Source organism: Amia ocellicauda, chromosome 3 (assembly GCF_036373705.1).
Source record: "Amia ocellicauda isolate fAmiCal2 chromosome 3, fAmiCal2.hap1, whole genome shotgun sequence".
Classification (NCBI taxonomy): Eukaryota; Metazoa; Chordata; class Actinopteri; order Amiiformes; family Amiidae; genus Amia; species Amia ocellicauda.
In genome coordinates, this window is record NC_089852.1 from 27,896,065 (window position 1) to 27,968,153 (window position 72,089).

The 72,089-nt window shown below is 37.9% G+C and overlaps 7 protein-coding genes across 8 annotated transcripts in view; all 7 read left to right on the forward strand.

Annotated features, from left to right (window-relative positions):
- The first annotated feature begins 7,516 nt into the window (after positions 1-7,516).
- Positions 7,517-11,671, forward strand: hoxb10a (homeobox B10a). The gene is made up of 2 exons (XM_066698801.1): positions 7,517-8,330; positions 10,067-11,671. The coding sequence occupies exons 1-2, from the start codon at positions 7,520-7,522 to the stop codon at positions 10,345-10,347; spliced, it is 1,092 nt and encodes a 363-aa protein (XP_066554898.1). The 5' UTR covers positions 7,517-7,519; the 3' UTR covers positions 10,348-11,671.
- Positions 11,672-18,380: 6,709 nt separating this feature from the next.
- Positions 18,381-24,767, forward strand: hoxb9a (homeobox B9a). Its single transcript, XM_066698802.1, has 2 exons — positions 18,381-19,037; positions 22,425-24,767. Exons 1-2 carry the CDS (start codon positions 18,524-18,526, stop codon positions 22,658-22,660), a joined length of 750 nt encoding a protein of 249 aa, XP_066554899.1. The 5' UTR covers positions 18,381-18,523; the 3' UTR covers positions 22,661-24,767.
- Positions 24,768-27,181: 2,414 nt separating this feature from the next.
- hoxb8a (homeobox B8a) lies at positions 27,182-32,579 on the forward strand. 2 transcript variants are annotated; one of them, XM_066698803.1, is made up of 3 exons: positions 27,182-27,259; positions 30,068-30,878; positions 31,515-32,579. In XM_066698803.1, the coding sequence occupies exons 2-3, from the start codon at positions 30,455-30,457 to the stop codon at positions 31,829-31,831; spliced, it is 741 nt and encodes a 246-aa protein (XP_066554900.1). In that variant the 5' UTR covers positions 27,182-27,259; positions 30,068-30,454; the 3' UTR covers positions 31,832-32,579. The 2 variants fall into 2 exon arrangements, with proteins under 2 accessions (XP_066554900.1, XP_066554901.1); XM_066698804.1 differs by lacking the exon at positions 27,182-27,259 and having other exon boundaries at positions 29,969-30,878; positions 31,518-32,579.
- Positions 32,580-33,595: 1,016 nt separating this feature from the next.
- hoxb7a (homeobox B7a) lies at positions 33,596-39,425 on the forward strand. The gene is made up of 2 exons (XM_066698805.1): positions 33,596-34,622; positions 38,447-39,425. The coding sequence occupies exons 1-2, from the start codon at positions 34,214-34,216 to the stop codon at positions 38,701-38,703; spliced, it is 666 nt and encodes a 221-aa protein (XP_066554902.1). The 5' UTR covers positions 33,596-34,213; the 3' UTR covers positions 38,704-39,425.
- An 8,773-nt stretch (positions 39,426-48,198) lies between these two features.
- On the forward strand, positions 48,199-51,877 carry hoxb6a (homeobox B6a). The gene is made up of 2 exons (XM_066698815.1): positions 48,199-49,205; positions 50,847-51,877. The coding sequence occupies exons 1-2, from the start codon at positions 48,779-48,781 to the stop codon at positions 51,104-51,106; spliced, it is 687 nt and encodes a 228-aa protein (XP_066554912.1). The 5' UTR covers positions 48,199-48,778; the 3' UTR covers positions 51,107-51,877.
- A 2,119-nt stretch (positions 51,878-53,996) lies between these two features.
- hoxb5a (homeobox B5a) lies at positions 53,997-56,988 on the forward strand. Its single transcript, XM_066698813.1, has 2 exons — positions 53,997-54,834; positions 55,790-56,988. The coding sequence occupies exons 1-2, from the start codon at positions 54,234-54,236 to the stop codon at positions 56,035-56,037; spliced, it is 849 nt and encodes a 282-aa protein (XP_066554910.1). The 5' UTR covers positions 53,997-54,233; the 3' UTR covers positions 56,038-56,988.
- Positions 56,989-71,222: 14,234 nt separating this feature from the next.
- Positions 71,223-72,089, forward strand: part of hoxb4a (homeobox B4a) — a 4,350-nt gene continuing 3,483 nt past the window's right edge. Inside the window, exon 1 of the mRNA XM_066698814.1 lies at positions 71,223-72,089. This exon is cut by the window's right edge and continues 1,005 nt beyond it. The gene's annotated coding sequence lies outside the window, so the exon portion shown is untranslated.

A 72,089-nucleotide genomic window follows, 5' to 3' on the forward strand; every position in this document is an offset into this window, starting at 1 on the left:
GTGCTGTGTTTTCGTCCACTATTTGTTTCTGCTGTGGCCAGACACCATACTGATATTATCTGACCATGGCGTGAAAGTAATATTTCCATTGTAAAATCCAAAATACTGTTACTTATTTGTTATTCAGTGAAGCAGTCTGACCTGAAGATATTGTCATTATTCGGAACACTGCTTAACTGTTTAATGTATTCCAAGAACGAGAACATGTTGTTTAGGGGTAGGAATTGTATTTACTATTAACAAAGTTAACATCCGTCATGATCTTAATCCTGTAATTTAAATAAGTTTTATTTAAATTAAAAAAATGTCGTATTCTAATAATACACATTATATTATTATTATTATTATTATTATTATTATTATTATTATTATTATTATTATTATTAAACCATTGCATAAGAAGTGTTCTGTTTTGACAATTTGACTCGCCATTTCCCCCTCTCAGTTAAATAGATTAACTTCTGTTACTGTGCCAAGCAGAGAAATGCTTAATATAACAAAAAGTGAGTATCACACCCTGTAGTTAATGAAAAACCTGTGATTGCCGTATTTATTTGGTTGTGGGAAGCGCTGAGCAGACGCGATATAAATAACCGAGCTGCAGTGCACAATCCTGCTTGAGAACGAGGTACCTCTGATCGGTAAAAGCATTGTTAAAAAGGTTAGTTATTATTATTATTATTATTATTATTATTATTATTATTAGCAGTAGTAGTATACTAATATTAATAAAAATATCACCTTTGTCCTTTACATTGGTTCTAAGGCTATATGTATTTACTAGTAGTAGTAGTAGTAGTAATAGAAAATACATATACCCTTAGAACCTATATATATATATGATCACGTGTTTTTCTATTTCATGTTACTGAGTGTAATTAAGGACAATACATTTCGTGTTCATTGTACACAAGGTATCAGAATATTAGCAGGTACGGACGCTCTGTCGGAGGACGCATCGTACACAGGCCGTGCCGAAATAACACACAATTTCAGTATTATTGATACATATCGTGTATAGTGGAATTTGAAAGTGTGTTTTTTAATTGCTTAATTACCCGAAACTTTAATGCAAGTGGTGGCTGAGAAATAAATGTACATTCTGAGACATCGAATAATGGGAAGTATTGTGTGCGTTTATTGGAGGGATTTACCCTGAGAGGCTAAACACGGTGCACAACAATGTGTATGTGTTTGTATACTGCTGTTTTTGAAGGTGACCCAGTGAGTCTTTTGAGATCTCGATTTAAACTTTTATCCTTTTTTTTAGATTTGTGTGTTAACTACATTTGTTATTTACAGAAAATATATGAAATTATTGTTATTATTATTATTATTATTATTATTATTATTATTATTATTATTATTAATAATAATAATAATAATAATAATAATAATAATAATAATAATAATAATGATCACTGCAATGAGATGTAATCGCACAGGCGATTCTTGTCACTTAATCAAGTATGAAAATAACCGTTCACATGAGTTGTCTTGACTGTTCCGCACACAACTACTACACCTATTCCGGCTCTTATTACAACTTCTTATTTGTTTAATTTCCATGTGTCTTTAAAAGTCTCGATAATTTGTAAAGAATCAAATATCCCCCAAAAATTAAGAAAAGAAAAATATAAATAAACGTAAAAACAATCGTCTGCGACATCTCCCGTCTTAAACAATGTTGCGTATTTTGAAAGCCCTCTCCGAGTGTTTGTTTGTCCATACTAAACACATTAACGATGTGTAGAAAATGTGTATATTATAACTGTAAAAGACAAACAAACAAAAAAACGTAACCTGTCGCACATATGTAGCAAGGCATTCTTAAACGAAAAACAGATTTATGCTTGCATCACCCGTTTGTGTTAATACTTCATCTGCTGGGGAAAACAAGTCACGTTTTCTTTGAACAACGCAGCTTCGTTAACAGGAGCACTGGCAAAAAGAAACAATCAGTAATTGCAAAAAGACAACGCAAAATGCATGTGTTTTAAAATGCATGCTAAAATACTGTTTAATTACAACCATTGCGGAAGATCCAGAACCGTTTCTGTTAAAATGGTCGTGTTTATTTCTTGGTGGAGCGGAGAGTTGTTCCTTTTGTCCGAGTTGCCTGTCTAGTCTAGGTACCACACGTGTTGTCCGTTGTGTCTGAACCCTGCGAAAAGCAAGGTCACTGCGATTGCAAGCAGACAGCCACTGCCGTCCGGAAATGCAATGTATTGAGAGCAAACAAAATCTCCTCATACAGGGACGGCACCACGTGTATAAAAACAATGTCACTGGAGAGCAATATAATGTATAATTGTGGATGGATTGTAACACAAAATAAATGTGCTTTCCCGATATTCTGGCGCCAAGTATTCTTGTAGCTTTATTTGTTTTTGCTCTCTCCTGAGTGTAGTACTGGCGGTGCTCTGGCGCGATGACAATGTCTTTATCTCTCTGTTCTTGTTGTTGAAAACCAGGTGGATGTTGTTACTAGCAAACAGCGCGTAAAGTCGTCGTTTACGCTCAAACGTGTTTAATAACACGAGGTGGGGTTGGAACATGCACATAGCAGTAGATATCTGATGATAAATCAAAGCATTTTTTGTATGAAGCACACCCTGTTTTCTGCTTTCCTGTTTATTCCTTTCAGGGCACCTTTCTCTCAAATATTGGTACCCAGTACTGTTATTTAAAATCATTTAAATATATTAAAATGTAATTCTTTAGGTAAGAATGTTGTCGTCTTCTTCCTGTTCTCAGGTATAGAAACTCCACACTTGAAGACGACCAGAACATAAAGCTGCAGGACGCTGTATAAATATATTAAAATCACTGCTTTGCTTTACTTTTAGATTTTACGGAAATAAAGACCATGGCAAGATTAACCACATTGTAAATCTCCTCATGCTGATGCAGGCCTAGTCATACATATGTTTATATATAGATGTGCGTGTGTGTGTGACAGAGAGAGTGAGTTTAGTTTGTGTGTGAGTGTGAATTTTAAATGTCTGTCTGGGTTTAAAATACATGCACTTTTGCCGTGTGAGCTTTCCTCCTGCAAGTTCCCGACCTTTAACCCTCAAGGTTGGGCATTGTGCTGATTCCAAGAAGCGCTAACCCTCCCTCCGTATCAAAATCCAATTCAACTAATGTACACCCAATGCCACCTTAATAAATTGAGTTTGTTTATAGTTAGGTACTCAGGCTACTGTGAGCAAGCAGACTTGTTTATTGACGAAACGAATTTAGGATAATGCCAGCGTTGAAATATTTCGAAATAAGAGGGATTACATTACCTTCCAAACCCGCGGTGTTCTATTTAGAATCTCTTTTAGCCAAAAAGCTTTTTATAGTGATAGTGGGGTTCTATAGTTGTCATGGACACAGTTATACGAGCCTGACCTGTAAGATTCTCTCCGCAGTGGGAGAGATCGGCATTTCTGGTTGTGGTTAAGGTAGGGTGAAAAAACATGTATTTTCAAAAATGGGGACGTTAACAGTGACTTTTTTTAGAAGATAGAGAGAAGGGAACACAAGGAACAATAAAAAATAAACCAGTCAAACAAAGCAGCAAAACAACGTGCCTGTTCCTGGCACCTTCCGTTATTCTCGCTGTTTTAACGAACGTTTTAGAGTTGAGTTTAAACAACCGCGTGGACCACGCCGTCAACGTCGACGCCGTGCGCTCGGTGACATTGTGCAGATAGCGTAATAAAACCGGTGCTCAACTTGTTGCACTCGGAGCGGCTCGAACAATGAGGGAAAGCCTCGTCACGGGCGGAACGTATGTGTTCTGAAGAGGAGTTCAGAGCAGAGCGGTTTTCTGCACAACAACCCGGTAAGATATAACCACTGCATGCCTCGATTCATTTCTGTCTTTCTACCTGTTGAGCTGAAGCTCTTGGGGCTTGTTGGTCTATACGTTGGCACGTTGTCTTGTGGTGTTATCCTCTAACTGTGTCCATATAAAAAGTGCAAAAGCAAACATTCCTTTCCGAAATGATATTCCCTTTACGCTGGCGTGCATTCGTCGGGGTTTGCTGAATTATGTGTCTGCGTTCTGTTTCTTTTTATCTGGTCTGTAAACGCTGTTTATGTTTCCTATCTATATTCCCATAATTACACTCCTTTGGCGGAACATATTTTGGTAAACTCGTTTCTTATTCCATCTACCCTACAAATCACTGGTTTCTCATCATGGTTTGGTTCGCAAAGAAAGGAAACAAAGCCAGATATGTTTTGTTTTGATTCATGCCCTAGCCAAAATGATGTGGTTTCGAGTTTTAAAATGTAATTGATTTAATTTAAATTCCTTTATATATATTTATATAAACATAAATGAGTGAAGTAGTCTCTTTTTGTATATCCAAAAGCGAAAAGGTCCTTCGTAAGGCTTCTGCTATGTGCTGCGTAGGCCAATGGTTTTGAACTCCACTCTTTTGGAATGCACCCCCCCTCCCTCGAATTAACAGAAAATAAATTACAAACTACTCTAGTCATCGCTTTCAGTTCTGAAAACTCATTATAATTAAAGGTCAAAAATATGGGAATTTTCTGTCATACTTGTTGGCATTCGTGCTACACGGAGAAAAGATCAACTCCTAAGAACAGCTGTGCTGAAGATGTCAAGACATGTGCGGATAGTTAATTCGTGCTGCCTGAGTAGTCCTGTCGCTTAAATAGTGGTTGTCGGTTCTGAGATGTTAAAGCTTTGTTTTTGGAAATACACAAATATAAAACAGTACATGGGGACTAGGGTAAGACCATGTATGTGTGTAGCTTATGACCTACAATATGTGTTTTTAAGGTGATTTATATAGATGTCATAACACCAGTAGACGCTCCTAGCCTGTCTTGAAATGCAGTTCATTGTGTTTCAGTTCGTCAATGCTGTTTTTCATTTGATGGGTTTAACCTGGTGAAAATGGACCAAAGCAGTTCCACCAGGTCTACAGCGACATCTGGAGGCTATGTCTAAAATGGATGGATTTATATGTATATTTTTGGTGTAAGGATTTGAAATGCTTTTTGTGTGTTTGTTTTAATGTGCTAATTAAGAAAACGGAGACAATTAAAGTCGACTTACACGAAAAGTAGTGTTTGTATCTGCGACTTATTTCGGTGCAAGTTATGCCCTCTAGCAATGTGCTAATTGGGCCCAGGCCTTGTCTCTGTTAATTCACATGTAATGCCCGTAACGTAACAATAACAGCTCGGACATTTTCCCTGCCGAGATAGCGGGGCTGGGCTGCACGGCACAAACGCACCGCATTTAGAATCACACCGCAAAAGCGAGGTTGCATTTTAAATACACACATATATAAGCCTAACAGTAAATCTAAACCTTAGTTGATTATGGTCACAAACAAAAAATCGAGATATAAAACACACAGATGGGAATTATTTTATATATCCTTCATCCAATTTCTATATCCGCTTTTAGGAAATAATGTGTGGCTGATAATTCCAGTATATAGGTAACACTGTTGATCGCACAAGTTGGTATATTAATATAAGACTACACTTCGCGATGCATGGCTTTAGTTATTCTACTTCTACCTAGGCCGTGCTGAATATTGCGAATTTCATTAAGATCTGTTCTGTACCCGTGCAGTCCCGTACTGTCCCGCAGCCTTGTGCCTTGAGTTTGTCCGTGGCGAGGTTGTCCAGGTGTCCTGGGTTCAACGGGCAAAGCAGCGGCATTCCCAGATCTTGTACATTCAGGCAATGCATTTCCTTTGCTGAAAACAATACCATCCCGATTTCAAATAATTCTAACACACTCCTCAAACCAACAATTAATTGGTTTTGTGGTGCATTATATTAGATTTTGTCTTAATCGAAAAGCCCCCTCCCTCAGAAACAATCCAAAACAAATCAACATATTATTCTTATTATTCTTATTCTTATTATTAAGAAATCAAGATTGTATTGCATTTAAAATAGTATATAGGCCAATCCATGCGAGTTCACCACTAACAATAGTTGGCCTGTGGATTATAAACGCACATGAAGTAGAATTATGAGGTATTAGTTTTGCTAATATATATTGATATATGAAAAACAAATTGAGAAACTATATATTGACCTACATTTGTAAATATTAAAATTGTCTGTTATTTATATTTTAATTGAATGTTAATTTGGGGGGGGGGGAAACGATGCTGTGCAAGATAAAATTATACATATTTGAACATCGGTGTGGTGTGTTTAAAAACGGGATCTATAAAATTTAAGATTTTTTTATTACATTGCTTATACCCTAAAATAAGTATTTCCGTATACAATTACTTTGTGTGGGGCATATGGCATGACTGTTTAAATGTTTATATATGTAAATATGATATATTTATATGCATATTGTTTTTGTTGGTACCATCTAAAAAATAATAATAATCCATAAGTATTTAACTTTCAAAGAATACATATGTGCTTTTTAACAAATACTTAGTTTATATATTTCTTACAAAATGGCTCACATGGCTAACACTTCCTGTACGAATTATAATCAACATAAACAATATACTTATTACACATTTTAACAACGCTGCCTTACACGTTATTTTTAAACTAGTCGGCCAATAATAATAATAGTAGTAGTAGAAGTTGTTCATAGAAAAAAGACAGTAGCGTAGTAGCTAAAGAAAATAAAACAGCAGGCAGAAGATTCGTCATTCACAGTAGCAGTTGGAGAATTATCTCCAACAGTAAACCGTAAACCTTACGGATATTTTGCTGCCTAGTCTACTTGTAAACAGGGCACAGTATTCTCCCATAGAAACAAATGAAGCATACATTTGCTTAATTGGGAAATGCGATACAATACGGTTTAGGAAATTGTACTTTGTAGTAAATAAATCTCCATCTGCACTGTATTTTGGAGCATTGCCATTTTTTATTGAGCTCCACACGAAAAATACAATTTTTATTCCACGGCCTTGAATGGAAGTATATCTTTAACCACAGATAACTATTACATGTTCGAGACAGAATTATGTTTGAGGTCTAAAACGAGAGTTACAACGAGCTGCTCAACTATTTGTTGAAAGAATCATGATTTCCCTTGACGTGCATTGTGCCAATGCATATTATTGGTTTAATTTAAAACCCACTGACAAACGAACAAGCAATTATTATTATTATTAATAATAATAATACAATAATAATAAAATATGTCCGGTAATGTATATGCAAGTCCTAAGTATATAGACACCTAAAGTATCAACAGATGTAATTTAAAATGAAAAGGGGACTGGTTTGTATTTTAATCTGGTTCATGGTGCTGGGTAGTCCGTGTCAGGAAAAAATGTAAATCTGTATCCTATTTTTATAATGAATTAAACATGTGAGTCTGAAACGAAGTCTCTGCATCTTGAATAAAACCAGCACTGCAGGAGGCGGAGTCCACATGAGAAGCTGCGATCTTATTGGCTGCCCCGCAGGAAGTAGCGTGCCAACATTTTTCTATTTGAAAAGCCAATTGAGAAGGACCCTTTTGCCTTCGCCAAAATATGTCCTAGCAATGTCATGCTCTGAAAGATCCGTTTTCACTGCTTTTTCTGTTAACTCTTTAATAAGCGGCGACCATAAAGAGCCCCCCTGCACCACCTATCAACTCGACAGTTTATCTCAGGACTGCCGAGCCCCAAATGACTGGGGATCTGTGCCAAGTCCAGTCATACCCGGCGAAATGAACCAACACCAGCACCAACACCAGCACCAGCAGTCGGCAATGGCTTTGCTTCCGCACCAGTTTCACCCGGGCTTGGTAAACTGGGGAGATCACTCCAGCCCCGGCCGGGTGCAGCAGGTCAGCGCTTGTCCCTATAGCGGCTCAAACGGAAAAGATGATTCCTCGTACTTCTATCTGGACTCGGATAAGCATTCAAAACCACTGCCAGACGTTTCCGCCTTCACCAGACTCGTGTCCGAGATGGGCTCTATGAGCAGCGCCGCAGGACACATCCAGGGCTACTTCCGTCCAGAGCAGTCCTACACTGGGCTCAAGCTGCTCGAGTACAGCGCCCAGGACCTGTCCCCAGTCAGCCACCCCATCCCGACCCACTCAGATACACAGCCGCTGTACAACCTGAGCTTCCCCTCGCAGCACTGCACAGACACAGATAGAAAACACGGGGGCGATGACCTAGCAGCAGTCTGCAACTCTGTCTGTCCACCTCAGAAAGTCAACGGCAGCAGCAGCAGCACCAGCAGCAACAACAACAACAACAACAACAACAAAAACAAGGAAGCTGTGGCCCCAGGTTTACTGCAAGAAAAGCCCCTCTCAGAATTTCCCGAGGGCGATAAAACTCCCAGACAGGACGCGCAAGGTGGGTAAATAGAAAAGGGCTGAGGGAGATAAAACCGAGCCATTGGCAATAACGACAGGAAAACACGATGCCTTTCGACCAAGACAAGGTGATTTTATAAAGGCTGTAAAGGAAGAGCTGGGAGAACAAAAAGGATGCCCGGGTACACAATTAATTTATTGCACTAAGGCGCTCTCAACAGGCTAAATTGCACTCCATATACCGCGCTCTGTACGAGATCAAAACAGCAGAAGGCTGCTTTGTGAACTGCCCCCGTGTATAGGGAGACTGAAGGTGCGCCAGTACTTTTGTCGTAGGTCTGCAACAGGAAAGCATTGTTGCGTCGAGGGTTTCTGCATCAGCTGTTTTTGCTTGTTGTGATTTTGCATGGCTGCATATAAATTAGTGATAAGATATGAAATACACACAATTGTTTATTTAACACAAGCCTGAAAAGCTATTTTTGTGTCGACGTGGTATTATTACAACCGTTGTGTTAACTGCGTTAATATACCCTGTATATGTATGTATGAGTAAATACATACATAATACATAAATTATATACACATACATAATACACTTCATAATATTCTCCATAAGGTAATCTGCAGATAGTATATACGAGTATATTTTCTATTGCATTGAACCGGGAAAGAACACAATTGTAAGATTTTAAAAATGCACTACATTGGTTTTAAATGTATGTGTATATACATGTGTATAAACTACGAACTCCAATTAATATAAACCTTATTGGAATGTAAATGTACAACATCGTTGGAATGCTCGGTATTTATTATTGTAAATTATATTCTGAGATTTCTGCTACACATGCACGTTATAGAGAATGTACAGAAAAATATAGTAAAAAATAAATGTGGAGTTTTCAATAGATATATCGACGGCAAATGGTTACGTAACTTAACTGGCAAATCAGACGAGTAAAACTAGAACAAGCGTGTGCTATTCGTTGTGAGAAAACAAGACACAAATGGTGCTGATGAAAAGGAATATGTTATGTGAAGAATAACAAAAACATTCCAGGAATTCAGAAATGCCATTATCTATATTTCCGAGCTGTGGCCAGTTATATATATTAATAATGTTTCATAACATGTATATGTTTAGTGTATGACAGGCCACAGAAGTCCATCCCTCATGCTGCTCATCTAGGAGCTACAGTAAAACCATTTGAGAAAGATTCCTACATATTTAAATTGAATCGCCTCTTGTAGCAAGGCCACACCATCGAAAGCACAACACAAAGACTCTGAGATGTTTGTATCTGACAACACACACACATCGACTCTTATCACATGTTAATTCCCAGTGCAAATGCAGACAGCAATCTGAAATAAAAAGAAACAAGATCTGCCTCAAAACATTGCGAGAAATATGACAATTATTTTGTAAATCTAATAGGATAAATCAGATTTTTTTTCTTACATACAATGCATCAGTAATGTCTTTGAGTTAGTACGGTGTAGTGTTTGTTATTGAACACTGCGCTCAAAGAGGGGCGTCAAAGTAAATGAAATTTAACTCAACACACTCGTGGCAATCTGCGCCGCATGTGAAATCCCACCGCCTGCTATGCTCGATTTGAGTCGCATAGTCACGACACATTGCCAGCTTCTTTAATGTGTGACGTTTATGTTTGGATTTCGAGTTTAATGTTTCGCAGCGTAAAACCCTTACCTCTTTCGGGGAAGTAATAACAATGATAATGCAAAAACATCTTATTTCTCACTTGGCAGAAGGCTCAAAAGGTGAGAATGCAGTAAGCGGCTGGCTGACAGCGAAAGCCGGAAGAAAAAAGCGGTGCCCTTATTCCAAACACCAAACCCTGGAACTGGAGAAGGAGTTCCTCTTCAATATGTACCTGACTCGAGAGCGCCGCCTGGAGATCAGCCGTAGCGTCAACCTCACGGACCGCCAGGTCAAAATCTGGTTCCAGAACCGGCGGATGAAACTGAAAAAAATGACCCGGGAGCACAGGACGAGAGACGCAACTGCGCATTTCTCAATTGGACGCTGAGCGAGCTGCGAAACTTGCAGTGTAGGTCCACAGAGCAGCAGCGGAGACAACGGCTGTTGTGCTCCACATTGGACTGACTGTGTAGAGAATAATCTGAAACTCAACATGGAATTGAGGATTCATTAACTGAAGATGGCCCATGTGCATGGAGATGTTTTCTCTTTATCTTAATTGTGTTTTTAGACTGAAGAACTTATGTTTGAGACGGGGGAGGTTCCTGTCAAGACCCTTCCCAAGCACACCCTGCAGTGTCACACACCTTATACAGCGGAGCACCTTACATATTTATTTATATTTTAAAAGTGACTGTTTTATTACGTGGTTAACCTTTATTTTTTGTCCCTGTTCTCTTCTGTTTTGTTTTTATTTTTTATTTTTATAACACTGGCTTCCCTTTCAAAGATGCCACACATTATTACTTTTAGATCTGTTTTCTGAAAATGTGTTTACACCAAAATGTTTTACGTATGAGCTATTGACAGTTGTTTTGTTATATTTAATAATACTGTTGTTTGTTTTAGTAACACTTTTAATTTTATTTCAGAAATTAAATATTTTTTCTCTATCCACAATGTAGTCACAGCGTTAGCGCCTCACTGAGAAGCACACGATGCAGCTTATATGTAATTTCTTTGAAACCCTTTTCCATACGACAGGTGGATATTTCCCTTTGCTCGATTATTATTAAGACGTCAATATAAACAGGGGGTAGAATCCGAGAAACAGAAAGCATGAATGTATTTTAATATTTATAGTAATTTGATATTCGTATGTTCTTAAAAAAATAATAATTGCATTAACATTTTAAAAAGTGCGTAATTTGATTCTGTAAATGAAGTTATTTTTTTCATGATTGTGCTGTAGTTTAAATTGTGGTGTATACGTTAACTGTTTTTCTTTACTTGCAACTGAGAGGATTTAATTATAGAATATTTTTTTCTTAATCGGTTTTTCTGTGTTTGTCAGATGTAGAGCAATTAAACCAATATAAAAAAATCCTTGCAGAATCTGAGCTCAATGTTACCATTTGTAATGTTTAATAATTATCTTAAAAGCAAATTCCCATATCTCAGACAATTCTAAACCGTGTAAACGTTTTGTTTGCTGTGTGGGATTGTACACACACACACACAAACACACACGCACACAACTTATTTCTAGAATAATGCGAAGTCATTTTAAACTTTGGTGTTTTTAAGAGAACGTTTTGAATGTGAAAGTTGGTAGAAAATGGGAGGGGGGTGGGGGTAGTGGGGCATAAAAAAATAAAAACGTAAAATCAAATAAAATGACGCATTTTTATTTTAGAAGCTGTAATACCAAAGACTTGTGCAGCGTTTTATTGTATGCAGTATTGCAAAATAAAGTTGTTTGTTAAGAACCCACTGCGGAGTTGCTGCAAACTGCTTCTTTGATCCTATTTTATAGCCTGCATTCAATGGCCAGCCTTTACCTCGTGATCGGGAATAAGTGTTCGAAGTTCAAAAGCAAGGCTAAAGTTTATTGAATTTCCGACGAGATGCGTTTATATAGCTAACTGTCCCGTCCAGACCTTTACACAGTCCCTGCGCAACAGAGCGCCGAGCGGCTCCCGGGAGGGTCAGTGGCTCCGACCAGCCTGTAGCCCATGCACTGAGGAAACGCTGTGAACTGGACAATCCGGAATGGTCTGTCTCGATGTATGTATGTGTGTATGTATTTATTTATTTGTGTGCATATATATGTATGTGTGTGTGTGTGTATGTGCATATATATATAAATACACACATTTCAAATACATATGTAAATAAAGGTAAATTATTACAAATCAGAGCTGCTACTCATACGATTTTATTAAGATGATCTTCCCACAGTTTTGACTCCTAAAGAGCAAATGTGTGTATGGTACGGCGTTTCATCCTTGTATTATTTGTATGTGTGTGTGTGTGTGTGTTTGACAACTTAACCTTATGTTTAGGTTTTAAAACTGTATTTTGTGAATATTGTAGAGACCATACATTTTGTTATGGTTCGTTTAGTATAAAATATATGTCAAATACGACCGGTAGTTTTGTCCCTTGGCTACAGTTGGATTATTATTTGGTATATTTTTGTCTGGAGTAAGGGTAATATTTTTCGACCCGCCATATTGAAAGCTCATGATGTGAAGCAACGGGTGTATCACTGGCTCGCAGTATTCTTGTATTCTTCACGAGTGAGAGAAATAGCTTCTGTATATTTGGGAAGGGTAACATAGTAAACATGTTTTGCTTTCGTTTTCCATTCAATACACGAAATATCCCCCCTGTTTCTACACTATCGTAGCTATAATGCATCTCATAGCTTTGAAGCCACACTGTATCCGTGCTAGATTGCATATGGTTTCAATTGACAGACCATAACTGACTTCCTCTCTTATCGTGCGCTGCTCTTTGGATGAACTAAACGTTTGATTCTAGTCCAGCCTGCATTCTACCTTCTTACTTTACCAAATTGCATTTTTTTTTATATAATCATTTTAAATTTAGATATTCAGAATTCACTGCTGGCTTTGTGGTATCATAGCAACTGTTCTCTAGGACCGAGGCCGGGGGGTGTAGATGACGTCACTCTTCAGGACTGTCCAATGGCTGCCCACGAACTGCCTGGGTTTGTGTAAATGTTCGCCTTTGAACCCGTGGAGAGTTGGAACTGCTGTGTGATTTAGGTAGTTTCATGTTGTTGGGCTGCAAGTTTTAAATCACAGGAACCTGAAACTGCCTGAATTACTCCAGTTATACACACCGAACCAGCCGCGTATGATGGAATGGAAAAAACGACAATTAACACGCACAACAAACACGACAACAAACCAAGAAAAAGAACCCGGCGTTCTGACATTCTTACTTGTATTTTGTTTATCGGGCTTATTTTTCTTTCAGAAACGCCTCTACACGAATTATAACAGTAACAACAGCTGTAATAACCCGAGTTACCTACAATATCCATAACCTAGGATTCGAAGTCGCCAAATGTATAGGTAGCCGATTGAAGCACCTGCATCTTGCTTCTGCACGGAGGCGCGATATTATTGTTTTGCTCATAATCACTGCATGTTTAAAACATTTCACAAACACACGGATTGCTTTTTAATATATATCATTAACAGGAATAAATTTACTTATTCGGAGTTAGCCGCCCGGTTTCGTGGTCTAAACTATAGCTCGATGAGAGAGACCGAGGGGGAGCAAAGCAAAACTGTTATAAATGTGTAAATGATAAATATTTTTGTTATTAATATATTATATAATATATATATATATATTATATCTTGGAAACTGTGATTTCTAGCAAGAATGTCGAATAATTACACTGAAATCACTGAAAAGTTAAGTTCTTATTAGACTATTTCCGGATTCTTGGGGTTGATATTGAGAAAGAGCTATTTAATGGACTTCCAAGAATATATTTATGGCGAGGGGGCGGAGAAAAACAACAACAACAACCAACAATTAAATGATCCCGTACCGAGACAAAGAGAAACTACGAGGATCCCTCATGTAATTAATTAATTAAATAAATAAATAAATTAAGTATATATTCAATGCAAAAGCGTGCTTTACTGGATGGAGCTACGTAGTAGTGTATACAAATTAGGCACTGATGTGTTTGAAATGCATACATTAATGACTATAATAATTATTGGACATCGCCTGTGCCCTGAGCTGAATACCTGCTTGGAAACAAATACAGTGCTACGGTATGAAGCAATATCTCCTTGAGGCGGCCTTTCGCAATCTCCGGGGCCGCCACAAAGGGAACCATATGTAGCATTTTATATGCGGAGCGGGACTGTGTTCAGGCCGTGTTCAGTAGGTTCCAATACATTTCTTTTAGAAGTTGGATGAGCTGAGGTGCAAGACGCGTTCCTTGATTTCATTGTGATGCGGTTCTTGTTGTATGTGTGTTTAGCGATAAAAGTCGAATACAGAGCAAAGATGTGTAAAATTAATTTTGCGCAGAGTGGCACCTGGCTTACTGAGGCTTATTAAATAAGTTCTACCTCTTACTACAAATATGCCGGCCGAGCATTTAGACAATAACACTCATAATATTCAACTGGGTTTCACTGTTCTGAAAAACAAGATATATTGGGTACTGTTGTATGGAAATACTACTACTACTACTACTACTACTACTACTAATAATAATAATAATAATAATAATAAACTCGGATTATTATTATTATTATTATTATTATTATTATTATTATTATTATTATTATTATATGTTCATAGCTGGAACGAGGGACCTTTTGGTACCGAACATACTAGAATATAGATTTGCTTATATATTTTTTCTGTTGCAACAATAATATAATAACCACATGTTGTTCTTTGTTTTTTTATTTCATTTTTTATTCAGGTTTCTTTTTGCAGTGATATAAGTAAGAGTTCTTCGGACTCTGTTCTTTAATTAAAAGTGATAGAAACATAAAATAGTATTCATTGTCATTTGTCCTCCCAGTTTGATGATGATAAAATTGACTATATACACAATTACAGAAGTGTGCTGTCGACATTATTGTTTTTTATAGACTCGCCTGCACACCCCACAGAAAGCGGCACAATTTGCTTACGGCAAGATTGATTTTTTTTTTTTTTTTTCAATTTTGTAAAGAATATTTAAATGAAAAATTATGATGATTGTAGTAGTGGTATTTGCCTTAAACATTTAAACAACTGAAACATGTAACGAGCATTTAAGAATAAGAAATACCACCGATGGCTATATCTTTTTTGTATCATTGATTTTCCATACGACCAAGAAAATATTATAAACAGAATATTTATATATACGGTGTGTGTATGTGTATAGATATAGATATGTATATAGATACACATACACACACAAACTCACAGTAAGTATAGTATAAATATTCTGTTTTAGAATATTTTCTTGATCGTAACGAGAATCTCCACCAGACTAAAGGGCTGCCCCCTGTTAAAGTTGTCAGACATAATTGCGCCTTGCAGCATGCACTTATATATACATACTTATTGTTGATTATGTAACCCTCTGCGATTAAGGTTTTAAGGTGCGTTGCGCTTTGTGGTTGGTAAAATGGAGGCAAACCTGAGCCTAGAGAACATGCAGCCCTGACCTTTGACTTCAGTCTAAATGTCAAAGGTCACCACATTTGGACTTCAGCTACAACTTCATCCACAACCCTGTAGCTACAACCCTGTAGTATCTCAGCATTATCATTTTAAACTGTAAATGTGTTTCAATATGAATAAACTGCTAAACCACTGTATTGTCATCATTGACTCCACTTTACTTAATAGAATGTATCACTCTCCTTTCGTTTTCACGTTTACGTTTTTATTTTGTATTTATGAATGCTGTTTACCTTTCTTTTTATTTGACTTCTAATATTATTGTATCTGTTTGTACCTCTCCTTACATTTATTAATTAACTAACTACATTTAATTATGGGGACGTGTTATGTAGGTTTATTGGCACTCCACGTTATCTTTTTCAGATGACAGGAACAGATTCGTCCTTTCACTGCACGTGTATTTTTTTAACCCATTGTTGAGAATAGAATTGACAATATTTGGATTAAATTGCAATATCAATTTTAACCCAGCATATGGAGAGTGAGGTTAATCACATTTATTATTCGCACGATGCTTCTCCTATTAACATATACTTCTGAGATTCAGGAAGTCGTATCTTTTGCTTGGTTATTTTGAACTCACTGGAGTTTTAAATTAAACAGCGTAGGATAAACTCTTTTTCATGGTCGATGCGAAGCAGTGAACGTAGCCTATATATCCGGTCAATGGTAACGTTTTCACAAAGACGCGAAAGCCGTTTGTCTGCCAAGAGCAGGTCTGAAATTCCACTTGGCTATTTTGTTTTAATAAAACATGTCAGAATCCGAATTTCCCTGTATCCCCTGTCATTCAGACATGAATAGTTATTTATTGCATTTCTCTACGAGAAAGCCGTGAAGGCAGCTTTATGACAGCCCATTTAAACGGTTATAAAACACCCGAGCATAATCATACAGCATATAATTTTACTCGTTTACCTCTTTTTATGCTTGGGGGACATGTGTGTTCCGTGCTCACACACTGTACTAATTCTTCAGAGAGAACGTGGCTCCTGAAACAGGCAGGAATTTCCTAGTGCGCTCTGCACAGCGCTGTTCTGTGGCTTTGTGCATGGAAAACGAACTAATCAACAAGCCTGTTCTCCAGAAGGGTAAAAATAATATCGAAGTGGAAAGGAATATAAATATATTTGTAGAAGTAAAAAAGTATTTATCAAAATAACAACTAACCCAGCTATATATAAACCCATATATTCACGAATATATGTGTATGTGTGTGTGTGTGTGTGTGTGTGTGTGTGTGTATGTACGTATATATATATAGATATAGATATAGATATATAGATATATAGATTAGATACATAGATAGATATAGATATAGAAATAGATACCTCTCCTAGCTTTTTGTGATATGGTGCCTGCAATATACAGAAGCTTAAACTGTAATATGAGCTACAGAATTACGGAACGTTTTACAGCGATCACCAAAGTGAAAAGAGAATCTCAAAGTGAGTTCAATATATTTAGCTTATGGGTAGATTTCTTGTTTCTTGTAGCCTATTTATTTATATCACGGTATGTATTGTTATGCAATGTTTAATATATTATTATATATTTCTAGATGTAATTAATGTTGTAGCTTTTAAAATAAATGCATTCAATGAATGGACTTCGAAGCGGCAGTCCCCTCTATTAGAAAAAAAACAAAGCATCACTTTTTTCCTCAAGAATCAGCGGGCATTATTTAATGACTATGCAGCAGAAGACCCACACTCTTAACGAGTACATTTAACAAATCGAGAAAATTACAATTATTAAACATAGGTGCGTGCAAAATACAACAGAGAAAGCTGCTACAGGGTTGCATACGGGCCGTGGGGACTTTGAAAGTCAGGACACTGAATAAAATGGTGCCCAGAGCGCCGGGGGAGAGCTGGAAGCGGCCCCGGCTGCACGGGATTCGCTCAAATGTGCCAAATCGTTCTCGTTAGGTGGTGAAGACATCCGAAATATTTCAAACTTTCTCCGAATGCCGAGCTGACAAACCCCTTCTTCTCCTCCCTGTACCGATGTGAGAGGACTACATCTCAGCGCGAATCATTTTATTTTCCTTTGCTGTGGTCTTTGTATGTTTGCATTTAGTGAAAGTTTTTTTTTTTAATAATGGAATGCTAAAACAGTGCCATTTATGGCCCGCGCCACAGGCAGTATATCAAGTCTATAAAAATCAAAGCTGCCCGATGTACTTTTTATTATAGTATTTAACTACTGACAAAAAGATTTTTAAGTAGTTTCTTCCATAAATACAAGGGAATGCCATGCGTTAGCGTTTAACGTGCTTGTAAAGAAAAATGACAGTTAATTTTCGAATAAAGTACTTTTTATTTGACTCAGCTCTGCAGCCTCGAACCTTCTTGCGAGTTTTACCTAAAATTCTAGAATGGGAACATTTATGATTGTTAAAAATCATCCGATCACATTCTCAGACAGAGTGAAAGAAAAGACAGAGAGAATGCATTATTTTTTTATGGAGAGAATAACGCATTTATGTAGAATTTTAACATCTTAATTGCTTTTAACAGTGCTCCAAAACCTAACGACCAAGTCACTCCATAATATCCCAGCACGTTTTTTACATATGTATTCTGAAACTAATTAAGCCGCATATGCGTACATCTTCCCATTCAGTCTCGAATACATAGTGGATGCTTTGTGGAAAGGATTTTGGAAATAATTTTGAAGCAATGCATAATTTAGGTGCATATTTCTCCAAAGTGTTTATATATGCACGGGTATACGCGCTGAGAGCTATTTTGCATATTGCATAAACAAGGCAAATTATAAAAAAAAAAAAAATATGGATAGCGCGAGAAGAGGACTGCTCCGCGCTGCCCCTCGGCGGAGTGATTTACGCCTCATTGACGCTTTATCAGGCACACGAAAAAAGTCTGACCAATCATTTCGCTGGGAGCGCACAACACGGCAACCCAGCTGTACTTTGTTGGCTAGGAAGTTGAGAAGGATAGTGTACAAATCTAGATCTGTCCTGCATATTTTTTCCCTTCAATGAACCGTGCTTTATATAATGTCTGAGAATGTCCATTTCTGGAACTCTTAGCAGTTACTATGTTGATTCCATCATAAGTCACGAAAGCGAAGATCCGACTTCAGCCAAGTTCTCCAATGTACAGTATTCAAGTTCCAGGCAGCCCGGAGGACACAGTGAGCATCCCGAATTTCCTTCCTGCAGTTTCCAGCCTAAACCTCCTGTTTTCGGCGCGTCCTGGAGTGCTTTCAATCCCCACTCGGCTAATGGGTTACCCGCGGTCTACCATCCCTACATCCCGCCTCAGGCTGCCCCCTCCTCGGACACTAGGTACCTGCGCACTTGGCTCGATTGTGCCCCGAGAACTGAGCCCCTGGCCGGACAGGGGCAGGTCAAACTAGAGCCACTGCTGGGACACCTCGGCGAGCCCCCAAAAACCGGGGGACAGGAGTACAGTTTGGAGCCTTCCTCGGCCAGGGAGATTAATTCCAATCAAGGCTCCGGCTTCGAGGACAATAAGGATATTTGTGAAGGCAGCGAGGACAAAGAGGGTCCAGATCAAAGTAAGTTATAAAACGAGGAAGTAAACAGTCTGTAAAGCGTTAAGAGACTGCCATAAAACAAGAACAAAGCGACGCAAGCCACAGAAAAACACGCAGCAGTCTGCATTCACTAAAAGTTAGTTATTCTGCATTTTCTTTCTGTATCTCTGTCCTAGACATTGTATCTATGTATGATTTTTTTTTCTTTCAAACTCATAATCGTCTTAACATTTATCCCTCTGGGTTGCTTCTGTGCTTGCCTCCGTGTCAGACTCGCTCCACTGCAGAGCTGCTCAGTTACACGTTGTTGTCAATTTCTGATGCACGTGTTCGCGTCTCTGCTTCTTGGTATACGTGTTTATTTTATAATCTAATTATTATTATTATTATCAGTATTATTAATAATAATAATAATAACGCATGGATGCTTAAGTAACTAAATATTTCTGAGCTCAAATGAAATAGTTCGCACTTGGAGAGCTGAGCATCTCCGTACCTTCTTAACCTTAAGATCTGTTGTTATTGATATGTTTATAAATCATACCAGAAGGAGCAGAATAACTGAAGCACGTATTTCTGTTTTAACATGAGAAAAATACATATTATTATTGTTGGTATTATTATTATTGTTATGAGTAGTAAAGTAGAAGTATTCGTATTATATGAATTCTAAAAGCAGAGAATGACGCACAGCAAAGTCTTTGGATTTCGTCCAGGGTGTTGGACATGTAAGTAATTGTGATGGAAAATGGGCACTTGTGTGTTTTTGGAATGTATACGCTGACATGCAACTCAGTCATTAGGAATCCTGGAGAGGAAGTTCACAATAGCGAGGCCAGAATGTGGGAGATGATAGCATTCTCTATTCCCTGAGCAGATTTATTTGGAAATATTTTCCCATGCAGAGCAAATATAGGCTTCTCACAATCGTGTCTATTTCTACATTTTGTATTTCGTGCAACACCAACATTTTACCCATTGGGGTTCGATAGCCCTAAGTTGTTCGAAAAGTTACCTGCTTACTAAGCAGAAACAAAATAAAATGTGAGATTGTAATAGTGCTACTGTGTACTGCTTGGCTGGGTGTGATTCATTAGGCCGTTCTCTGTGCAGGGCTACAAGCGATGAGCTTGCGACTGCGAAAAGCCATTGAAGAAATGCTTACGAATTTGACATATCTTCTACACCATTGTATGTCTATATATCTAAACAGCAGAGTTTTTTTTATGTTACTAGAATATACTGAAATCATACATGGCTGCTATTTAAAACGGAAGGACCAGTATATTTGGACTGCTGGCCCTGTTCGGTTTCCTTCGCTGCTGATCAGATGTAAACCCACGACGATTTTAATTCACGAAATTGACTCATGGAACATGGAACCTAATGAACAAGGAGCTACAGAAATCCCCATTGTGCTGCGCTGGGCGAGACTCCAGAATAAACTACAGGGCAAAAGCAATGAAGCTGGGAATTACACGTTCCTCTTTATGCTTGCAGTGGCCCATAAGTGAAAAACCTTATTGCCCCTGAAGTTTATTAAGTTATAAGGGGAGCAGACATTCCCATTAAAAATGTGCTATGTGGGCTCTATGGGACACAGTTCTCCGAAACAGATAGATGTAATATAATGTAATCTTAATGTTCAGAAAAGTAATATACTGCTGTCTTAATTTGATAGGGCTGTTACTGAGAAATTTCCAGCAAAATGATAGATTCTTACAGCATTGCCAAAAGCAGGGCTGCGTTATTTCCAGTCTTTTTTATCAGAATATATACAGCTGGTAGTTATTGCTATTTAACATGTTAAAATAGGCTATTTATTATTATTATTATTATTAGTAGTAGTAGTAGTAGTAGTAGTAGTAGTATAGTAATTATTTGTGTTATTAGTAATATTGTGAAACCATTTGCTTGTTTAAAACAATATTTTTCAGCAAGCTGAAAATACTTGGCTATGCGTTATTACTGTGCAGAAACACACTAATGGGTGGCCAGGTAATGTGTTAGTTGACGCGCAGAAGGATCCCTGTGGGGGTTTGTCCCGGTCCTAACCCAACAACAACTGACTTATTACGGATCTGGATTCCCTTAGCAAATGTGCTCCAGCTAAAGGTGGACAGGCCCCATTCAAACGGCAGAGAAATACCTCGCCATCCTGTGCTGTGTTAATATTTGTTTCTGTGCAACAGAGAGTACCGTCTCTCGCGTTGACAAGCCACTGCGGGCTTAGGTGCTTTAAACATATTGGTGTCGCTGAACAGTTAATGATCTAGTCAGAAAAATATAAGCCCCGGAGCAGTTTGAAATACTGCACTTCGACCCCTAGATGCGTGTACTGAAGTGAGAGAATGATTGGGAAAACCTTTTTGATGCTTCGTTCTCCCAAAAGAAATGTCGGATTCATTGCAGTGTTCACTAGATAATAATATTAAATAAGGCCAGTGCAGAAGCAGAAATGTTATATTTAGACCATGCGGCATTCCTCAGAGCGACATGACGAGAGTGCAGCGTCTACTGGGACAGACTGTTCATTGAAATCGACAGCATATTCTCCAAAAAAGGACACAATTGTATGGAAAGAGCAACTAAATATTTCAACAGGGAGTATTCCTGTGTGGGTTTCCTAGGTACCACGCAGCACAGCCATTGCTCGACGCCTGTGCGTGTCAGCAGAGAGAGAAGCAGAACATACATCAGACCGTCCTGTGAAAGAGAAGGGGTTCTCCTTCAGGCCTTCAACGTGTTTTGGGGGAATGTGTTCCTGTTGAGAGGACTTGAGCTGTTTAGTCTGTGAAGAGACTGGGTAAACTGCGACAGTGTGTTGCACCAGTGACGTTTATGAGAGCCTCCCTCGTTCTTTGTGTTTTTATGATGTTTCAAAGCTTGTACTCCGTAAGAGATGCCTAATCTCCATGTTACACTTACCCCACCTAATGGTACTGATTTCACCAGGCAATGCCCATTGTTATTAACTTGTTTCTAATGATACAAATATAAAGCACAGTAAACAAATGACCACTTCCGAACTGAACATTGAACGCTTCGGTTAGCATTATAGCGCCTCATTTATGGATTCATATTGTTGCGTTTATGCACAGTGGCGGATGTAAGCTTACATATGTAACAAGGGGGTTCAAAACCAAATAACTCGCCTAAATCTGAGCCTTTACAATGAGCTGTAGTTTATACAGCTTTGAGGAGTGTGTGTGTTGTGTGTGTTTTTCTCCATACGTTTTATGATGTTTCACCAGAAACAGACCCCCCACCCCCCAGCTGTAGTCAGCTATCCTTACGTATCCGTCCCACTGGCTTCCTTACCCTGTATCTATATCATATTCACATGTATTATATAGACATCTTCATCATACCCAGACATTGTTTTAATGTTATTTCTTGTGCCTACAGCTAACCCCTCTGCCAACTGGTTGCACGCCCGCTCCTCCAGGAAGAAGAGGTGCCCGTACACCAAATACCAAACCCTGGAGCTCGAGAAGGAGTTCCTCTTCAATATGTACCTCACCAGGGACCGGCGGCACGAAGTGGCCCGCCTGCTGAACTTGACTGAGAGACAAGTGAAAATCTGGTTCCAGAACCGCAGGATGAAAATGAAGAAAATGAACAAGGAGCAGCCTAAGGATTAGAGGGACGGGACACAAGAACAAAATCAACAGCACGGATCGTCGCCGGTGTTTATTTGTGACAGTGGTGTTCTTTCGTTCAATCATATCATTTGTTCTTTGTTTCACCCCTACCCCCTTTTTTGACATATAATCATGATCTCAGTATTAGGAATTGTTCGTCTGTTTTTCGTATTTTGATTGTTTCAGCATTCCTATTTGGATTGTGCCCCCACCCCAATAAAAATAATTTAAATTAATAATAAAACTAATAATAACGATTAAAATCAAAACAATAGCAATCGTATGGGTCTTGATATAATACATGTTTCTTAAATCGGTCTTTACTCGGCTTGTTGAATGTGTACGCCGTGTTGTTTTTCAGGAGCCAGGGGGGCTGTACCCGGAATTCACAGAGCCAGCGACCGTCTATACAAATAAATTAACTTTTATTTGAAAGAGTCTGTTACAAATAGCATTGCTTTCACAAGAATATCGTTTCTGAAATGATTAAATTAAAATCAATAATACTTCTACCAGTGACGTAACCCTTTCCTATTATTAGTATTGTTACTATTATTATTAAGTTCATTCGCACAGACCTGAGTTATATTGTAATAGGCCCTCTGCAATCTGTGTCTTTTCTCATTTTAAAAACCTGCCTTATCGCATGAATTCCGAGGTCCAATGCTAACCTTTATGTACTGATTTTACAGTATAGGAAGAATACATTGCGATTATTTCCATCAATATAATTAAGTTAGTTTATTTTTAAGTATTTAGCTTGATTTCGTGTTCTGTGTGACTGTAGGCTTATTTAATTTAGTTTGTCAACACCTTGGAAAAGAGAGTTGTTTTTTATTATTGCTATTTAATTTTTTAAAATACACTTTATTGTCAATGGGACCATAATCAAGCGCACGGCAGATATAGCGGGCAAATTTACGATTTTCATTTTACATTTAAAGGGTTGTGAATACAGTACAATGCAAATTAGTAATCCGAATATTTAAAAATTAATTCTAACTCAACCCAACGCCTCTTTTTACGCAGAGAATGGGTCAACTGTGCACATTGTCATGGGAATATCATATCGTAGTTGCTTACTAATTTAGCGGCACCTGTAGTGTATATTTATTTAAAATTAATTATGATCAAAAAGGATGGTAAGGCGAAATGGGAGGAGCAGTGTTTGCTTAGTTGTTTGTTTTAATTAGGCCTATTGAATGTGCTAGTGAAACAGGGCAAGGTTGGATATATCCGTAACTATTATAAATTTTCCTTTTTTTAATACAGAAAAGACTCGTCGCGTTTTGTAAAGGAGTACAATGTTTACATTAAGAGTCATCATGAATGAGTATTTCTCATTGTCAATGTTTAAACGTATATAATTTCTGTATGTGTTATTTACAAACCGGAGAAACAAACCGTGTTCACCACTTCGAGAGATTCACATAGGAAAGCGACTGTAGGGTACTTTTGTTTTCTAATTTATTGTAAATAGGCGAATAAGCTCAATCCTTTCTATTGCTATGCGTTTTATACTCTTTAGTTTTGGGGCCGGGGAGGAAAGTTATACTTGAATGAAAATTTAGAAATAAAGTGTCTCGTTTTACATATTGTTTACATTTTTTTTTTTTATATGAATGCTCTAGACTGGTGTCGTTTTGTTACCATTAAAAATGCATTATATTGTTCGTGTCCTTTTATATCTATAAATGTGTTTTCTTTGTTTAATAAACAAATCCTGGAATGGTGCTCATGTACAGAGTATGAATCTTTACGCGTCCTAAGAGTTTGTCTTTTCCTTCGACTTTTATGTATAATGTCTGCAAAACATAGGACGCCATTATGTGTGTAAAGGCGCCTACACAACCTTTACTGCATCCTCGCCAAATTGCCCCTTGCCACGGCTTCCCCTGTTGTACGACTGTATGGTCCTGAGCTCAAACCAGGACCAGAGATCCCGGGATCACTTTTGTAGGAGAGGATTAAGTCGTGATGATTGAGATCCCTTAATTTCCCTTAGTCTACCAATGCTTACCAAGGAGGAGTCGAGTTATCTGTATTTCTAAGCTGCAATGACACTGTAAATGCTGGATTCGTAATAAACTGTTTACATCTAACACTCTGTCAAGAGTTCTTGTGGTTATTATTATTATTATTATTATTATTATTATTATTATTATTATTATTATTATTATTATTATTATTGGTAGTAGTTGTAGTAATATTTCTACAGCCATTATTGTTGTTGACAATGAGGCCTTTCAAAGTATTAAATATAAGGCATAATACATAATACTAAAACAAGGATCAGATAGTCAACAAACAGAACACCCAGTCGTTTGTTAAATTGAAACAAATATGTAAGGGCGACGGCTTCAACATTTTCCAAAGACTGTGAGAATATTGACTAAGGCAGAAGCATCACAAATTATAGCTGTGTGATGCTTTCATTTGCACACGATATAAATATGCCCCTGCCTGTGTGTCATTTGTGTTTCAACTTAATTAGGCGCATGTGTTTCAAATATGTGTTCGTGCATCGGAACATTTGTGTCGAATTTTAGATAATGGAATGGCGACACACAGAGAGCGAGTCTCGGATGGTCTCTCCAAGAGGTTTCTTAGATGCACTGTTTTATTTGCGCCCTATACAGAACCACTCGGCATTTAATACCTTCATAGAATAATGCTCGCAACCAGAGTAAACAATACTGCAACAATGCCGTTTATAACCTCATACTTTTTGTGTATTATTATCACCTTTACTGTTATGTATTATTGATTGTGCTGCACGTTAAAATGTGCATTATATGATTTTAGCAGTGCCTAATTAATGTGGAAGTTAGACGAGTAGACTATAGCATATTGTAGTTTTGATTTTAATTTTGTTTTTAAGAAGATTGTAACTCATGCAAGCATAATCTCGTGTGTGTGTGTATAATAAGCCAGCAATCAATGGGAATATGATCTCTTATATAGAAATGGTTATGACTATCCCAGCACACATTCAAATAAATTAAACCGTTCAAGAAGCAAATGAATCAGAATGACAAACATTTAAATAGATGCATTTAAAAGAACAGGAATACGTTTAATTGAGGAGGTTGTATTAAATGTAACATTCAAGTGTATGAATATATGTGTGTATGGAGAGAGATCGAAACATTGGAGCTCCAGAGAAGGGCGCATTTTCTGGAGGACCTCGTCTCGTATTTCTGTTCTTTCTCTTCTCCTTCCTTCTTTATTTTGGTGTTTTGAGGGGAACAAACAGCAGAAAGGATGTGGGGGCTTGCTGGGGAGGAGGGGATGGGAAGTCGACTGTCATAAAAGAGAGAAAGAAAATTCAACGCGGTGTGCCGCAATAAAAGAATATGACTGCAATAAAACTTTATAGGGTATAAATTTCTGAAGGTTAAGAACTAAACGGTTGTAAAGCAAACACTGCGAAAGGAAAAGTTTCAGACCTCCTGAAGAACAGTATGGAGGTGTCGCGGAGGGCTCTCTTCTGCTATACGACTGTATTTTATTTTGGTTTGTCCAGCATTTGTTGTTTACCGACGGTCTTCCGAAAGGGTTGTCGCCGAGTGGGGGTTTGCGTGTGCGGGTTCCCAGAGCCAGGGGGAGCCCAGGGTTTGTGACGCTTCCCTTTGTTCCGTTTCCGAGCCACCCCAGCCTGCCAAATACTGGGCCATAAAAATGCACAAAAAGGTTCTGGCGAGACGTCTGGAAGAGAGGACCTTAATCTGTTTACAGCCCCAGACCGAGCTTTGGTCTCCATTTTGTAGCAGAATGCCCGATTGTTTAGTTTCTGGTTGAGAAACAATAGCAGATTTCAAAAGAAGCGTTCGGGCCTTTTCTCTTTCTCTTACTTTCTGTCTTTCTCTCTTTTCTTTTTCTCGTATCTCATTTTCATTCCTATTATTTTGCAACCGCTTTTAGTTGTATGTTGGAGAATAAAATAAAAAGTAAATTAGATTAAAATAGTAATTATATTATGGTAATATCAATAGTAGTAGTAATGATAATAATATCACCATGCCATTACATGTAATTTTGAATATCCCTATCCCTTAAACAGTATCACCCACATACACATAAGTTATTTGATATGTGAAGATATACATAAGCACGCTTGTACTTAACGACATTCAAGAGATAACAACAAGTGACATTTTCTTATTTAAGACATTAATTCATGTCACCCCAGATCACTGATAGTTATGTTTGTTTGCATACTACAGCATTGTTGTGGACACGTAAAATTTGCTATTAGTTTGCACACGAAATGCGTGGCATTTAAAATTATATTTGGCGTATACTTCTGTTCACTTAATTCCCACACTAAGAAATACAATGTATCTTTGTCCATTAAATTCTAGTTTAATCGGGTAATTAGACCGCACGTATTTTTACATCTGTGCCACACGATGGCGATATTGCTCCACTGAAACGAGGCGCCCCCTGTTTTCTCGGTGGAACCGGAAGTCTGTTATGACCCCAGATAGCTAGTTTCACACTCTGCTAAACTTGATAACCAACAAAATCTCTTCTTCTGTTCAGGGGCAATGCAGGGAATGTCACAGCATGTGTAATCCTTCGTTTTTCTCTGGACAAGTAAGCGATTCAATTAACAGATTTAATATATTTAAGACTTAATATACGTAATGTGTTAATTTTCCCCGGTTATAGTGATTCTTGCTGGGTAAATTGGATGTTACTTTTTGTATTGGAAAACACGTTTGTTTTATTTGTTGTGTCTGTGCATGTGTTCTCACTTGAGTGCAAAAAGCGTAACATTGTATACGACGTATATAAATGAAAATACTCAGCCCTTCTTTCAATAGAGCGTTTTATGTTGCGTTTATATAGTTTAATAACAAGCTTCTGCAAAACGTCCCAGAAGTTGGGTTCAGTGCTGTGTATGCTAATAATACCACATCTGTATTGACGTGTTTGTTTATTAAAAACTTTAGTATGTGTTTAAAATAGTTTTCAAAAATGAATATAAAAGAAAATGCCTATAGAGTTAAAAAAAAATCTGTATTTAAAATCTTCACAAACGTAAAGCTCGATTCATACATTTAAAAATGAACCATTGCAAACAATAGTGATAATAATAATCTGCTTTTTATATAATGGTTGCTTAGTATGTATAATACTAATATACAAGCAAATGTATTTAAAATATTAAATATTTAAAATTGATATAATTCAAATGACTTAAAATCGAACGTTAAGACAGTAGGGGGGAAATTAATCAAATTAATATACGAAACGTTGTATTAAAATCACACAAGTACGCATTAAAATCGTTCTTTCACTGTGCTTGTCAAAGCCTTGTTTTCAGTACTGCAATGGTATTGAATGTATGTTTTATTCTTCAAGTATTTGGCCTCTTTAATTGAAGTAAATAATTAATTACATTAATACATATAATAACTTAGACAACTAGTTAAAACATTTTTTTACAAAGGTAATCAACTGAAATAACACTTTTGAACAGCGTGTTATAGAACGTGATATTTAGCACATAACAGTTAAAAATGCCTCAGTGAGCACTAAAAAACACTGTGTTTCATTTTTGGTAACCGAAAATACAGGTACAAGAATCAGTATTTTCTACAGTTCTTCAAGGAGTGATGTCTATTAGTGCGTTTTGCAGTAATGTGCCCGCATAAATATAGGGCTACCTACGAAAACACTGGTGAGAGATTTCTTTAAATGTATGCTCTGCAGGCCCTCTCTGTAGTTAAAATAAACGGAAATAAATGTAACAAGTCTAACATACAGTACATGAAAAAACACAAAACAAATAAACAAGAAGTGCAATTTGATATAGAAAAATCTATGTATCTATCTATTCAAATCTCTCTGTGTGCCTATATGCGAGTGTGTGTAAACACATATGTTTATAAATATATAGAGAGAGGGGTAGATAGATACACACACATATAGAGAGAGAAGATAGATAGATACACACGCATTATATATTTAGAGAGAGGGGGGAGAGAGAGAAGAGGATAGATAGATAGATAGATAGATAGATAGATAGATAGATAGATAGATAGACATCCCCAAGTCGTATACATATTTCCAGTGATCTCATTATTAAGTGTTCACTGACACCCAGTGAATAATCCCTCGTCGTGTTTCTCCTTAGTTGTTTTGTCCATTCAGCAATATTATCCTGTATAAGAATCGCCTCCTAATTATCACCATATGTCTTTCCAAATTTAGGGAAAAAGTGCAAAACGCTGACAACAAATAAATGAATTCCCTCGTCAAATCCCGAATTGTGCTTTTGTTTTTTCAATGCAAGAACTGCGGGGTGTGCAACTCTCAAATGCAACGAGAAAATACTTATATATATATATGTGTGTGTGTGTGTGTGTGTGTGTGTGTGTGTGTGTGTGTGTGTGTGTGTGTGTATGATTAGACTATGTATACAGTTATTAAAAGCGTATTTGTTCTTCATTAATATGAACTTAAAACAACTCACGTTTTACTACGTTTGAGTATGTATATTAGTAAATCAATATTAAATACAATACAAAGTGCTCCTCTTTGGGAAGTTTTTGTAAACATTAAAGGGTTAAACTATCGGCTTTACTATAACCAAACACATATCAATGATGCTCCGTATTGAAAACACAATAAAATGACAATTAAATACTTGAAGATTTCGCCATCAATGGGACGGTTCCAAGTGAAACCTTTATTTTATAGTGCTAGTCGTAGAACCTCATAAAATCTTAACAGCTTTTTCCCCCTCTCTCTGTACACGGTATAAACAACAAACAACCTTGGCGTTTATTACATTTTATAGTTTGTTAAACCGTTTACAGCCGCTTTGTCTATTATAGCAGCAGCAGTTTCACTTTCCTCGGTCTTTAAATCTTTATCAATAACATATTTATAAAAATATGATCATTAAAATGTTAAATATGACTACCTCGTTTGTCTCGAACACGGTCTAACCGGTGGAGTTCGATGCTTTGACGTGTTGTTCTAGAACGCCAATTACATTTATTGGACCTGTTAAAACTGATAGCAATTAAGTCGTGTACTTTTACAATTTGCCAATGCGACCCTGACATTTAAAAAAAGGCGAATCCACCTCGTTAGAATTTCAAAATTAACGACTAAGTGTGCATCCTTTTAGGTTGCCTATTATCTACTCCCTAAAAATCAATCTTTTGGGGAGGTGGCGTATGTATTGGATTTGATGCGAAGCGGCAGATATCTCATTAACTAACCCGGTTGAATATATTAATGCGCATATTCTCCCCTCCTCTCCCTCTCACCCCCCTTCTCTCCCTCTCTCCCCTCTCTCTCTCTCTCTCTCTCTCTCTCTCTCTCTCTCTCCCTCTTCCTTTCTCTTTTTCTCCCTTTTTCATTCTCTCACTCTCTCCATATCACAAGCGCGCAGTGCAGTGTCCGTGTGGAAATGCCGAAGCCAATGGGATGAGGATGCGATAATAGATGCAAATTATCGTGAAAAGACACTGCAAAATATGAAACAAGTCATTTGCGACGGAGTAAATCACAGAAAACTGTTTATGAACTGGCACCCCTTACTGGAATTGTAATGCAGGGACACTTGAGTAGCAGAGATTTTATGGAAGTCGGCGTGATAGTGGCTTGAAATTTTAAAAGGGTGCTTAAAATTAATACATTAAAAAAGATACTGGGAATCCTTGAGTGAGGGTTCTGCAAACCCCGAGAAAAAACGCGGTGCTCTTCTTGTTCCTCATATGAGAACCTGCGGCTCTTAAAGACGAAACAAACAACAGCAACAACAACAAAAAGATGAGCTCATATTTTGTCAACTCTCTTTTCTCCAAATACAAAAGTGGCGATTCTCTACGTCCCAATTATTACGAGTGTGGGTTTGCACAAGACCTCGGAAGTAGACCCACTGTTGTTTATGGACCTGGTACCGGTGGAACTTTTCAACACCCATCTCAGATTCAGGAGTTTTACCACCACGGCGCTTCCACCCTCTCCACGACGCCTTACCAACAGAATCCCTGCGCCGTGACCTGCCACGGAGAGCCGGGCAATTTCTATGGATACGACGCTCTGCAAAGGCAAACGCTTTTCGGGACTCAAGATACAGATCTAGTCCAGTACAGCGACTGCAAGCTGGCAGCGAACAGCATTGGGGAGGAGACAGAAAGCACAGAGCAGAGCCCCTCTCCCACACAACTCTTCCCATGGATGAGACCCCAAGGTGAGACGGAACAAAATGTAATGCAACGGCGGGTTTAGAGAAGGGTAGCTCCCCCCAGAAAGAAAAAAAACTGCTCGGCAACCACACAGGACGCATTTCCTGTGTGTGAAAATAGAAACAATAGCACGTTTACTGTTTTATGGTGTCCAAACTTGTGAATCACTTTATAGTTTAACGACCCTGGGAGAAAGGGGGCTCTGTCTCCTGGAGCAGCTTTTCCTTCATGTGCGGGTCACTGGACAGCTACTTCTTCTATACTTTTATTGTGAAAGTTTTACTGCACTTTTTATGGTTCGAAACTACCTACATATTATATAGGTTAGCTCCCTTTAGAGTAACTGCATCTGATGTGTGTAACCTAGCTTGTTCATATACAGAGATGGATAGTTAGATATATAATTTTAGTATACATGGATGTGTGCTTCTTTATGAAGGTCTGTATATAGGCTGTGTGTGTATAACCACATGCATCATAAACAATTAAATACCAAAGGCTTGTCTTACTGTATTACATTATTAATTGTGGAGCTAAGCTGGATTGATTGTCTGTAAGAAGGGGTGTGGGGAGGCGGTTTGAAGCTTTGTGTAGGCTCCGATACGCATTTTTCTTAAACGTGTGCCCTGTTCTCTTCCCAGTAGCTGCCGGACGGAGGCGAGGCCGGCAGACCTACAGTCGCTACCAGACCCTGGAGCTGGAGAAGGAGTTTCTGTTTAATCCCTACCTGACGCGCAAGCGGCGGATCGAGGTATCGCACGCCTTGGGACTGACCGAGCGGCAGGTCAAAATCTGGTTTCAGAACAGAAGGATGAAGTGGAAAAAGGAGAACAACAAAGACAAATTTCCCAGCAGCAAATCGGAGCAGGAAGAAATAGAGAAACAGAAGAAAGAGAAGGACCAAGGCGAGGTGGGGGAGACGGCGGAGGAAGACGGTGACAAAGAGAAACAAATGTAGGACAACTAACACTAAGATGAACACCAGAGACACAGGGGGAGAGAGGGAGACGGAGAAAACAATGTGTTTTCTGTTTGAGCAACACTGAAGTCGTCTAATGATTGTTCCTTGTGTAAAATGATGGAGAAGCATATAGCCGAAAGAACTGGAAACAGGATGAGTTGTGTGAATTGTAAATTCATTTGACGAAACTGCAACTGTAAGACCTGGGGAAATAAGCATTTCTACTTTTTACCGGATGTTGGAATATATTGTAGTGTAACAAGAAATAGCTTTCTCTTATTTGTGGAACAATTAATGTGGAACATTTTATTGTTAGAATATCATTAACTATTACATTTGGCAGCTGTATAGGTTTATTAAGTTAAATGGTGCACTTTTAATTGTTCTCCTTCATGTTATGATAATAACGTAGCGAATAATGAATTCCCAACAACATGAAACTGCCTATTTATGCTGTAGGTTATCTCTCTTTATTGTTTGTCTTTAATTAGTCTGTTTGATTAACGATATTTTGTTGTTTTCGTTTTTTGGGGTAAGCATGCGCACAGTGCAAAAAAATAATAATAAAAAAGGCTGTAAAGTGATCCTTTGTTTACTGTGAAACAGAATGTATACTGTACTCGTGAATTAGTTTATGGGGACTTGATGATATGCTTTATTGTTCGTCACTACTTTGTTCTATTGTCTAAACCTGGAAGCGGCGGAAGAGAGCGGCACAATAAAGTTTACAAGCGAGAATCCGTGACATCATGGCTGTTCTCTGGCTCATTTCCTCCGAGGGGGCTGCGGTGGTCGAGCAGGGTGTTTGAATCGACTCTTGTCACTTCACGGATATTCCCCTTCCCCAGCCATGAGAGGAGAAACAGACAAATATAACCACACGACCCTCGGCGTCCAGCACAGCGCGCCTCTGCCACCACGTAAATAAAGAGGCCTAGTTGAACTGGTACGAATGTTGTGCTTTATTGCTGTACAGTAAGTCATTTTATTACCTATTTCAAAGTAGCAAGGTAGGAGAGCTTGAATAAGTATAATTATTTTATACTTGATTTATTTTTGGATAATTCCAAAAAAGCCACACAGGCTCGAACTTGTCATCCGTCATATGGCTTAACTTCGTATTGACGAATGTGTAGAGAGGATGGAAGATTAATCGCATGGTAAGCCATACTGTAAACATTTGCGAACGCAGCTGACAGTCGTCCATTGACTTATAATACCGATCATTCTTTAATTGAAAACAAATATCATAACAAAGATTACATTTTAAAACAAACAGAACGGTCACATTTCATGTTCAAACAGGGCCAACAGAACCACTATGTTAATAAAAAATAAAATAAAAATACTATCACAGTTAAGTGTTAACAAAATACATTATTGTGCCGTTTTATTTTCACATCCGCAGACAAGTGCACACACACACAAACACACACAACTGCTCTGTCCCTGTTTGAACATTTTTTTTCTGTGTGCTCAAATACATTATATATGCATCTTATAGGCCTGAGCGCAAGGATTTTTTAATCCATCGCTGATCTGAAATGTCGAATGTGTCGGAGGCTCTGCCCGGGAATAGTTCCCAAAGAGCAGCACGCCCGTGTTTAAACAGTCTCGATGCTGTTTAGGTTATCCTGGCCGTGTGCGTCACGGTGCTACTGGAGGTATACACAGTGTCACATCAGGAGCGAGGAATCATGACTCTTTGTGTGACTGGGAGCAGAGAGATGCGCACAGGCAGCAACTCCGGTCAGAGTGTCTGACTCATTAACTTAAGCAGGACCCGGAACGCACAGACACACTGGCGGCCAGAGCAGCACAGACACACGCCAGGCACGACAGTGGCAGAGGACTCGGAGTCAGACCTGGAAGATATTTTGTAGGGAAAATCGATACCGAAATAAATAGGTTTCTCTTTATTTATGTGGAGCTTGACAAAGAGTGGGGGCACATTCTTAAATCTGAGATTTCTTTTTAGCCCCCCCTTACTTCCCGCTCCCCCCTCCCACCATTTATCCCCACTCCTATCTCCTTGCACCGGGCAGAACGGATTACAACACAGGGTATAGCGTATCGATTTATGTTTGCTCATTCTTACCTTTTGCGTATTTGGTTCTTTAGGTTACGTAACGTAAATTATTTAACATTTTTTTTAATATATATAAATCTAAGCCGTACTACACATTTTCCACATTACTGGAGCGGTGGGAAGCCCCCTTTCCATTGGAGCTGAGTAAATCACGTGTCCGTTATCACGTGGCCCCCGAGGAAAAAGGGGTGCTTTTTGGTGTAAATCTGGACTCTAATTCCGTAATATATCACGGTACCTCGTAAAACCGACACTAAAACGTCCCGGCCTACAAATCACCCGGCCAAATTATGAGTTCATTGTATTATGCGAATGCTTTATTTTCCAAATATCAAGCTGCGAGTTCGGTTTTCCCAACCGGGGTATTTCCCGAGCAAACTTCTTGCGCTTTTGCGTCCAATTCCCAGCGAGCCAGCGGCTATGTCTCGGGGTCCGGTGGCACTGCCTTCTCCAGCTCAATGCCGGGTCTCTACAGCAGCGGCGGCAGCATGCACCCCCCAAACCAGAGCGTGTACTCCGCCAGCTATGGCCTCAACGCGGGCTCCTTCAACATGCACTGCTCCCCCTTTGACCAGAACCTGCCCGTGATGTGCGCCGGGGACCCAGCCAAGCAGACCTGCAGCAGCAAAGCGGAGCAGCGGGACTGTGAGCAGCAGAATGAAGCCAACTTCCGCATCTACCCTTGGATGAGAAGTACAGGTATGTGAGAGAGAGAGAGGGAGAGAGAGAGAAATATTTGTTTTAAAATTGGAAGGGAAAAAAAAAGCTCTCCGGGTAGAACGGTTTAAATTGTTATTGTTGTATTAGTATTATTATTGCGTAGTGACAGGTCGCCTTTTCCCGGTCTCCTCTATGACGTTTTGCTAAAGCTGATCTTTTATTGCTATACGACCCCCATAAAGCTATAATTTGAGTCCTTGCATATTCATTAGATAGTACCATGCAAAAGGAGGCACTGGATTCTCTAGACGAGTCTTTTGCTCTTGGTGTGGAAATGGACAAGAAGAAACCAGAGCGTTTAATTCAATTTGTATCTTATTGAAGACCTTTTTTTTCTGAACAGTTAACCACCCACCACCACCTCAACCCCCTCCCGCACACACACACACACACACACACACACACAGATCTTGTATGCATGATTTTTTTTCCAAATGTGTTTTTCTTTCTATTGCAATTGCTAAGTGACCCTTTTATAAGCTGGCAGCCTGACAGACCAGACATTCTCCACTTCTGACAAAAACAACCTCGCGTTATTTCGGATCCGATGCAGGTGTTTAATTGTATAACATAAACATAGTAACGTAATAATAATTGATCACTTCCGTTCCTTATGGCAACAAGTGCTCTGCATGATTTGGCGTTTTTTTTTTCTTTTAAGGAGTGTACGTTTTGTATTTACTAATCCTCTTCATGGTGGAGGCGGGCGAGTGAAACGTGTAGCAGTAAATGTTAAGCCGTCCTCTGGCTTTGATGTGAAGGCAGTGTGTGTGTGTATGGGTGTTGTATCTTGTGCCATCAGTGCCGTGAATCTGTGAGGAAATGACTGTTTATATTTTGCGTTCACTATGCGACGCAGTCCTGCACAAGCACATTTAATCAATCTATATGTAGCCAAACGCAGAGACCTTTTTAAATGATCGTGGTTGGGGGTGCGAGCAGCGGTGGGGCATGTTGGGGAGTGTGTTGTTACGCGTGATTCAGTCTCTGAGAGCCCCCCGAGCCCCAGAAAGCCTCTGCGAGCCGCCGTCGCCCAGGTGTATTTTAAAAGTGGTGATTAATTAGCTCTGAGGATTTTCTCCCACTGTAATCGGCGCTGCGCAGGAATCTTGGCCCGCGTCCGCACGAAGTTAGTAACAGTAGATTGTCAACAAACAGCACTTCCCTCCCTCGTTAGCCGCCGGGGTAATAATACAGCAACACTAAATAGTTTAAAAACAGATACATCTTCATTAGCTCGTCTTAGGACATTTATAAACACCTACGCTTTACCACACATTTCCAGCTGAGCTTCCAACCTAGAAAGCATTCCTGCTTCGCCTCGTTCCTAAAGATGCTTCATCATTTTATCCAATTTGTGCTCAAATCTCGCCTTTGAAAACTTTCTATATGTTTTCTAGTTTGGCAATGGGATCCAGCATTTCGTTCCTTTAGATCTAAATCCTCCCGAGTTTCATCTAGTGCACATAATAATAATAATAATAATAATAATAATAATAATAATAATAATAATAATAATAATAATACTCCAGTGTAGGCTTCGTAAGGAGGCCTGTGCACTTTCCAGTTCATTCTGCAGGAGCACAGTGCTAGATGACTGACGGCGATAGAAGAGCCCGTGCTACAGTTACTCGGAGGATTCAGATGCAGTTGTGTACAAGACTTTCAATAATGTTCTGCAACAGTCTCTGAACCTCTTTAACAGCTGTTCTGTGAATGCGAATGAATGCGTACAACTCACACCAAACCTTGGGTGTACAACGCCAGTAGGCCTGCATGCTTTATTTTTTTGTTATATATATAATTTGTATGTGATATTTACAGTTTAAAATTTATTAGGGTCGACATTAATAACAACCCAAGGCCTTCACACCGCAGTTCACTTTCAGAAGAATTATAGAGAGCAGAAGCAGAGAGCGTCGAGATTTCCATATTTGATTCCAGCTGGTCGGGAAATTGTGTGCGTTCCAGAATTGAACATGTCTGATCCAGTTGCTCTTATAGGCAGCATGCTGTGTCTGTAGGTTATAGATCAGCAGATTATGGCTGTTGAGAGGTTCACGTAGGACTCAACATACTCGGTAAAATACTCTAAAACATTAAAGTGTGGTGAAAACGCGCAGCAGTCTAAACTCACTTAAATTTAGTGTCTCTTCCCTCAGCGGGTTTACAGCCTTCATTTCACACCGACACACACACCCCATTGGACAACAGCTGCTGCTCTCAAATTAACTTTTTTTTTTTAATCAAATTTTAGCAACTCACGGATTGAAAGAAAGAAAACAACTTTTTTGGGTTGTTTTGCTTTAAGATGTCTGTACGTGTGTCTGTTTTTTAATTGTAGGCTATTTCAATAATTTGACACAGTATACAGATGTGTTTTTCAGTTGCTGAATTAGACATGGCAAAACTAGAATCTTACAAATAAATAAGTGAACAATTATTTTATGCACTTCACCACGCTGGCTGCAGCGGAAGCCAGAATGAGACCCACTCGGCCGCGCTAGGGCGGCGGGGTCTGGATACACACTGGCGAGAAGAAGGGAAGACGCAGCTGCCCTGCTCCTCTCTCTGCACCTCTTTCAATTCGTTGCTGCACTCGACGACGGAAGTACGTAAAGATTCGGCCATTTACAGCGCACAGTGCAGCTCACTGTTGAGATGTCACTCTGTCGGGGTAATTTTTATGAACGCATGCCACACAGGGCTTTGCTAATGGATTAAATTCTTCCCGATGAAAGCAGGAAAATAATCTTCCATATCTGCCCTCAAATCTGGGTTTGCGGACATTTTGCTGCCGTCCTTAAATACATTATTGAACTTGTTGATACAGGAAGATCTTTTTGTAAAACGGGTACAAGCCCTGGCACACTCGACATAAAAGCCATTTGTTTTAATCGGTTTATTTCATTTACACAAACTGGCACTAAAACATGCGTTATATATCTACCCCCTTCTATATCTATGTCTATCTATACATATGTGAGTGTGTGTGTGTGTGTGTGTGTGTGTGTGTGTGTGTGTGTGTGTGTGTGTGTGTGTGTGTGTGTGTTTGTGTGAGTGTTTTAGTTAGCAGTGGTATAATATCACAGCAGCAGGGGACTTAATACACAGTCAATTCCATTGTAAGCAACCAGAGAACCAAGACATTTTAAAGGTTTCATAACGTGTATGAAGCTTAGATGTGATTCTGTTGGATACATATAACAATATGTAAATATTGTTTACTTATAATATTTAACAACCAAAAAGAAACAACATATTTTCATATAGTAATAATAATACAGTAATAATAATAATAATAATAATAATAATAATAATAATAACCAAGACAGAAAGAAGAGTCTTTCACGTTCGAATACATAATCAGATATTTAAGTGCCGTAAAAAGTGCAGCTTTTAATATTATAGTAATTGTAAAGAGTACAATATGACTAAATTTGTGCATGCAATTGTAGACACAGACACGTGCAGAAAAAAGTGATTTTTCCATCGAGTTCAGACTGTGTGAAAGATTGCAATGAAATGAGCTATAGATGTTAAAATGGGCATTAATGCTGTTCTGCGGTCTTGTGTTCAAAACTGCTGCGTCAAAGATATTCAGAATCATAGAAAGTATATACATTTAAATATATAACGTTTAGTATTATTATTGTATAATCAGTCACACATTCACATTTATGATACATTCTTTAAAAATATGCACATTAAAAACAGAAGGCAGAACATTGAAACAAGGAGTTATAATATTATAACATTATAATTATTATCATGATGATTATGATTATTATTCTCTTCCACAGGTACAGATAGGAAGAGGGGACGACAGACCTACACCCGCTATCAGACTCTCGAGCTGGAGAAGGAGTTTCACTTCAATCGCTACCTGACCAGGCGGCGCAGGATCGAGATCGCACACGCTCTGTGCCTCACGGAACGACAGATTAAAATCTGGTTTCAGAACCGGAGGATGAAATGGAAGAAAGAAAACAAAACCACCGACCAGAGCCCGTCCACTGAGGACAAACCCGAAGCAGAGGACGAGGAGGAGGAAGAGTAAAGAAAGAAGGACTCTTCCACCCTCTCTCTCACACACACACAATCAGACACACTCACACTCACACACTCACACACACTCACACTCACACACACTCACACACACTATCCAAACTACACACACATAAGGAAAATACGAAATGACAATGAATACATGACCACAAGACTGGTAACATAGTGAATGAGGGAATTGCATCCTCCCCATTTTGTATAACACTGAGAAAACATACAATACTACCTATTATGCTTCTTGTTTTGTACATTTAGGGACAATGTCTACCTATGAAACTGTAGTTTAATTACGTCAAGAGGAAGCCTAAAATAAATCAATATTTTATCTGTTTTTATTATGATGTAAAAGTTAGTATTGCGTGTGTCCTCCTTAAGGAAAGTCAGTTAGTATATATAACTCTGTCTTTGTAATTGTTCGTGTAGCAGCACCTTCATCAGGAAAATAAACGCAAATGTACTGAAGATATTTGAGTCAGTGATCGTGTATTTTGCAGCATACGAAGAGAGGTGTACATAAATAAAGAAATGCACTTCTGTGTAATTGTGTATATATGTCGTTGTTTTCCCCCTTTTTCTGTAAGTGTTTATTTTTTTATTTTTTGTATTGAAGAAAAGCGTTTTTCGGTGTACATGATACAAACTGTACAGTGGACCACAAGGTGTAGGATTATTTTTCTTCTTTTTGTGATGTGATGAATTAAATAATTGTGAAAAACAAAACGTGTGTTTTCCAGTTGTTTTATTATTTTTCTTCTGCTTAAATTCACGTCTACATACTACAAGTACACACGGGCCTATAAAAGCGTATAAGCTGTGAGGTATATCAATGCGGGAACTATCGCTCTTAACCAGATACGATTCTGTGGCAATCTATACAAATACAACTATCTACTTATTCATCCCAAGCATAGATATTTTACACACAACATCCTTACGATAAAAAAATATTTATAACACTGAGCATTATTCAGTACCTATGTATGATCGTACGAGGACATACCTTTGAACACACGACAATGTTGAAACCTCTGTTCAATACATTTCAAAAATGACTGCAATTTAAACAAAAATATTTCGATCTAAAAACATATTTCTTTATATTTGGTAAATTTATTTTGTTTTCCCTTTTCCCTGCGTTTTCTCTTCTCCGTGAAGAACTGGCAACTGCGGCCCTCTGCCCGGCCGGTTTTGGTGTCTATGGCCGCTTCCCTGGATTGCTTTATTGAGGGCTGTAATGCTTTTACAGCATCAATAAAACCCGGAAATTACTGCGACAAAAAACTAAATAACAGCGAGATGGAGACAGAATGTATGAAAGAAAGGAGGAAAGAAAAAAAGAGTCAGTTTTAAAACAGGTCGCCCACAGAGAAGGCGAGAGTTTCACAAGGAGTTTACAAAACAAAATGTTGGTTTCACATTTTCCTTTCTGTTCACCCCTGTTTTTTGGGCCTCTTTGCACAAACCTAATGCTTCCCCGTTATAACAACATACAGAGCTTGAAAAACATAAGCTGAAATAAAAGAAAAATAGATAGAAACGTTTATCGTGGTTAAACTTCAAAACACATTTAAAAACAGAAAACCTTTCCTTTACTGATAAATCAGTATTAACCAACATACAGCTAAAATAATAATACAAAAATAATAAATAAACTAACAGAATAAAACAAAACGAATCCAGCAAACAAAAAAATGCGGTTTAAAGCAAAATATATTGGATTATTGTTTTCTTTCAATATACACAATTTTAATACATTATTACACGTTATGTCTAGACGAAAGAGTTACACACACATATATAATTGTATTTCAAATATATATATATATATATTCGTATCTGACTGTTTTGAATTGAACAGCGTTAACAGTGATTTTTCTTCCACGAGAGTTAAATATAAAACAGTATTAATGTTGCAAAAACAGAACCTGCGAGGAATGTTTGTTTTCCTGTGATTTTGGCTGAAGGGTGTTTGTGTTTATTTCGCCAGCAGCAGAAAGGTATTTTCCCGACTAAGGGATCCCGATACAGCTCCAAAACGCGTAAGGGGGAAATGTTAGTTTGCTTACTATAAATAACACTAAATTGTATTAATACAGCATTTCTGCAAAAAGCTAACAATTTCCTGATGAAGCAAAATCTACAAAATCTCAGAATTTTACGAAGGTTTTCACCGATTCCTCGCTCATTTAAAAGCACAAATACACTTCCTACAGCTTTGTATCACATTATTGCTCTTGTTTTCTTGTATGTTTGTACATATATAATTAATGCAAATGGTTGGTGTAAATGTGATTAATATCATTGTTATTAAACTAGAAAAGTGTGTAAATGTGTATTTAAAAAAAGATTTCTAACAGAGAGTTGCAAAATAATAACTTGGCCTGTCTATTAAAATAAAAACCATTGTCTCAATGGTTTAACAAAACAAATAACTCAATTACCCTTCCATGTTAGTTTTAGAAACCTTACAGATATAGTAAACCCCCTGTCCTGTTTGTGTCGTTCATATTGCAACGATCCTCTCACATTAGGTGCATGAAACTCTTTCAGAAATATTAATATATTCTTCACGTTCTTCTTGTTTTGCAGGAAAAAGATGGCGACGGACTGAAGACTGCTGCTAAAGCAGTCATGAAGAAATGCAATAAATTCCTTGTTGTTTTATGAAAATTTACAACTTTGTGATAGAACTTTATGAGTGGCTGGGTTCTAGGATTGGCCGAGAACGGTCATGTGGATGGTTAACCGTGAACATGAACTTTTTATGATTTCCCAAGTGGGTATATTGCAGCATTCTTTTGGCCACCGCACCTTGTGTAGCAACACTGTCCTCCTTAAAGGTTCTTGGCTCTTTTTCATTTATATAAATAAAAAACATAACTTTGATGAGTTCCTCGGCGCCTGCTAGAGACAGATATAGCAGGCTAGCAGTATTCTCGCTCGCCTATGCTAATGTGGCCGGGTTTGATTGGGATTTCCGCAGCAATGGAGGGGGGACGTGAAATCTGGGCACGATGGAGAACTGATCTCATTTTTCATATAGGGATCCTTCTCGCCTTTACTAATGTAAATGACAGAGGAGGAAGCAGCGACAAGCAGCGTCAGAGTTGCCGCTTCAACACTAATGGCTGGACAGACTGGAGCAACAAGAATGTCAAAGCGAAAACAAAATCACAAGTCCTGGTGTGCGAGTCCTGAGACTGAGTGAAGGATGATCCTCACAGGTAAGGCACGGTTTCATTCATTTTCCTTTTCTATGTGAATGAGTGATAAGTGAAACGGACTGACGTTCATCACATGTGCTTGTATATGTGTGTGTGTGTGTGTGTTTAAATATACATGTGTGTGAATAAATAGAATACATGGACAGATACTGCGATATAGATCGATGTTATTTTGATGTCTAACTGTTGGACGTAGAGGCTCTGTTACTCTTCATTCGTCATACTTGTTTATTTAAACTGTGGGGTCCTTGGTGAAATGAGAGGCAGTATTGATTGTGTGCCTTGTTCGTGGCTGAGTGTAAGTGTCTGTGGCGAGGCGCTGGTGTTGTTTGGCGAGCCTGGCGGAGGCTCCGGTGTTTGGTGAGGCGCAGTGCTGCCAGTTGGCTTGTTGTAAGATCTCCTGGGTCACCTCTTACGTGGGATACTTGATCAAGGGGCGCACGGCTCTGCGACATTCCTGTACTCTCCACAGCCTGTCTCACGCAGCCGTAGAAGACAGAAACAGCCCCGCACCTTCGCGATTAATAACCTAAAAAAGGGGGCTTACGGGAGTAGGAATGTTTAGATAAACTTGACTTGAAAAGACTAATAGCGAGGAAAAATCCCCATCACGTCCTCACAAATTAATCTCATAATGTGATGCATTGCTTAAAGATCAAAACCATAATCCTTTTCGGTTCATTTTTCAAATGCATCCAGGATCCTCACTTTGAAGGAAGGTGATCTCTCTCTTTTATTTTCCTTTTCTCCCCGAACATCATCCGGTTATATTTAAACACAGCTGCAACATTTGGTGTCTCTCTCCCTCGTTTGCCTGCTCATTCATTCAGTGTCTCCTATATACAACAGCGCGTTAATCTGACGCTACTGAGAGCTTAGAGTCCTTAAGTAAAAAACAAAAACAAATAAACTGATGTTCGTTAATTATTATAATTATCATCATCATCGTCATTTTATTATTATTATTATTATTATTATTTGTAGTAGTAGTAGTATCACAACCATATACATATAAGCAAATACATTATATTTTGTAAAAAGGACATTCAAAATACCACACAATGAACCTTTGTATTGATATTAATTCCTCCCCTTGTTTCAAGTTACAGGAAACAGTACAGTGATACAATGTTTATCTTTTATTTTTTCTTCCTTCACAATGACTGTACCTACAGCACATCTTACAACACAAAACAATAAAATGGTCTGTGTCTGGTGCACACACACACACACACACACACACACACACACACATATATGGTTGTATAAAATTTAACAATCACAAAAGAGGGAAAAAGGAAAGGTGTCATATAAAATAAACGTTTGTAATAATAAAGATAACCAATAATAATCATCATCATCATCATCATCATCATCAGAGGAATTGCAAGATTCCTACAATATAAAATAAATAATTTAACAGAATGAATACTGTTTAAATGTTCCGTGCGGTCTGTGTTCTTGCACATCACAGATTCATAGTCTATACCATTCAACGGGTTTGGAAACTAACATATTTACTTGTTTAAGGTTTTCTTTCTTGCGGTGAAGTGCACGCTCAGTGTGTACCTGCAGTGTCTGGCGGCACAGAGAGCCCAGCCCCGCGGCTCGGTGGCAGGCTGTGCGTGTGCAGCGCTTCACTGGCGCAGAGCTTTGGCGCAACGTCTGCTCTTTCCTTGCTCTTTGCTGCCATCTAGTGTCCGTTTGACTACAATGTGAATGTAACTCGGCCAGACTGGGGTCACAACCTTGGTTTGAAAAAAAAGGGAAAACATACGCAAAAGTGTATTTTGTGTGTCTGTGCGTCTGTGTGCGTGTGCCTGTGTGTGCGCGGCGTACGATTTCACTAGCGACGTACTTGCTCTGTTTGGATCTGAAAAAGCGTGGATATACCCGTTATAAGAGAGTGACACCGAGCACGATGGCTGCGCAGTGATTTACCATAATAAAAAGGCAAAGAATGCAGAAGGTCTGGTTTTGTTTGATTTTAATCTGGCTGCTCTCTTGACGGGTTTCTCCTTCGTTAGAGTTGGGGTTGATGGTTGGAGTTTAGGATCAATATGGTGTGAAAGGTGCTGTGTGCGCATTGTTTATTTATTTATTTATTTATTTGGTTTTGTAAGGCTGTTGTAGTAGATTTAGGAGCCCCACATTTTCTATCTGCGGGCGTCAAAACAACCTGTGTGCCATGTCACACACACGGATTTTTTTTCTTTTTATGGTGGCTGCTTGATGTGCTGAAACAGAGTTGTACAAAGGCGTATAAGGTGTGGCGACTGCCGGGTGGGTTTTATGAGGGGTGCAGTTGTGTGTGTTTGGAAGAGAGAGAGAGAGAGAGAGAGGAGGGGAGGGGGAGCCAGTGAGAGGGAGAGAGAGGAGGGGGTGATACCGTTGTAAACACTGGCACTATGTTGGGTAATAAAAATCAGTCCTTGGTCGCACACTGATTTAAGGTTTTGTTTCTCCACTTATATTTTAAAAGTTCCTTTTCTTTGTTGTTGATAATGTGAAATGTGGATTTCTTACTACATACAAATACACACACACAGATATATTATGTGACGGAAATCTATGGATTTGATGTTGCATTTAAATATAATACTATGTATATAGTAAATACTGACTAGAAATGTATGTTTAGGTAATAAACGAATTATTATTTTTAATGCCATAGAGTTTTTTCTCCGCTCAGTAGTTATTAAAACGTTACTGCAATAAAACATGTATTCATTTAGACTAGAATTGGTTCTTGAAGTTGAAAAAAGGGCCGATTTCAATATCCTTTTTGTTAATGATTAGTTAATCGCAAAGCGCTGAACAGTATCCGCAATGTTTGAGATCCTTCAGAAGATCCTATTAAATTAGCGATTATGCGGCCGTGGACGGAAGTAAAGTAGATTAAACTCGAACCAAGTCAATGAAATATTTAACAGTTAACCTACACAGAAATGTTTGGTAAAGGAATTATATCAGGTATAGCACTCACTGATGGGTTCACTGAAGTTCAGTTTGTGTGATGGGCGAGGGATTAGAGAATAACAATTATAAATACTTGAGAAACAGGCGGGCTGGAGCGCCAGCGTGTATTAACTCGACTGACTAATTCACCCTGCAAACTTTATCTGCTTTTCACATCAGTTTAAAAACGTCTGCGTTTTCAGTCCTTTTCTTTTTCTTTTTTTCTTTGTTTCTTTCTTTTTTCTGTCATTATTTCACTTTCTATTTTCTCTTTCGACTATTAAATTAGCATCCATTTTCAATTGTGCGCTTTATGGTGATAATGGCAATTTAATTAAGAATATTCCCGCATGCACATTAAGCAAATGCACCCCTTTTCCAATGACATAAGCGACGTGTTTTACATAGTTATTGCTGATCCCCTAGAGTTTATATTAATCTAGTTTTCAAACATTAAAGCTAAAATAATAACAGCAACAACTTAAATATGTCCAATGCAAATAATTGCGTTCATTATATATATATATATATATATATATATATATATATATATATATATATAAAACAATGAGTAGGTCGCTTTTGCTCATGTCCTTACTCTGAGAGGAAGTATAAAGAAAACTTAATTCAACAGGCGCAGGTAAACCCGCCCGTCCGTCGCATTAATTAAATTAACAAAATATGTCTTTTCAGCAACAGCAAGGGCCATTACATGGCAAAAACAACACAGCATCCATTCTAAAATGCATAATTTTAGTTTGTACGTTTTTATATATACAGATATCCCGCTAAAGATAATATGAACATACTCATGTATGTGTGAAATGCACATATCATTAAATCAATTGAATATCTATAATTCAATTATATATATATATATATATATATATATATATATATATATATGTAATATTTATATATGTACAAATGAGCTCTGGAATTTCTGCAGCTCTATGACTTTGCCAGAACTTTGGCACTCTGACATGGTATTTAAGTCATAAATGTCTCATTTTTTTAACAATACTTTAGGATTCTCAGTCTCTATCTAATTTTTTACATTTGTTTTGTATGTACTTTGGATATATATATATATATATATATATATATATATATATATATATATATATATATATATATATATATATATAACTTCGTACTGTAAGCAATATACATGGTAACGATTCAATGTGCTTTTAAATAAATTATTTTGAGTTATATGTGTGTTTACAAGAGATAGATTTATATATATATATATTATAGATAGATAGATAGATAGATAGATAGATAGATAGAGCGAAACATAGAAACATAGATATAGACAGTACTGCGTCGTTGTGGAAAGGCGCAGTCTAGCGAATATGTTTTCAATTCAGTCGCTACGGTCTGTTTGGAATTTGAATTTTCCCTTTGAGTACCCCCCCACCCCCTCAACACCCTGCCCCCCCACCCCCTTTTGCCCTGTGAACACTGCCTGCGTTTTGGTCATTGAAGAAAAAGATAAAAAAAAGTTTTGCAAAACACCAAACTCGAATTTCCATGGTTATTTAAATATATATATTTTAATAAGCAACAAGGTAACAGAAACACACAAGACACGACCTGATCCTTACGGCCATTTGTTGACAATAACTTTTAAACTTTAGCAGATATGAAAATATAGACTAGAATATAAACTGGTAAAATGCCGTATCTTCTACTTTTACATTTATTTATACCTGTAACACATAGACAGTTAATTCCGAAAGTTATTTAACATTTATCTCATCATGCACCTCATCCAGCAATAGCAAAAATAATAAACATAAATAAAGAATTAAATTATCTGGAATTGAACACATCAGCGACGTAAACGTATATATCGATACCGATTATCACAGTTAATCAATCAATCAATCAATCAATCAATCAATAATAAACTGCACAGCATTACATTGTACAAATAAAACATTTACTTACATAGGCAAATCTAGCAGGTACACAGTGCAGTGAACGAACGGTCTTCATTGGAGTTATTCAAAATATGACAACAATGACAGACATGCACGCTCGTCTTGGCCTCTGTCTTTGCAAAGCAGGGCTTATACAAATTATCTCCGCATAGGTGTGATTCCTCGCCGGTGTTTCCGCTGAGGTCCAAGTCCTCTCGTCGGTTATTGTCAGCTTCCTCTGGGCGAGATGGTGTTCTGGTATTTTCCAACAGTGTTGCACGGGTTTTTTCAAGTGAGTTTTTAAACGTGTGTTTATGTTGCTCGGAGTCCAGGCTCGACACAAAGGAAAGCCCTGAAACAAGAAAAAAAAGTATAATAGAAACTGTCTGAAAGGAAAGACCATTTCCTTTAGATGTTATTTCCTTAAATTATTGCCTTTTCGCTCATTTAAAAAATAAATAAAACACACGCACTTTTGGTGCTCATAAATAATTAATATATGATTGGGACTGAAATTGTACATTTATCTTTTTTTTCTTCTTTTTCGCTCTGTTATAATAACTACACTGAAGTCCTTGAAATTACGAACCAGAAGGAAAAGCGTCCAAATCGAATGTGAACTGCAGTCCCTAACCCGTGTTCAATGAAATACAAGAATACAAAATAAATCCTCGGACACAATTAAGTTGCACAATCATTTTCAGATATAACGTTTCTCATGTTTGGGTTGGACACGACTCTTCTGTCAGTATTTATCTGCAAGTGTATCCTAAAGGAGCAGAAACACTCAGTCATAAGTTTTCAGTTTATTAATGTAAAACAGAAATCGGCGGTTGGTGTGGTGGAAACTGATGATAATGCAATGAAGGCTTTACAATGATCGGTGACGTTCGCTTTCTATAATTCTGAAATAGTAACCAATCCAGGAAATGTACGGCTCATATTCGCGGTTTCAGGCGAATCTGTGTCTTGTACTGTCACCACTGGTATTACTGGGAATCCGTAGGAGGTACTAGACTAACATAAGTGGCGATGGTTAAGCAAAATAGGACACTGAATCCTTGAAAACATGATTGCATATTCTGCGACATCACTGTCACTGGAGCTCTGAGCACATCAGGGTCCATGCGCAACAGCAGCAGTGGCACCGAGACAGCGCCGAGAGGACTTGTTGCTGCCAGTCAGTAGCCCACTCTGTCTGTGTGTGTTTATATATAAATATAGTATTTATATATATTGTAGTTGAAACAATTCACATATATGGATTGTTTAAACTATACATTAATGTCTGAAATAATTGGAATTTGTTTTATACACTTGCATACAATTTTTAAATACATATTTTTAAAGTCTGCATTTGTATGTTAGATAATTTAAGAATATAGTAATAGTTATCAATCATTTAAAAAAATCAACAAAAACCCAAAGAGCAACGATAAAAAACATAAATAAGGAATTATTATCACTGATGTTCTCCGGTAATGCATTTACATATACTAAACTATGGGACAATCATCTTATATTTTCTTTCTGTTCCAGTAGCTGTGTTTAGTTGTTATATTGTTTCTTTCTTCCTGCCCTTTTTTTTACGCAAATACACAATCATATTTAATTCTGCGCATCAAAAGGGAATGAAATGAAGGGAAGAGGCCGCATCCCCGGTCTGCTCGGTGCCGCGGGCTCTCGGTGGCAGAGCGCACAGAGCCCGAGCGCCGGATTGTGCGGGGGTCCCTGATGCATGCGCTGAGAATCCCCTCGTGGGTGCTATTTTGCTATCACCGACGCTCGCGATTGGTCAGCTCCTGATCAGATGGTGCACTCTCCCTCTGTCCCGCACTGGCACCTCGCCACCCCCCCTTCAGCTAAAACCCAATCTCCGATAAACTACTAATAGCTAAACCACTTGGACTATAAAACACAACAAATCATAAACCAAGGAAAAGAAGTGTACCTCCAAATGAGTTCCTATTTTGTAAACTCTACTTTCCCCGTGACTCTGCCCGGCGGACAGGAGTCTTTCTTGGGACAGATTCCGTTATATTCCTCCGGATACACGGATCCTTTAAGGCACTACCCCGGCGCAGCCTATGGATCTGCAGGCGTTCCAGACAAGGCTTACCCATCTACTTATTATCAGCAGGCTAACGGTGCCTACGGCCGGGCCAACACAGCCGGAGCCTGTGACTACGCAGCGGCCAGTTTTTACCGAGAGAAGGACCCGGCGTGCGCGCTGTCCAGCCTGGAGGAGCACTCTCTCGGGCTCAGCCAGGAGCAGCGCAAGACAGACTGCTCGGGGCAGAATAAAAACATATTCGCTGAAAGTGACGACCAGAAGACATCCGCTCCCGTTTACCCCTGGATGCAGCGCATGAACTCCTGCAACGGTGAGTCGGTGTTTCAGTCCATGTTTGTGATAGTTATTCGTGTTGTTGTTGTCAGTCTGGCGAGTTTGTAGCGTGCGATTCCTGCTGTACTGTACCGGGGGACTGTACAGTGAGAGGAAAGTGTCCCTGGCAGTCAGCTAAACTAACCCACAGGCTGAAGCTAGAGGCAGCATAACCCTTGTAAAGTTTTATGTCGTCCATATTTACAGTTTTCCTATGAGTGTGTTAAGCACACTTGTGATATATACTTGTGTGTATATATATGTATATGTACGTATATATATATATATATATATATATATATATATATATATATATATATATAGAGAGAGAGAGAGAGAGAGAGAGAGAGAGAGAGAGAGTTACTGTAAATTTACTGTCACGACAGTTTCTTTGTCACGGTAACATAAACGTTCAACATAGAGTGCATTTTAAGCGCATTTTCCTACCGCCATGAGTAAGCATAGTGTTGCATTATTGTTAGACACAATACTCTTACACAAATCCCAATACACAGATATACTGAACAACAGAAGTGTATTTAAAAGTGTGTGTCTTGAACACATGTACTTATATTAAAATGAACAAATGTGTTTTGATAACGCACATCTGTTACGAAAACAATACTGCATTATAATTTGTGGATTTGAAACAAATATCCAGTCTTGCCTTGCCTGAAAACAGTGCTGTATAATATATAACAGTTTCCTACTGTACGGGCGCAGTGTATCATTGTTCCTTATTATCAGACTATAAACAAAACATTACAAGTCAGTGCGTTTCATCATTCCAGTACCCATCGTGTAAAGTAAATGTGGTGGGAAAAGGTGAAACATGGCTAAGAAAAACGCCCGTATTGAATCAAAGTAGATGTTATAAATTATTTAAAGGGGAGCCAGATTTGACTTAAAAAAACTTAAACGTACAGCAGGAACGTTCTTTTCTTTGCTATTGAGTATTCTTGTCCTTGATCTATAGCTAGTTTAAGTGCAACCTCCTTAATCAAAAAGTTAATAGTCTCCATGTTTAGATTTATTATTTGTTGCCTCAAAGGAACCAAATTGATGTCCATTAGTACTGTACATAAAGTGTAGGTAGATCCGTTAATGCACACAGTTATACTAATCAATATGAAACTCATTATTCTTTAAATGCTGAGATGTATCATCGTGGTAAGAACCGAGCAGGCTGGAAACAGTAGCTGTGATTATAAGGAGAAATCAACTGCTGTGTATATTTGTATCTGGGAGATGTTCAGAATTCAACGAAACATCTTTACGTCACCTTTTCATAAGTATGGATCTGTACGCGTCAAAATGATGCATCACGCCAGGTCCTAAAAAGTTGTAATTTATATCCTATTTGTAGCTTGTGTCCTGTATTGTAAAGAAAATCAAAGATCAAAATATTAACAACAACAATAACAATTATTATAATTATAATTAAATGCTTCTTCCGACAGTTTGCGGTTAGACCTCTCACGAATTCAAAGTTGACAAACCCAACGTGAAGATTTACTTTATAAAAGGTGTTTGGCAGGGATTCTCTCGCCCCTCAGAAGCACGCCGTATTTGCCTATAATATGCTAGAGAAAGGACTGTCCCGGCGTGTCTCTGACTTGCAGCTCTCGCTTTCTGACAGGGTCGGTCTTCGGCAGCACCGGCCGCAGGGGCCGGCAGACCTACACACGCTACCAGACCCTGGAGCTGGAGAAGGAGTTCCACTTTAACAGGTATCTGACCCGGCGACGTCGCATCGAGATTGCGCACGCACTGTGCCTGACGGAACGACAGATTAAGATTTGGTTCCAGAACCGCAGGATGAAGTGGAAAAAAGAGAACAAACTGATCAACTCTTCACAAACCAGCGGAGAAGAGGAGGAAGAAAAGAGGACAGAATAACGCAGTGACAAAGAAACGTCAAATACGCAGATACCTTTTCTGCGCCATTCGAATCATCAATTCTAAAGACTTGTTTATGTTTATATTTTAGTTTTGAATTTACACTTTTTATTATTTTTGTTTTATTTTTGCTGTTTTATTTTTCTTGTTTAATTTTATTTTATTGGTAAATTTGCACCGGTGAAGTTGTTTAGTAATTTCGTAGTAGCATTCCAGACGATCACCTAACTTCTATTTTTTACTTGTTATTGTTGTTGATATTATTATTATTATTATTATTATTATTATTATTATTATTATTATTATTATTGTTACTGTTACTGTTATTGTTATTATTATTGATGTTGTTGTTATTATTGTTATTTTAATTTCATTGTATTACGGGCAACCGAACTACCTGTGTATCTGGTCGCTTTCCCTGAGTTTAGCATTTGCCTCTATGACTTAAATGACTCTGTTTAAGGAAACTGTTTAAAATAAATGTCATATTCGTGTTCATATTTAAACTCTGTATAAAACAAACACGAAACAAAGTAATTCCCTGCACGGTGGATTTATGTCTTTCTTTTGTAAGTTAAATACCCGGGATCCAAATATGTGAGTTGTTTTATAGTTTAAGGGGGAAATGAATCTACTGAAAAAATAGTACTACCTAGGCTGGCTAAAAAAAAGTTTATATTTTATTAATTTTGTACGTGGTTGTGTTTGTAGTTTTGTCAAAAAAGGTATCTAATGGAGGAATCATTCAATAAAAAATAATATTGTCTCGAATTGCTTTTCCCCATGTCTCATGTGCATAATGCATTGTGTTCCAGGCGGCTGGCGCAGGGCAGCGCTGGGTGCGACGCGCACTGATGGCATACCTGCGCGGCCCAGCCTTGCACACACAGCAGCGCGGAGCGCAGAGGAAGTGCATTGTTGTGCAACATCGGGCCGATTTCAGGGCATTTTCAGACACTGGGCTTCACAGACAACACAGCTGGGGTCTGCTATCAATCATGTGTTGTGCGTGAGAGCCGTAAATAAACACATATGGATAGGGCCCTCTCTCTCTCTCTATCTCTCTCTCTCTCTCTCTCTCTCTCTCTCTCTCTCTCTCTATATATATATATATATATATATATATATATATATATATATATATATATATATATCCCGTTAAAGCGGAATTTAAAAGTTTAATACATTCTAAGCCCCGTGAATACCCCCTGCCCAGGGAACCCCGCGTTGCAGCGCTGTTTGGATTGAAGTTGTGTAATATAGGTATGCATTCACTGAGCTGTGGTCAGAGTTGGGGGGTGCGATTGGGCCATAAGAATTTCTGGAATCCCGGTGCCATAAATGCGGGTGCAGTTATGTGTCAGCAGCTCGGGGGAGCCGGTGCAGTGGTGGAAAGTGAAAGTTCCCCTCCAGGCCGGGCCTCCGTCCACATGTAGTGGCGGGGCGCCTGCGGACACAGCGCTGCCTCTTACTGCCCTATGTAACTTTTTTCGCAGTTATTTTGAATTTACTTTGTAATTATCTTAAACTGACTGTATCTTGTATCATTTGTGTATTCAAATAGAGGACGCCCGTACCTTAATAACCAAATTATTGATTAAAAAAATCTATGGTACAAAATATGATATACTTCTGCCTTCTAGTCATTGAACCCGTGCTTCTGTGTACTGTACCCACTGTAGAGTTGCACACACGGGTGTATTTGTGAGTTTGCGTGTCTATTTCTGCATTTGTGTTCGTCTATTTATATAAAAGCGTATTAAATCCCCCGCTTCAGTAGATAATACATTATGCCAATCTGATCGGCTTCTGTCAGCAAGATACCAGTGTTACACAGACGTTAGTTTCCAATATACCCCGATAACAGCCTGCGACCTCAAAACTAGAATTGTACGACCCCAATTCTCTACAACTTGCTCACACTGCTGTCGGAGAACAGGCCTGCACATCGGTAGCATTTACTACGCACAAATCACTGGCGCGAAATACACACGAAACACCAAGATACATTGAATATGTATTGAATAAATTCAAAACATGTAAAATTCTGCAGAGATTAAACCGTATACGGCGACTTTCAGCCGCATTTATTTTTTATTTTTTTAATCCATGGCTTTCGCATAATCCGGATTTCAGATTAATAAATTAATAAAATCATAGTTTGCCATTGGTAAAACACGATCTTAAACGTTTATTTTATTAATCAACAGTAGCGGTGTTAGTGTTCGAGACGGATATATTACAATTCAAAATATATATTACGATTATATATATATATATATATATATATATATATATATATCCATCCGATTATATTTTCTGGATTACATTATTATTAATATTAATATTATTAATACTATAATAATGTATTAATGTATTATTATTATTATTAATAATAATAATAATAATAATAATAATAATAATAATAATACAATGATGATACTACCGCTCCCCTGGTAATATTATAACTGCTACAAATTAGTTCATAGTAGTAGTCCGACATTTAAATAATTAATGTGTTTAATGAGAAGAAGCGTATTAATGACAGTAAGCAAGTGTTTATTATTATTATTATTATTATTATTATTATTATTATTATTATTATTATTATTATTGATATTTCTACAGCATTGTGGATAGTAGAGTATAATACAACGCAAATTATAATTAATTTCAACAAATATCAATTGTCAGAACCGATAAGAAAGGTGACGGTGTTTACAGATCATTACGTTATTATCTAAGAAAGATAAAAAGCTGAAATAAAACGCTGCAGAAACATCCTCCTTCTGTGCAATAAATTATATTCCCAGTAGGTGACGCTGTCTGCCAGCACGCAACACAACCCCAGATTTGGGAGGCACACATTGACTTCAGTAACGATTCTCATCTCGTCATCATTTGTAACCATAGAGCATGAATTACCTCTTGAAGTCATCAGTGAGAATTTACGACTGGTCAACAAAAGCACGTGATTCCCAAACGCACCCCCACCCCCATATTTGGCCGCATACATAGCAAAAACGAAGTACAGTGCATTGCTATAATTCATTAATACATCATAAATCGTGAAGCACAGCGTTATAACGACCAAGATCTACAAATCAAGCCCTCTAAAATAACCTAAATGAGCTCTTACTTTGTAAACTCGTTCTCAGGGCGATACCCAAATGGCCCCGACTATCAGTTACTAAATTATGGAACTAGCAGTAGCGCTATGAACGGTTCGTACAGGGATTCCGGCACCATGCACTCGGGCTCATACGGCTACAACTACAATGGGATGGACCTAAGCGTCAATCGCTCAACCTCCTCCGGCCACTTTGGGGCTATTGGTGATAACTCCCGGGGTTTTCAGTCTCCGGCCCCGGAGTCCCGGTTCAGGCAGCCGTCTAGCTGCTCTCTATCGTCTCCCGAGTCCCTGCCCTGTTCCAACAGCGAAACTCTCGGACCAAAAAGCTCATCGCCCCCTTCCGATCAGAGCGCCAGCACCGGCAGCAGTAACCTCGCCGCCAACAGCAGCACACATTTCACAGAACTAGACGAGACCAGCGCTTCTTCCGAGACGGAGGAAAGCACCCACAGAGCCAGCAACCCCATTCCCCGGACACAGCAGCAGCAGCAGCAGCAGCAGCAGCAGGAGGCGACTACAACCTCCACCACGGCAGCGGCCGATGGACAAGCACCACAGATATTCCCTTGGATGCGGAAGCTTCACATTAGCCATGGTATATATACATAAATAATATCATTCTTCTCGTTATCGATAGGGCTGTGTGTTATTTCATATTGTTGTTGTTGTTTTTTATATCCGTTACTGTATAGTCAGAAGCCTTTATTTCAGACTGTGCCCCTGAAAGCGCCATAAATCTTTCAAGTGTAGCCTTGCGAACTCAGGGGGAGAGAGAGGGAGAGAGGCTGAGTGAAAGAGAGGGGGAGAGGGGGAAAAAGGCAGGGAGACAGTGAAGTTTTTATTTCCTTGAAAACTTCGTTTTATTTCGTGTGGGAACTTGTTTACTAGGGGGTGGGGGTGGGGGGTAGAGGCAGCAATAAAAATGGAGAGTGAAAAGGAAAGAGCAGTGAGAAAAACAGAGGAGTGAAACGTGATTTGGGTTGAGGAGAGCAGTGTAGCGATGGGGGACTGGAAACTGTGAGAAACTGGTAAATATTAACCATACTGTTTGCAATCTGAAATGAGTAAATTTGCTGTTTAATGGCGAGCATAAAGGGGAGAAGGGTTGAAACAGTGTATGTATATATATATATATATATATATATATATATATATATATGTGTGTGTGTGTGCATGTTACTATATATATATATATATATATATATATATATATATATATATATATATATATATATAAAAATTATATATATATACTACATATTAATTGCAGTAAAAAGGCTAAAATATCAAGTTTAATTAATTAAACCTAGAGTAAAGTATATTAAAACATTTGGGGGGTGCTCGGTTAAAATGTATACAAAATAGTAAAAGTAAAAATAAAAAACCGTGCAAAAAAAAAAAAAGATGACTCCAGGGCTGTGTGTGTGTCTCACCAACAATAACGTGTGCAACCTTCTCCTCTCCTGTTATTTAATTTTGTATTCAATTGTATTTCATGTCACGGTCCAATCGCGTTAATGGCTATCCTACATTTTATTCACGACATTCAGATATGACTGGACCAGATGGGAAAAGGGCCCGAACAGCGTACACCCGTTACCAGACCTTAGAGCTGGAGAAAGAGTTTCATTTCAATAGATATCTGACCCGGAGGAGGAGGATAGAGATAGCCCATGCGCTCTGCCTGTCGGAACGGCAGATAAAGATCTGGTTCCAGAACCGAAGAATGAAGTGGAAGAAGGATAATAAACTCAAAAGCATGAGTCTGGCCACAGCGGGTAGCGCTTTTCAACCCTAATGTACACTAAGATTATATATATATATAAATATTATATCAGTAACTATGTGGGGGGTGGGAGTGGGGGGGGGGGACGACAAAAAAAAAACAAGAAACTAAAAATAACACTATTCTGAACCCGGAGTCCTGTACAGCGAGGCACATTCTGGCATGCTGTTGATGTTTTAGACAAACTTAAAAAAGAAAAGAAAAGAAAAATCTGCTGTGGTACTGCTAACACAAAACGTGTGTTTATCTGTTGTTGTTATTTTTTTAAATGATAATTATTCTTACTATTATCATTATTGTTATTATTATTTGATAAGGGAAGAAAAGGCTCCCCAGTGCCCGTTGTTATTGTTATAAATATCGTTTATGTGTCACGTGCTATGTTGATGCTTTCTTGAAAGTTAGCATGTTTCCTGTGAGCTCCTAAATGTTATAACTTATTTACAATCTATAACAACTGTATAGTTTTAAGTTTACAATCTAGACACTCCTCTGCCCAGGGTTTTAAGCTAGACAGAAATTGCGCGGCTCTTGCAGATCTGCAAAAAGCCTCTGTGTTGTTCTATCTTGTTTTTTTTTTTTTTTTTTTTTTTTTAATTATGATTCTGTTTTATTCCGTCATGTCCTACAAATCTATGGTTTTATTTTATTTTATTTAAAAAAAAATAAGACATGTAAAAAATGCCGTCTAAATTCCTGTCTCCGTTGCTACGTGTGTATAATTCTATTCGAAAATGATATTTGTATATTATTGGATCATTCGTACGTTCCAGCAAGGATGTATATATTAGACATTTTTAATGTGACCAATAGGCTATCTGTAGTGGGCAGAGTGAATGACAAGCGTTCTGTGAAAAAATGGCAACCGTCACGTCTGACTGCCTGTAAGCATTTTGCCAATACGCTTTTTGTATTTGTTTGTAGCTTAACTTGGAGTAAAAAATAAAGTTTCTCTTATTCAGATCCAGTGGTTAAAGTACGTTAATTTCTTGTCTGAAACTGTTACCTATATCCCAGTACAAGCAATGCAAAATACCATCTGTAGTGCAACCACTAAACCCAGCGTTAATAACATGCAACATATCTCAGATTCAATCTCATTTTTATCTGCACTTAAAATATTACAGTGTTTATCTAACAATTACTAAACCCAGGTCCACATGAGCCAAAAAACACTCGTCTCTTTCTTTCTCTTTTTTCTTCTGGTGTATTTTTGTAACAGTAAAGACAATTCATACAAACGGACACGTCTTAAAAAGGAGAATTGTACATATATTTCACTGGAGCCCTCTGTTCAGTGTCGGGCTACCGGTCACAAAACTGCAGTTTACTTATAACGTTCACTGACTTGTGAGACAACATTAAGCTACGACAATCTGTAAACGTTGCTAGGACAATTCTATACTTCAACATACCCAGTAAGAAAAAAGCAAAGTTACTAGGCTTCATCCTGACCCGTTCTAAACAGGGAAATGAAATCCCTTTTCTGACAGTTTTTCTATTATTTAATTCCGTGTCTTAATAATGTCCTCGATAATGTTTTTTCTCTGGGTTAAAGGCTGTCGGTCCCACATTATCTAGTTTACGTTTCCCTTTCAATAAGCAAGCTTTGAACTTGTAAACTTACCAATTAATCCCCCACTGTTATGATACTTCTTACGTTACTTTTGAGAGTTGAGGGAAGAGCAGAAGTTGGTGCCAAGAAATGGGTAGACATCTGCCTTGCGCTGCCTGCCCGCCTGCCTGCGTTTTCAAATTTTGCTATATACCCATTGCCAAACTATACCGAAAGTAGCTATGACATTTACATGTCAAATGGATGAGGGTTTTATCTAGAAGTTAGATCGTAAAAATCGCCCAGGCCATAGACAGATACCCCTCACTGGCTCTCAAAAGTCACGTGGGGTCCATAAAGTTAGTTTTATGGTTTTGGGGAGTTGACAATGTACTATATATTTCACATTCTCCAATGTAAGTGACGGTTTAACTGCTTCGGAGGGATTCTAAAGGGTCAGTACCGCCTGAGCACTTTTCTGGGACAGTTCTGCGCCCAAGCTGAGCTCCTGGTACTAGAGAGCTTGTGTCGAGATGTTTTTTTTCTTTTTGTCAATGTCTACTTTTTTCTTAAAAAAAAAAATCCAGACCGAAAGAAGACTGTTTCAACTCAAAGTAAGTCCAATTTCTATAATGTCGGCATTGGCTGGTTGCTAGTTTCTGGGCTGTAGAGGACAAGGGAGGGGGGTGGAGGGTGGGGGCCGTCTCTCTAATTGCGGTGTCATTACTAATAGCCAGATATGCTATGCTCTTGTGTTTTTTGACGGGGGGTTGTGGCGCGTCCTTGTACTTTTGTATATTTAAGGTACTTTAGTAAATGTAAAGTATGGATGTGCAAAATGTTTCCCTTTTTCTTTTTTTATTATTTTTCTAACGTATTTTTAAAATCCAGTCGATCAATTACAAATCAGATCTCCAGAGCAACAGATTATTTCGCGGTGACCTTTCTGGATGTATTTTGCTAATGTATGTCGCCTTTTAATTTCATTGTGCAACGACACCCTTTACACGGCGAACACGATTACATCCGCGCTGTATTTTAATGAAGAGTGATGTGCAGATGTACGTGGAGGCTAACTTGGCTGTCATAGCGGTGGAGCTGAAAGGTGGTTCCGATGTTAATGAAGCCTGGGTTTGTACAGGGTAATGCTCCTCATTACTGATTATATTCGGGTTGGATCGTTGTGGCCACTTTAAATGTACTGTGTCGTTTTCGTGCCCCCAGTCTCAACAGACCTCCAGTCTTTCTGAAATTTCGGGGTTCAGCAGGCAAATGCACATATTAAACATGTCTCACCCGAGACGCACTGGCTGGTACTTGAGTCAGTGTTGCAAAGCAGAAAATAAAACCACAAATGACACTTATATATATATATATATATATATATATATATATATATATATATATATATATATATATATATATATATATATATATATATATATATAATTTTGACTGTCCTTAATTCATATTCCATTGAGGAAAATACATGATTAAAATAAAAAAAAGATTACTCAATATAGACAGCAAGGGGGTATGTATATATCTGTGTGTGTGTGGATTGAAATGCAAGGCCTCATGAAATGTATTTTAAATAGTAGCTCAAATTATTCCAATGCAGTTGACCTTACAATAAACACAGTCTAGTCCTGACTGGGGCTAGAAGAGCAGAGACACAACGGAAACAAGTATTTGTTTTTCTACAGGCAATATCGGACAGAAAGTATTTGAACAAGAAAACAAAATCATTTTTAAACCATAGGCTTTCATAGTACATACATAATTTGAGTTGTATACATACATATATATAAATGTAGGTTATATATATACACACATACCTCACATGTATAAGGGCAGCGCTTCACAAACTATTTCCATTTCTGTTCACGAGAGGTTAAGTAAACGTTATGTCTTCCATCATTTATTTATCAGCCGTGCTATAATAATCCCGATGTTCTAATTTCACAATATTTTAATGTATCTATTTGTTTGGGTTTACATGAATCAATCCTTGCATTATCGCTGAGCCGTGTACTCATAGGTTCATTTCAAGTCCACTAGCGAATAGTGTTTTTAACTATCGAAAAAGCACAAATTAAAACATACCTTTGCAGATATGAGTTACCTGGTAGAGAGATTCCGCAATGAGTGTCTCGGTGCGCTTAATGGACCGAAAACCCTCAACCCAACGAGGTCCGATTCAGGACAAGAGCTGAGCCAATGTACTACAATAGTTTTCTAATAATGTACCCCACTCAGCCCAGGACACCCCAAAACTGACATTTTATTTATCATCACTAAAATTATCCACACACAATAATGTGCATGAGCCTATTTCCTCTCACATAAATGTATATATATATATATATATATATATATATATATATATATTTGAATCCGGATGAAATGTATTTAAGACAAACTTCATTCGCCACGAAAAAAGTTTTCACAAGCTTTGTCGCGGCAAAGGTTCGGTTCGCCGTTTACATGTAATGATAATTTGTGTAAATTGTAGATCAGATCATACTGCTCTCTTTTTGTTGTAAACTGGAATGTGCTGAGGGCAAGATTGCGAAATCTGACTCCAACTATTTCACCTCTGTACATAACCATATCAACAAGCATATACAGATCATTCAGTCTTAACTAATACCTGCAAATTAGCAGAAAGCTCAGATTTTCAGACGACCAGGTATGACCCCTGGCGACTCTCTGTGATTACCTGGGATATTTCTTACAGTTCATTTTGGGACATAGATATGCCTGAAGCTGACTGGTCGTGTACCTGACTTGCTTCAGGGCTCGGGGTAAACATTGACAAGACTATCTCTGAGTTTTGCTGCCACTCTCCGTTTATTAAGTGTTTATTAAATAAGAGGGTTGCAAATCCACATCCACATTCAGTGTGTGGTTCGGCAAAGTTTATCAAACAATACTGAATTTAGTTAAACCATATAGGCCATATTTATTCAGTGAAAGCTTTGGTTTACATTAACTTACAATTAAAATGTAGCTAATATTAATCGCGTTTGCACTTTAAGTTGTAGACCGATTGCTACTTCTACTACTACTACTACTACTACTACTACTACTACTACTACACTTTCTAATTACTTAACATGGTACATCCGGAAACTCCCTTTTTGATCACAAGCATTCATCCATATTAAAGAAATATCTCCAAAACAACATTCAGAACATTAGGTCTTTGAACCAGAATGAAATACATTTTAAAAATACACCTTATCAAAATATACTGCGGCCTTCATTCATTTGAACTGGGATATCTGCAAGTGGAGACATCAGATTAAAGCTTCTTTTTGTGTGTGTCTTTGCGATCCCTCGCCCACAGCCAACACAAAAAACACAGGAGACACAAAATATCGACAGATCCGCACGTTTGGATGTGCACAACTTGTGTCACATTAACGCTCAAGCGGCGGGTTGGCCTGTCATTCACTAACAGCAGCTTCCGGTGTGGCTTACAGTGCTTTTATTCTTCAGACTTCTGAAGATCGCAAACTTTTTTTCCTTTCTTTCTTCACTTTTCTCCCTTTCTGATGCGGAAAGGAAGTTTCAGGGAGTAAACAGGAAAGCGAGTCTCTGACCGCGAAGAAAGGCGAGGACTTCCATTTAATTTGTCATCGGCTTCCTTTCTGTAACCGTACCGTCAATGCAGACCCTGTCCCCTTTGCTCTACAACTTCTGCATAAAACAGATTTAGTTTTCCACCCCAAAGTTCAAATTGTTCTGACTCACAGCTCCACGCAGTCTGTGTTAGACCATAGCTTCAATTCAAAGCAGCAATAACAGACTCTTGCTTCCTCGCCGTTAAAACTTTAAACGCAAAGAATCTTTAGCGTGTGTAAAAAGCTTTATATGTGTGGGTGAGTAACTAAGCGACTATATTTATCTGTAAGGTGTGTGTGTGTGTGTGTGTGTGTGTGTGTGCGCTCAGGGCTGGGCTGGGCTTGTGCATTGTGCTGGACTGTATTCTGGTCTGATTATGGAATAATAGGGAGAAGACAAAACTTATGTACAAATAAATTACAACGAGACTGTCAGATATGAAAAGGTAGACGTTGTTGAAAGATTTTGTATTATTTTATTTTATAAAATAAATTCAGCTAACAAAAGTGATCTGTACAGTGTATAGTACCAGGGAGATCTCTAGTCATTCACAGTAGGCTACTTTAATTATGTGTTTATTTAAGGTTTTTAGGGTCAGGGGTTTGATTTTGGATGCCAAAGCAACATAGAAAATCCACATGTTCCATAATACACGACGTTCCCAGAGCCAGGCTTTTAACCTTTGATGTAACGTCAAGAGCAAACACGCAGTAACTTGTTAATTTCTGTACAGATGTATTTAGATGTGTGTGTGTGTGTGTATATATATATATATATATATATATATATATATATATATATATATATATATATATATTTAGAACACTTAAATATATATACAAGGATGTATATCGATTTTTCTTTTCTCTTTTGTAAAATTCAGTTAAATACGGAAAATAAAATCAGAGAAACAGACTGTTCTTCGCATACATGCCACGAAACGATTCTAAACGATTAAATTGCCATTTTAACAGTATAATGTGTTTTGCATATTGATAGGGGTAATCTGTGTGCATATCTCATCCATAATTCATAGGGACGGGATCATGTCGAGGTCAGCAGACTGCTGCACTGGTTCTAAACTGCACGCAGAATGCCTGCAACTCTCCCGAGTTCATCCCATACGGCTCAGGCATCCATATTATCTATACATTCATACATCTTTAGTCATATTTGTTCTGCCTTTCTCTACCACCAATCCACAGAAGATGCGTATAAACGAGTTTGCCAACCCCGATTTGCCTGGTGTGTGTGTGTGTGCACTGCCACGTTCTTTGTGTGGTTTTACTGCATTTTGCATTAATAAACGCAGAGTCACGCATTTATATATAAAACCTATACAATCCATATACTTTTGTTAAATGATAAACTGTAAATTAGCTGTTTGGTATTTGTAAATGAACAGAGTTTCCCAGTAGAATAAAAATACAAATATATCCATGCTTACTTTGACTTTAAATTTATATATGTGTGTAAACGTGAGTGTAAATATTCTTTTCATTTTCCATTCCGTATTATAAGAGCGGTGTTTCTTGTATGTAATGTAACTTTCTAACTAATTGTCCGCATCAATTACACAGCCTACCTAATAAATAAATAAACAACGTAATTAAATATTTAAACAGCCTGTCTTCTGATGTTAATTAATTTTATTTAAATATCCTCCTTGCAGTCTATTATTAAAGTATCCTCTTTGTGATCGGTAGTTTTGCAAGATTTTTAACCGAAATTTTGTATGATCGAGATATGATTTTCAGAACAGCAGTTTAGCAATCTGCCTGTCTATCTATAGAGGATGTGAAGATTTATTTTGCTTTTCTGTGGTTTTATATGTTTAATCGTTTTCCTTCCTTTTCCCATGTTAGGAGGGTGCAGTAAGCAGGATCCTTATCATATTACCACTATATTTCCCAGAATAACTAAATAATCCCTACTCCATCTCATTTTTAAAAATATTATTATTGTTGTTGTTTCCTTTATTCACAGGGTTTATGAAAAACATATATAGATACATTAAACAAATGCCATAGGGCTGAACACAGTTCTGATGAGAATTGCTCGTTTGAGGATATTTTTAAAATATTGTTTTTGGTAATCGTGTGCTTTGCTTGTACTAAGACCATAAGTTTTAAGTCAGTGAGTAGAGAGAATCAGAATACGCGACCCACGCGGATTATTTTGGCCACTGTCCTCTCTCGCAGGATTTGAGTGTTTTTTATTAATTAATGTATTAATATGAATGATAAGAGCATCTTAAGTCATTTAAAAACGGAACGCAACATATCGTAGTTTAGGGAGTAGATACACAGGTAGGTGATTATTAGACTATGTGTCTACAGATACAGAGTTTTCGTTTGCTAGTGATTAATAAACTGACGCGCACACCCACTTACGAAAATGTGGATATTAATTTCGTTTGTTCTAGGAATATTTTTCTGGAGATGCAACTCTCCCGTGTCGCCAGCAGAGTCCGCCTTAGACCAAGTTCACAGCCACCGCATCTGCCACAAGGGCAGTCTGCAGTTGCCTATTGCTCACACCCGGACCTGTTAACTGAACTACACCCGAATACCGGTTCTCTATCTCCACTACGCTTACGACCCCCCCCCCCCCCCCCCCCCAAACACACACACAGACACATTCCCACTGTGTATCAGAGACAGCCTCTCATAAACGTTAGACTTCCATAGAGCAAAAAGTCGGAAAAGCCGAAAAACACCGTGAGAGAAAACTACGCAGTGAGATGTACCCTGCCGGCTCCCAATCAGAGACAACATTTATAAAACAGCTCTCTGAGAACCCAGTGCAACATAGGAAGCGGGATATTACACTGAAGACGACGCCCCGCCACCCCATGCTCTCTCTCGGTTTTAGTAAATATATCCTCTAGAGCTCCATCAGCAGTCTCCTTGCGTGCAACGCGTGAAGGTGAATGCAGTCTTGTTAGGACGGCGTTTGAGCTCAAGGGGTCAAAAAGTTGAGGGTCAAAAGTTTACGTCGTGCGTGACTCTGTGCTGGCTGTCGACTCCCAATCCTAGACCGATTGGTGGATGTCAATGGCAAAGAGAGAGAGGGGGAGAGAGGGAGGGAGTGGAAGGAGGGAGAGGACAGAGAAAGGGAAGGGCGGGGGGGGGTTGCAAGGTTACAGCTTGCTTTATGGGTAAAGATGAGAGAAAATGATAGGGAGGCTGAGCGGGAGCATCGCCACAGTGTAACGGGCGGCCCGGCACACGGGGAGAAAAATGGACGGAAAGAGCGGCGAGAGATGCTGACTGAGACTCGGGCGAGAAAATCAGAAGGATTGATGACAGCGGTCCCCCCCGCCCAGGGCACCGGGCCGCGGCGCCATCTCTCATACTAGTGCACAGAAAATGAATGCAATTAGGTGCCAATATGATGGTGGTTTCTAATTCTGCTACATATTTTACTGTTTTATTTATTTTTGCTTCATCACCAATTGGCCTGTAACTCTAATTGTAATATTTAACTATGGTTTAGACTTGGATAACCAAAGACTCTACGTGCACACGACGAGGTTATTTCATTGGAAAGGCTGTCCTGATCATATAGTACATATTTAAAGTATGAACGTCTTCATTAGAATAATAATAATAAAGTTTGGCCCAGTAAGCACAGAACACAACTGATACAGGACCGACACGCCCGAGTAATTGAGTACATGTTATCATTGATTTCTCAGACCGAATTTAATTACATTAATTTAAAAGGCCACTGTCCCATTCGTTGTGCAACAAGACAGACATTCCTACTACATACACGAATTGGATCATTCCTTAATGTATCTATCTAAACATATCAGGTTAAATGTTAAAATATTATATGTTCTGTTTAGTAATCCTACTCCTAGTGACATTAAGTACATTATGTCTATCTATCTATCTATCTATCTATCTATCTATCTATCTATCTATCTATTATTTTTATTATTTTTATTATTATTTTTATTATTATTATTATTATTATTATTATTATTATTATTATAAATTTAACTGAAATTAGATATTTAATAGAGAGATGGAGAGAGAAGGAGACGGAGAGACAGAGATCAAAGGATAATCCACTTTATTGAAAATAGTAGGGATTCGGGAGACCTTAGACCTTTAAAGGTTATGAACTACAATATAACTCTCCGCCTGTCTCCCTCTCTCCTTATCGGGCCACTTTCCACTTAAAAGTCTCCACACTTAAATATTTCACTGTATCAAGTTTGCTTCATAGTCCGCGTTTACCGTCACTGGGGCTGGGCAGGGACTGAAGTACAAAGTCTCCCGATTGTTTAAAATTGGTTTCGTTTGTAAGAAAGATATACTTAAAAACATTTCTATTCCCATTTTAAAAATGTTAACACGTAGCACGCAATGTCTCCATATATATTGTTCTTCATATATATATTCATATATTTGTACATGTAAAACACATACGTGGATTCGTGTACCTACAGAAACGATTCTGACCTATGTGTTATATGTAGACAGGAATTCGGTTCTCGGCTAGAGCTGACTGATTTAATACTGTACAGCGGAACTTTCGCTTCGCAACATGCGGGAAAATAAATTAATACATACAATTAAATAAATATGTACATACCTTTGAGGTAGTATTTGAAAAATATATTTCAAGTATATAACAAATATTGAAATGGCAAATGTCTCGAATACACATACATTTCGAAATGTTTAAGGAATAGGGGATACATTGAAGCAAACAAAATATAGAATAAATAATTTAAAGCTGTTCACCACATAATGCATGTAATGATTAGAGACATGTGTACATTGTTTCTGTGCACGATGCAAATAGTATAATATCGCTACTGCAGATGTAATACAAAATATTTACTAAGCTACACTCAAACAGAAACGCTGAGGGGTTTTATAATACAAATATGTTTTTTTTTATGGTATGATTGTGAGTGAATTCTGATCAATGTTATTTTATCAATCTTATTTTACCTATAACGTTATAATAGATTAAAGCATTTAATCATTGTGATAATCATTATAGATTAGGTTCAAATTTAAACTTAACACACATAGATAGATAGACAGATAGATAGATAGATAGAATATTTTTGCGGTCGTATGCATTAAGTGTCATTTATTTATTTACATTATAAATGGAGGTTAATCTTAAAACACACGCCTTTTGGTAGATTGTGTAGTGGTTTTGTTTCTAAATTAGAGATCTATTTTTTAAAATAAAAAGGGCAGGGGTGGGGTTTTAAAGCCAGTGGTAAAGCTGGTTGTCAGCCAGACCGCTAACATCCTATTCTGTTCGCATTGTAACATCGTGCTCTGTAATTTAGCAATCAGCGTTGGAACTAAAATGCTGTGATAAACAATGTCCTTCGTAAGTGTAAAATCGGTAGCGCTGGGGCGATAGGATACTCGTTGGCTCATTATTTGTAAAACAAGGTACAATAAATGGAAAATAATTCCATTAGAAAACATGACCCAATCCGAGTTCATCCACAGGTCACTCAATTCATCTCGATTCCATTCTAACCTGTGTCGTTGCTTAGCAGAGCACCGCCACGCATTTTAATATCTATTGGGACATATGATTTGAAAAAGATTAGAACGACTTGATTTATTTTCTGACTTGCTTTAGTAATGGGCTTATAATAATTAATAACCTCGTCTCTTCTTTTTTTATACATATTTAATTTTAAGATTCAAGTGTTTAAAACCAGTATGCGTGTTATTTTAATACACATTTTCGTTCACTTCGTATTTTGATAATAATAATAATAATAATAATAATAATAATAATAATAATATGTTTTAAAAACGTATGTATTTCACAAGCGTAAACAGTCCTCAGGTCGGATCTGTGTGATGCGCGGATACACAAAGGGATTTTAATCACAGATATGCACTTGCTATACCCTCTGCTTTTTCATTTTCTGTTTAATCTGTGTGGATTTATAGCTTGATAATTCATTATTTACATTTTAAGCGAGCTATCCCAACAAAGGAGAAGTAAAAAATGTCAGTAGAGTAAAATAGTCAGATAAATAGTAATTAACATAAAATGTATCATACTGCATATATATATATATATATATATATATATATATATATATATATATATATATATATATATATATATATATATATAAGTATATCTATATTCGATTGAATATATCCCTTCAATCTCAATTACCATCTGCGCCTCCGAGCTCTGCTATCGTTTGATAAATAAATATTTGTGCAACAATGAAATGAGGTTACACTCCTCGTCTGGGTAGATTCTCGGGCTCGGGGCCCTGTTCAGAATAAAGTCCCCCTTCCTAGCTATTTTTCTTCAAAGTAATGACCTAGTACAATTCACTATGACCGAGCAAGCTATGCATGCATTACTATAGAAGTTGCAAGTGGGAGAGACTCCGAGAAGGGGTGAATCCCAGGTCACCGCGTCTAACAAATATTAAAATGTACTGGGACTCCTGACACGCCTAGCTGTTTAACAAAGACTGCCAAAGTATTAGATTAATACGAAAACTTGTGGGTTCACAACAAAATGCCTGAGAGGACCCGATGGTGTGTCACGTTTAGCACAGTTGTGAGGGATTGTGTGTTTCGAGGGAGAGAGCGGCTCTCGCAGCTCCTGCAAGGTTAAGCGACAAAGGAGCACCGCTGCCTGCTGAAATTGCTCCCGGGCTGTCTTATGTGATCTCGGTGCTGCTCCGGTGCGTGCGCGGCGGCGCTGGGCTGCGGGCGGCTCGCGAGGAGCGGAGCGGGTAGGTGTCCGCGCGGGGCGAGGGACCCGGTGCGCGAGGGTATCACGGGAAGGTCACGGGCTCAACCTGTGGCGCGAGAGAAAAGACGTGGGCTCGGGCTTTCGAGGAGGGGGGGAGAGAGAGACAAGAGAGCAGGGATAATGACCGGGGCAAGACCGCGTGTGAAGGACGAGGAGTGGAGGGGGAAAATGCGGCGAGGCTAAACACACACAACTTGAACAAAAATAAATCATAACAACTCAAAGAAAGGAGGGAGAGAGAGAGAGTCAAATCAGATGCATTTCCACGGGACAGGGAGCGGACACAACCCTGCCTCCATAGCAGGTGCGTGGCGCGTCTGACCACGTGTCTTAAACTGGAGCAGGTCCACAGGTTTTAGTTTGTTTTTTTTAATCGGAGTATCTTTAATGCTATTCCTGTTGCGTGTGTTTGTTACACATACAGATATGAGTTTGCATGGGTTTATTCCTGTTTCCTCCTCAGTCCTTAATTTCAGTGGCTGCTAGGGCACAGCTTCCTCTCCTATAGACAGATGGTGCCAGGTCCTTATTCAATTCTGAGGGGCAGCGAGGGAGGTGAAGGGAGGGTCGGGGCAGGGGGGGTGGTAAAGAGAGGAGGGTAGTTGTGGGGGGGGTGTTGTTGCACCTTTTCATGCAGTTTAGGATGGAAACCCGTGGCGGTGCACCTATTTTGAAATGTATAATTAGATAAGCAGTGCGGCCGTCAGTGATGAGTTCAATATCATTATTGTTTTTATTATATTCATTATCAGATATGTGTGTGTGTTTACCATGACTAACAAATTGGTAAAGCGACATAAGGAAATTACAAACTAACAGATAGAGACAGAAAAGAGAGAACCGAAACAAAATTGAAAGAAATAACGCTGATTTTAAAGAAATCTTGTGAAATGCAGTGACGAGGCCTTGTGCTCGAAGCAGACGGAGGTTTTGTTTTAACGCTAGGGGTGCTGCCGATTTTCATAATGCCTATCCCTTTGTTTTCAGATTGTGAAGTAACAATAAGACAATATATTTAATAAGTCGACTGTAATTATTTTCATTGTTGTTTTTTCGTTTTTATAAAATCATTATAGCGATTCCCAGTCGACAGAGAAAGAGAAAGCTGAGAAAAAGTAGACAATATAAGCAAATGTGTTGATATACGATCGTAATTAAACAGATTCGAGATTGTATAGGCCTGTGTATTATGTAGCCTATTATTTGTACACGTATGCTGTTTATACATAAATACACACATATAATCTTATTTACAGATATATGTACATATATATATATATATATATATATATATATATATATATATATATATATATATATATATATATATGTGTGTGTGTGTGTGTGTGTTTGTGTTTAAGATAATGAAAGGAGAGTACCAAATCTGAAGGGTGTGTACAAATTATGATTTTAAGGATAAAAGCTTATATATTATACGTACGATCGTGAAGTAAACACTTGCCTTGTACCTGACAGTTTGGAAGCTACGGTTTGTAAGCAATTCCTATAGTGGTTTATTTTTCAAAGCCTCTTTTTAATTCTCCTCAAAGTTGAAGAGAACCAATTAAGAGATGTCGAAGACAGATATTTAAATTGCAGTCGAAAATTTAGTAAACGAACATCTTTTCATATTGTCATGATATGTGTTATAATAATTGTTATTTTTAACAGTATATATTTTATAACAATTGTTTTAGTTATATGAATAATATTTTAAGATGTTTTTTCTAGTCAGCTCTTGGTTGCTATTTATACCGACAGAACATTTAAGTACATTTCCATTATTATTATTATTATTATTATTATTATTATTATTATTATTATTATTATGTGTTAGTTGGAAAAAGGCATACATACATTTACATGTATAACAAAGTCTTACCGTAATTCACCGCTTTCGAAAAAAATGTTAATGAGCAATTTGTATAGTGTGAGAGACAGCAAGGTTTCTGTCTCTTCGTGTAGTTTAGTCCTCGGATTCTCGCAAAGACTGTACATAAGATGCTTTCTAAGGGGGTTAAATGCTCGTGAGGCAAGTGAGGCAAAAACTGTAAAAAGTCATAAACTGTGTTGTGTTGCTTTGAGGATGGGAAGCTTTTCATCGTTCACACTGTGCATATTTTATTGTTTTATGTCTCTCTCTGCCCCGGATACTGGTGCCTTTGATTGGGGGTGAGTCGAGCTGTAAACAGAAATTACCTGCCATAAAACACACGTGCTGGATTTCCGTGGCCAACTTCAAAAAAAGAAAAAGAAAAAAGAAAACTCTCCCACTTTTTTCTACTCGTACTATGAGATTTCCTTCCCACAATGTGCTCGGTCACTCTCCTGAGAAACCAGATCCGTTAATAACGACAGAAAACATGCCGGGATTGCGCATCGGTGCAGGTAGTGAAGATTTGTGTTTCAGTTTGTGGGCAGTGAGAAAGAAACGCATTACACAATCGACTGTTGTATTTTTGGCAAGAGTTGTGTCATAATCACTTCACTTTGAGGATAATTAAAAAGAAAATAATTTGGAAACTTTTAACGAAAAATTACATTTATTTTAATAAAAAAATCAAGCATTTTAGTGTGTACAGTATATATATAGCTTATTGTGTTTGTGTCTATTTGTATAGTAAATCGTGGTACTAGCTATTGTTTTCTGTATATATATATATATATATATATATATATATATATATATATATATATATATATATATATATATAATGTGTGTGTTGTGTATTTTAATTACATTAAGTTCTAAACAAATGCAGTATTATCAATGCAGAATTTTCTACAATGTAATGCTAGTCAATATTTTGATTTTTTAAACTTACAAATATGTCATTATTATTAGTAGGCTATTATTATTATTATTATTATTATTATTATTATTATTATTAGTGGTAGTAGTAGTAGTAGTAGTATTGATAATTATAATATTGTTGTTGGTGTTGTTATTATTATTCCAAGACCAATTACTGTACGACTTTAATGTTATGCTGCAGCCTACTCGTTGCACACTGACGGATGCGAGTGTGTTTGTAGGAAGGCTGTGTTTTTAGGATGAACACGGATGGGTTGTGTTGAAGTACATTGTGAACTCTTATCAATGCGCGATCCCTGTGAAGAGTCTCTGGACAGGTGCCAAGAGAAAACCTGTCATCTATATATACCCTGTAGATCCGAATTTGTGTGAAAAGTCACACGGTCACAAATTCGTATCTAGGGGAGTATGTAGTTGATATAAACGCGACGGTGCTGTGAAAGAAGACACGTGGACATCATTTTAATTTTCTTTCTGTCCTTTATAGTTGTATTTTGACGTTCATATTATTTATTTCAAATTGTTATTGTACACGAATAAAAAACGTATTTCTCTCTCCTGTTAACAGTGTTTCAGAAGTGGACTCTGGCGCTCTGTATTCCAGCAGTCTTGTGATTATTATGATTATGATTCATTTGACAATTTGTATAATTTTATTTTCTTTTAAAAGTATCTCCGCACTTCCTAAACTCGTCGTTAGATCTCGTCTAGTAGCCAGACTGTATCCTAAATCATAGAGACACGAATAGGCTAGCTGTTTATATTCATTTATTTTTGGTCAATTTCTTCAAACGTTGTTAGTTTTATTGCTATTGTTATTATTATTATAATTACTATTTTTAATTCACAATTCCCTGCGAAAAACAAACCAAACTAGAAAGTTCGTGCATTTCCAGATTTCGATTACAAACAGTATGTTTAAACAATATATTATAAATTTCGATTATTATCATTAGTAGTAGTAGTAGTAGTAGTAGTATGGAAGTAGAAGTATATATTTGATAATAATAATAATTGCACATATATAATTATTATTACATTTATATTATGTATGTATACAAAATTAAAACACATTGGAAAGTATGTTTTATGCAAGCTGTGTAAATTGTTCTGTGCGATTAACGCATTCTCTCCGCAGAGCCGCTATAATGCAAAGGCCTAACTGTGATTTAGGAGGCTTGGTATCCCGAATTAGTTGATGAATTTTCTATCGATCCGAAACAAGCGCTGATTTATCTCTGACAGACTGGAGCTGTGTGCAGCGCGCTCCAGACCCTTCTA

Coding starts and splice junctions, on each gene's coding strand:
- hoxb5a (XM_066698813.1), top strand. CDS start 54,234: ATGAGCTCTTACTTTGTAAACTCGTTCTCAGGGCGATACCCAAATGGC. Junction 54,835..55,789: donor GAAGCTTCACATTAGCCATG/GTATATATACAT, acceptor CACGACATTCAG/ATATGACTGGACCAGATGGG.
- hoxb8a (XM_066698803.1), top strand. CDS start 30,455: ATGAGCTCATATTTTGTCAACTCTCTTTTCTCCAAATACAAAAGTGGC. Junction 30,879..31,514: donor CCCATGGATGAGACCCCAAG/GTGAGACGGAAC, acceptor TTCTCTTCCCAG/TAGCTGCCGGACGGAGGCGA.
- hoxb9a (XM_066698802.1), top strand. CDS start 18,524: ATGTCCATTTCTGGAACTCTTAGCAGTTACTATGTTGATTCCATCATA. Junction 19,038..22,424: donor CAAAGAGGGTCCAGATCAAA/GTAAGTTATAAA, acceptor TTGTGCCTACAG/CTAACCCCTCTGCCAACTGG.
- hoxb10a (XM_066698801.1), top strand. CDS start 7,520: ATGTCATGCTCTGAAAGATCCGTTTTCACTGCTTTTTCTGTTAACTCT. Junction 8,331..10,066: donor TCCCAGACAGGACGCGCAAG/GTGGGTAAATAG, acceptor CTCACTTGGCAG/AAGGCTCAAAAGGTGAGAAT.
- hoxb7a (XM_066698805.1), top strand. CDS start 34,214: ATGAGTTCATTGTATTATGCGAATGCTTTATTTTCCAAATATCAAGCT. Junction 34,623..38,446: donor CCCTTGGATGAGAAGTACAG/GTATGTGAGAGA, acceptor TCTCTTCCACAG/GTACAGATAGGAAGAGGGGA.
- hoxb6a (XM_066698815.1), top strand. CDS start 48,779: ATGAGTTCCTATTTTGTAAACTCTACTTTCCCCGTGACTCTGCCCGGC. Junction 49,206..50,846: donor GCGCATGAACTCCTGCAACG/GTGAGTCGGTGT, acceptor GCTTTCTGACAG/GGTCGGTCTTCGGCAGCACC.